Raw genomic sequence first — 68031 nt, 5'->3', positions numbered from 1 at the left:
CGCTGGTCTGTTGCCGTGGTAACGTGGTGTGTGTGTGTGTGTGTCCAGACGCGTTCCGCGAGGCGAGGAAGTACAGCCTGACGGACAAGGTGGACGTGACCAACAACCCGACGGCCATCGAACACATCCACATGAAACTGTTCAGAGCGCAGAGGAACGAGTACATTGCCGGCTTCGCCCTGCTGCTCTGCCTGTGAGAGACACACACACACACACACACACACACACACACACTGTCCATCAGCCTGGGCCCGCCTGCTGCTTTTGGTTCATGTGTCCTACCAGTAGAGGGCGGCAGCAGCCCGCCTGCTGCGTTGCAGCAGCTGCAGCATGTGATCCAGCAGCTGCTGCAACCCGAGTCTGGGAGGAAGTTCTCCTGCGCCGGGAGTCAGGAGGAAACGCGTGGCTGGAACAGGCGCAGCTGCTGGGAGTATTTTGGGGCTGTGATGTCATCGGCGGCCATATTTGGAGCGGAGGAAGCCCTTTCTCTGCAGCTCCGCTTCTGGTCGGAACGACCCGATAGGGTTCCCAGCTTGGAGGATGGAGAGGAAGCCGCCTTGCTGTTTGGATCAGTGTCCAACCTCACAGCGATCCATCCGCCGCTGAAAGTAGTCCCAGTGCTCCCAGTGCTGGTCCCAGACTGGAGGGAAAGGCCGCGGAGTCACTGTAGCCGACATTCAGTTTTAATGTTTCATTGGACGTTTCTGACGCTGAAAGATCTTCAGATGAACATCATCTTCACCAGACTGGGAGCAGCTGGACCTTTACAGTCAGACCAGAACCATGTGGGGAGTCGGGTCAGAACCGGCGTTCTGTTTGGACATCCAGCTGAGCTGCTGGAAATGATGGCAGCGGGTCGGCGGCGTCGCAGCATCTTTGCGTTGTGGAGCGGAAACCTGCCACAAATAGCTGCAGCTGCCTGAAGGCCCCTGAATGCATCAGCAGGCAGATATTTACAAGCTGCACGTGTTCCTGGGTCACATGACAACATGGCCGCCTCCTGCTGACTCCATGCAGCTGTTGCATTGTAGAGACCACAAATTTACATACTCCCAACATGAACACAGCACCGCCTCCTCCAGACGAGTCAAGTTATAGAAACATCGGCGTCCTCGCCTGCTGCTCCCTTCCTCTTACTCACTCTGACATCATCGCCTTCAGCACTGTGTGTGTGTGTGTGTGTGTGTGTGTGTGTGTGGGTGTGTGACCCTCAGAGCCTGGAAATGTCAGCGATGACTGGATGTGTTTCAACCCCCTGATCCCAGGAGAGTTCATGCTGCTGACTGACTGTTGGTGTGTTTGTGCTGCAGGCTGCTGCGGCGCCTCGCCACGCTGCTGTCGCAGCAGGCCACCCTCATGGCGTCCAACGAGGCGTTCAGGAAGCAGGCGGAGGGCGCCAGCGCCGCGGCGCAGAGCTTCATGGAGGAGAACGAGGCGCTGCAGGAGGTGACGACCGCCTCTTCCTCCTCTCTGGTTCTACGGGTCGTCTGAGGCGGATCGGCACCGGCGATGCAGCAGACGGTCGACGTGTTGCTGCCAACACGACGACCGTCTGCTGCCGGGTTTCCGTTGACGCTGATTTCTGAATGTTTTGAATTGTGGCATGGGTGGAAACGACTTCCTTCTCCTCACAGAAACGTTTGAGCTTCTTAGATGGATGGAGTTCAGATTGCAGCGTCGCTCAGGTCAGCTGGAGGGCAAAGGTCACAGCTGGAAGTCCTGAAATGCATTCAGCTACTCAGTCCAGTTAGTGCAATCCGGTCTATTTGGTAGCAGATGACATCATCGTAACGAGCCAATCAAAAGCGCAGGTTTGAATGGGCGGAGACGGGCCAGATTAAACAGATTATTGTTTAATCCAGGAGGTAACAGGAAGTCAGAGGAGCAGTTGAGATCAGCAGCTGATGCTAGTTTAGAGGAACTTTCTGGATAAATCAGAGCGAGTGAATGCGTAACGTTCGGGTCAGTCAGGACGTTAACGTTTGTGTTCCCATGTTTTCCTCAGAAACTGCGTGAGGCTGGAATCGAACTTCCAGAAGCCGGAAAGAAAGGAACGGGAATCCAGGAGGAGAACAAGGTTCTGAAGGAGGAGCTGAAAACCCTTAAGGAGCAGCTGCAGGACACCAAGAAAGGTCAGGAGGTCACATGAGAGCCGAAGAAGCTTTAAGGTTTAATCTGACCTCTGATGTTCTGATGCAGCTCTTCAGAAATCAGACAGCGACGTGACGGCGATGAAGAAACAGGCTGAGAACCTGACGGTGGAGTACGACCGGCTGCTGCAGGAGCACAGCAAGCTGCAGGCGAGTTCCTCCAGTCAGCGGCACACCGAGGGCCCGGCAGGACCGCCTTAAATCAGTCAGACCGCCTTAAATCAAAGAGAATCTGACCTCCCATGTAACGCCGTCTTTGCCCTGCTCTCTGCCTGCAGGCGAGCAGCGACAAGAAGTCCGACTGACGATTCGGTTCCAGCCCGTCGTCTTCATCGCCGCTTCAGACGTTTGCAGCTTCGACGTCATCATCCTGCTCTGATGTCGGTGGCCATGCTGCGCTGTTATTGGCTGATCCCTCTGTCTTTTTACGTCTCTACTTGAGAGCTTTCTGTTTCCTTTTATGTTTGTAACCAACGTGAAGCTGCTGACCTCTGACCTCTGAGGACAAACGTGACTCCAGATTATGTTTTCTGCATGAAAAGATTCATTCCAAAATAAAAGCATCAGCCATAATGTTTGAAGCATTGTGCTTTAAGATGAGAAAATGTCCTTCAGTCTAAAGTGGTTCCTAGGTTCTGTTGTGGCTGTTTGGACCCGTTTCTGTCTCCAAACAGAACCAGGCTTGGTTCTGGATCAGTTTGGGCCGAGAAACATGACAGTTTTTCTGACTTATTGATCAGATTTTTGTTTTAATGGTAGAATATAATAAACTTGTTTCTGTTCTTCTTCAGAGTCTGTCTGGTTCTGGTGTCTGAGATGCCACAGAATCTCTTTGGTTCTGATTCTTCTGAGTTCTGCTCTTTAGTTTTTCCATCACTTGGTGAAGCTGAGGCGTTTTGAACGGCGCTGCGCTCTGATTGGCCGGATGGTTGTGACAGAAACAAACTAATAAACACTTCAGTGATTTAAACCAAAGTTGTTGTTTCACTGAGAGGAGATGTGATGAAGGTTTGCTGCCGAGTTAAAATTTTACCTAAACGGATTAATCGTCATGGAAACGGCTCTGCAGATGAGAAACTGAGTTTCAGGTTAAACATGACGGCTCGTCCTCCTCAGACCTGAAGCGTTTTAAATGTCTGGGGCGTGCCGTGGTGGCGTAGCGGTTAGCGCGACCCATATTTGGAGGCCTTGAGTCCTCGACGCGGGTTCGACTCGCGGACCCGACGATATTTGCCGCATGTCTTCCCCCCTCTCCTTCCCCGTTTCCTGTCAGCCTACTTTTGTAAAAAGGGACACTAGAGCCACAAAAGACCCTGGAGGGGTAAAAAAAAAAAAACGTCTGTTCCTACTGCCTGATGGCCGCTGAAGGGTCAAAGGTCAGGATTGAGTCAGCTCCATGTGATCGAGTAATTTTATTTTATCCCTACATTAATATAAAAACATGAACACTAACAAAGAGATGAGAACATTCACATTTACATAAATATGTATTTTGACATGTTTTCACAGTAATCGTCAGTTTTGTGTTTTCTGTTTGCTCTTGGCACAGATTAAATGACTACATTTAAATATTTTCCACGTTACTGAACACACTGGTTGATTTATCCAGTCATGCTGTCATTAATGTTTAATTGTTGTCATTTTCTGATGGTTTGCTTGAACTCGCCTGACAGCAGTGAGCTCTGATGCTAACTTTATATAAAGAACTAAATATCTGGCAGTTTTCTTAGTCTACTTCATTCACCATTTGTTCAAGACTGGATGTTAGAAATCGGTCAATGTGCTCCAGACCTTTAATACCAAAGATTTTTTTATCGTCACGTTAGTCGTCTCTCAGGTTTTAAAAATTGGCTGACAAGCTTAAAATCTGGCTGTGTGAACTGGGCATGAAGTGGGAACCTTTAGTCCACATGCTTTACTGGAGGAGAGCGATAGAGACTGCATGGTGTCTAACAGATGTACGTAGCTCCAGACTTTCTGGGAGCTGAAATTGTATTTTTAGCGTCTCAAAAGACTTAAGGATGTCCCTGTCATGTAGAGATTCAAGAAACAAAGTTTTTCTTCAGATCCACAATTTCCAAAGAACATGGGAATTACCCAAGCAAAGTCTGAGATGAATCCTGTGGAGGTCAGGGTTCAAATTTAGCAGCTATGCCACTTTTCTCCACACCTCCTGCAGAATACAAAAGGTAAGAGCAGCAGGGATGCTGCAGTATTTCACTCAGCTGTAGAAAGGTTTTTCTTTGACTCTAGTATTTGGGAAGCTTTACTTTTACTTTTTTACGGCTCGCTCCTGCAGAGGAGCTGGTAGATCATGTTCACTGATTCGTTTCTCCTGTCGCAGTGAAGATCGAGTCTGGTAGGAAGAAACACTCCAACAGTGAGATGTGAAAGAGGATAAAAACTCAATTTCACATTTACAGAGACAGGCTGAAGTTATCGCTCCTCACTAAAACACTAAAACACATTCTGGGAGGAAATCATAAAATCATGAACAACGCTGGAGCTTTATTAGCAGCAGCTGAGAGGATCACTAACCCTCCTGTGTCTCTAACAGCCTGCAGAGAATTACCAACATCTTTACAGAGGAAATTCAAAAATCAGGATCAATCTGCACATCCACACTAAACCCATCACCCATGCTGTAGCCAAGCAACAAATGCAGGAAAAATGACTCGATTTAAACACTTAACTATAAAAACTTGGAGGAAATTATAAATCCATTAAGCTCCTCTTCCTGCTGTCTGGATATCCTACATCCACCTTTCCTTCATTTCAAATGATCTGATCTGAGGTAAAGGTAAAAGGTCATTTTATTTCTATAGCATATTTTCAGCAACAAGGCAATACAAAGGGAATTACAGGAATTAAAAGGAAATACAAACAAAATGACAAACCAAAGGAAAGAGCAGAATTAGAAAAAGAAACTAATGTTGATCTAAAGTAAATAAACTAGATAAACTAGATACTCCTGTTCAGGGTTGGTAGATAAGCATAAATATTGTCTGGACTTCCTAAATGTGCTCTAAATTTGTAAAAGTAATGAGTACTCCACAGTTTCTAAGTAATAAAAACTAAATGTTCCTGTTCTGGATGAATTTATTTTTCTGGATTCTAAGTTTGTTCTAATTCCTTTTCTTGGTTGCAATAATAGGAGTTTCTCTGCATAATAATCTAAAAATTAATCTAAGAAGTATAATATTGATCTAAATAGTGAGTACTCTACAGTTTCTAAATAATAAAAGGGGAATTAAATAAAAACAGGAAAGGACACATTGGGACAAATGGCAACATTCAGACAAAACAAAGTGCAAAACAAAGACATGAGTGAAGGAAGTGACATCACAGGGCCATGAAACCTCGTTGCTCAGCCTCCTGGCAGAAGTCCGATAAGATGTTGTTATCAAGGCTTGATGTCCTTGGGAGTGCTCAGCTCCACAGCTGCATGGATAACAGGAGGGGCTGAGGTGGGAAGGAGCGTATCAAGAGGTCAGAGGTCACATGTGGGTTTCCCCAAGGCTCCATCCTGACCCTCTGATTCAATATCTATAAGCTCCCACTGGCTCAGGGTATAACAGGAAATAAGATCAGTTACCATGACAACGCAGATGACACAGTTCTACGTTATAATGTCATCAGGTGACCTTTGACCCCATCCATCACTGAACAGAGATCAGAGAAATGTATGGATGAGACGAAACTTTATGAACAGAAACTGAAGTTACTAAAGAGGAACGATCTAGAGTCATAGATCTAGAGCTGTAAATCTGGAGTTATAGATCTAGAATCAGTTTCAGTTGTTCCAGCTGTAAAATAGAGATCAGGCTGACCTCTCACCTCTGCCCTGACCCTCCAGATCCACATAAAGCCGGTTCCCCAGTGGGCCTTCTAGCAGCTGCAGAACATTTCCAGAACCAGAGACTAAAGTCTCGGATCAGAGAAACTCATCCAGGCTTTAGTTTCTCTTTAGTGGCTTTGATTCCTGCAGCAGCGTCTTCACAGGTTTGATTGACAACCCAACGGTCCAGAACGCTGCTGCTGGACCAGAACCTGCTGCTGGAGTTCTGACTAGAACCAGGAGGATAGAGACACCACCTGGTTCTGCATTAACCAGTTCTACATCATTAGGTTCTACACCACCTGGTTCTGCATTTCTTCAGCAGTAGTTTAAACTTTGTAGAGACTTTCATACCTGCTGGTAGTTTATAAATCCCTGAACGGATTAGAGATCTGCCGGATCAACCTTCTGGCCTCATGAAAGAACTTTGAGTTTCTAGTAAAATAATCAGACAGCATCAGATAAATGTTCACTAATATTCTGCTATATTTACCCATAAATCCTGATAAGTGTCTCTTCAGGCTTGTATTGAAGACCAAGATGAGCAGAACTTATTATGTTAAACATTTAATATTATTTCTAAAGACAAAAATCATGGAGTGGATGGGGATTTTCTTTCTGCTGAAGTGTTGAAACCCTGAAGACTTGTTGACTCGGAGCCACCGAGTCTCCTGGCTCCTCAGTCTCATCACACACCATTACTTTGGGAGGTTTTTAGTTTAGGAAAGTTTCTGGGATTGATTTATTATTATTTATTATGTCTTCCATCTATATTTTCTTCTGAATGGCCTTCAGTCATTGAAAGAAACTTTTCTATTTCCTGTTTCCTATTTATTCAAAATGATCCAAACACTTTAAAGCTGCAGTATGTAACCATTAGAAATGATGTTTCTTACATATTCCTCAGCTTGTCACCATAGTGACAGAATGAGACACAATGAGCCAGGAGGCGGGTCTTAGCGCTGTCAATCATCCTCATGCTACACTGCAGCTGATTGACCACCACACATCCTGCCACGAAAGCTAGGCTAGTTAGCATAACCACCATTGACAGCAGATAAACAGTTTTCCTATAATGGTAAGTAGTTTCTCTGCTATTAGCAGCAAGTACATGAAGTTGGTTGACAGCGCTAAGCCCCGCCTCCTGGCTCTGATTGGTTCCTTTTGGTGCTCTCCTGCAGGTGCAGCAGCAGCTCAGAAAGAAGATTGATCCTTCATAGATTATTGGTCTGATGTCATCGAGTCTAAATTGAAATAATTCACCCATCAGATAAAGACGTTTTCCCAACCCAACAACCACAGATACGGTTTGTCTTCATGTTGGATTTATTGCTTCGGTTTTGACACTTGGTACAACACAGATGGCATCATGAGGGCTCAGAGTTAATGTTTTCTACCTTAATGTTTGGCTGGTGACTCGTTAACAGAGAGTCCAGGTTTCACTACATTCACAGCTAAAAGTTGAACTACCAGTCCGCAGACGAAGCACGGATCGTCACGGCGACACAACAGGAAGCTACGTTTGGGCTGGAAAACACAAACAGGAGTCAAACATTTTCAGCTCCAAATCTCCGATCTTTGCTTCTGATGAACATTGGTTTGGTGAAACATGAAGGCATAACAATGACATGTTAGATGAAGTTTCTTCTGTTCACAGAAAGCATGTTGGACCGCAGTGTTCTGGTTCTGTGTCCCATCAGAAAAATTGCAACATTTCTTTAAGTTAGGTTTTCAAGTCCAATGCAATGAGGACTTGTTTCTCTCCTTTCATTATAATTGAGAATGTTTTCATGCTTTAAAGCAAAAAAAACATTTTCTATTTGTCACAATGTGACTAATTCTGGCCACTTGGTGGCAGCAAAGCAGCCATAACACAAACAGGAACCATAATAATTTATCGTCCAGCTTCTTCTTCTCTTCTTTGTCAGAGTTTTAAAATGAATAATTTTCAAATTTTTTAATGCAAAAAAATGGACCTTTTCCTATGTTGTGTTTCGAGCCCAAACATGATTGTTTAGCATCAGGAGGAGAGCGCCCCCTGCTGTGTGAGGCCAGCTTGGATTATTCTGCCGTACGTTTGGGCTTTTTCCCGCTGCGTTAAAGAAATCAAACATCCTCTCTTTCTATCATGTTTTCAACCTTCACTAGTTTTTCTTCTGTCACATTTAAAAAACATTCTGGCAGAAAATCAAACTAGAAATTTGATCTGCTCAGAGATCAGCAGGGAAGGTTCTGGAAACCCGACGCTCTCCTCAATTTGGCAAACTGAAGTTTACTGACAGAATCTGAGATGAAACCCGGACCGGATCAACTGGAGCGGACCAACCGGAGCCATTTGGTTCCCTTCGATTTAAAGCCAATTTGGACCAAATTCCTTTTTGTCTCATTCGGGTCGTCAGAACTTAATCTTCGACACCAGATAATAAATCGGTTTTCTGCTCAGCTCTGGCTGCTTTTTTCCAATTCCCGTCCTGGATCGGAGTTTCAGCTCTGATTCGATCCGGTTCCTTGGTTTGGGACCGACTGGTTCTTCAGACTGGCTGTTTAAATTTTGACACCGATCCATAAAAACCAAATATGACATTTAGAGGGATGCAGTTTAATTTGTGGAGTGTAAATGTGAAGGCTCCGGCTCCGGCTCCGGCTCCGGGTTCAGATTCGGTCAGCAGGTTTTTGGCAGATTAAAAACAAAATCCAACATGGCTGCAGATTGAAGATGCTTTTCCTCCAGGTTATAGTCCAGACCCACACAGATGGGAGAAATTAAACATATTCAGCTTTTAACCTTCAACGTTTTACATGAAATGATCCATTAAAGCTGCAGATTAGTCCAGTTCACGGAAAGAAGGATCTTCTCATCTGGGTTTTAATGTCATGTACGTTGAGCCAAAATCTCATATTTAGAAAAAAAAATTAAAAATCTGAAACTAATAACTTGAGCATTGTTCATTTTTCTTCAGTGTTTGTTATTTTTTCTGTTAACTTCTCCAGGTTTAATCTGGATGATATATATCTGTATTCTCTGGAGGTTGAAGCAACATTGAATTGTCCGTTCTAAGTTCAGTTTTCTACGTTTCTATGCAGATGATTTGCTTTTATATGAGAGCAAAGAAAGTTCAAACTCAGATTTTGATCCTAAATTTCTAATCAGGTTTTTGTTTGCTCCATCTGTGGCTGGCCACAAAAATTCACCTTTTTATTATTTTCTGCACAATTTTGCTTGGAAGAACATTTTGACCTGAAAAAGACAGAATATGAAATTGATTTGATCAAATTGATCTCAGATTTCAATAATCATCAAATCCCGATGAAGTGAGAAAAATGACTGGGGCCAAACATTTCCTTGTAGTTGATCAGCTTTTATAATGTTTTGATAAATTAACATTTTAATTCATTAAAGTTTTGAGCCTAAATCAGAAATCTGCTGAGTTTGACGCTGAATGTTTTTTCTGCTGACGTTCAGGTTTCAGGTTAGCAGCAGGAAGAAGATTCATTTCCTGGTCAAAGTGAAAACGGAGTCGAACGTCCAGCAGGGGAAATGATGGGACAGAAGATCACCATGGAAACACTTTAGCACTTTGAACGTTAAAATAAAGGACAGGTTTCCCTTTCACAATTCACTGCATCGCAGCAAACCCGCCACAATAAAAGCACCGGCCTTTGCTGCTTGTTCACGTTAGCCGCCACAGCACCGTATGGGTTTCCTGTTTCCTGTTTGGGATTTACGACCCGCTGAAGAATCGGAACCAGCAGCGGGTTCTGATTCTTCCGACTCCCACGGGGCGCCAACATTGGCTAAAAATACTCAGGTGTTTTATTTTGAAAGTCTGAAAGAGAAGTGAGGTAGGACTGAAGCGGTGGATTGTGTTCGCCGACCGAACGTGAACAATCAGCCAGAAATCATCATCATCATCATCCCAGTGATACTGCATCAAATATAGCTCAAAGATTCAATATAGAGATTTCTTCACCAAAATAAAAGCCTCCAAAAAATAAACTTCTGTTTATTTTACAAAAACAAAAACTGACTTTTTCATTATTTCACAACAATGTGCAAACGGATCTGGTTTTCCCACATTTGGATGCTTGTTTCCCGGCAATGGCGGGATGCTAACTGGTTGCTAGGAGATAGAGTCTTAGACACGCCCACCGACAGCAAACAGGAGGTCACAGGTCAACCGTTTGAACTCTAACGGTGAGACAACAACATAAGGCAACGCTCGACAACGCTGTCAGTCCGCCGGCTCTCTTCAGGTTTCCGGACAACATTCGGATCAAAATGACTCTCCTTCCGACCCGGTTACCAGTTCTAATGGGTTTATGGACAGAACCAGCCAAGCATTTTATTCTTCTGCTAACAAGACGAGAAAGAGAGGAAGCGGGACGAAACCCAACAGAGATGGGCAGAACCAACTGGACCACAGCGTTGATGAGGCAAAGCAACCGGGTCGCTGGCAGCAGCCTGGTTCTGACATCAGAACCTTTTGGCACTCAGAAGAGAACAGACTAAATCTGATCTCAGAACCTGAAGGGGACGCGAAGGGAACCAGTCGGTGCTTCTGTCTAGAACTCTGTCTGTCCTGACAAACAGCAACGATCCAAACTCTGTCGGCTGAAGGTTCTGGCTGACAGCGAGTCCATCATGGCTGTTTGTCCGGTTCAGGTTTGTGCTGACCGACTGTCCGACCCAAGACTAAACCGACCCTGTGGCCCTCACGGGAAGACGAGTTGTTTGGAATCGTCACGATCCACCTTTCATCCTACATCGGGAGAACCGGAACCCAACAGAACCAGAAGTCCCAGGGGAACCTGGGAAAAGCTTTGGTTGCCGTGGGGACCAATCAGAGTCCAGCTCATTCATGATGCCCGGCGCAGAAAGCGGTGGGAGGTGAGGGTGGAGGTCGGCCATCTTGTCTTGGGAGGGTCGGGCGGGTCCGGTCTACATGACGCTCTCGAAGATGATGACCTTGTTGTCATCAGAACCGGGCGTCAGCGAGCTCAGGGGTCCGATGTCGGAGGCCATGTACTCCAGGTGGTGGGGGCCCCACACAGGACTGGTCAGGTGGGCCCAACGCTGCAACACAGGGAAGTCATGATCACAAACATGGCTGCACCTCTGGCTTCTCAGCCAATCAGCATTCACAGTGACAATGAACCCAACCCGTCCGTTCCAGAACGCCAGACCTTCCTACTGACTGGGAGTCGAGGTTGACGTCTGGATCTGCACTTCGACACGACTAGTGAGAAGATCGATGGAAACAACGGAGAAACGTTGACGACATTCACTAGGAACCCAAACCAGAACCTACATCAGCTTGAACCGGACAGAGGAATTCGTCGCCCGTCCCTTCAGTCCCCTGTTCCCCTCATTCCCTTGTCAGTCCCCCGTTCCTGTCATTCCCCCATTCCCGTCAGTCCCTTGTCAGTCCCCCGTCCCATCAGTCCCCTGTCCCGTCAGTCCTCCGTCCCGTCAGTCCCCCGTTCCCGTCATTCCCCCGTCCCGTCAGTCCCTGTCATTCCCCCGTCCCGTCAGTCCCCCGTCATTCCCCCGTCATTCCCCCGTCCCGTCAGTCCCCCATTCCCGTCATTCCCCCGTTCCCGTCATTCCCCCGTCCCGTCAGTCCCCCATTCCCACTCTGCTGTGATGTCGTATTGTTCAGGTGATCAATTAGATTGTTGACGGCTGGAAAAAGATCTCTCCAGATGGATCTGTGGTCGGGAAGTCGTTCAGGTCTAGAAAGATTTCTCATCATCTTCAGTTCCTGTTTCTGTTGTTGCCATGACGACTCAAAATTTAGTGGATTGGGTAAGCACACCCAGAACCAGCAGTTCACGCTTTAACTTTAGGGTTTCTATTTATAGACACTGAAGATGTTACTTCAAAACCTGTCACCCACCATTTTCAGTGACCACAGGGGGCGATAGAGAGCAGGTAGGTCTTAAGACCATCAAGAAGAAGAATATTTACTTAAGTTGAATAAATACTGATTCAGCTGGGATTGGAAACTTCACGGCTCCTTTGTTGCCATCACATTGATGGAGAAAATCTAATGTATTAGTTTGTATTTGACTCTTAAAACTGTTTGACCGTCACACTGCCTGCCTTGTGCCGTCGTTAAAATATGTAAACCAACTGCAGCCATTTAATAAATCAGTAAATGATTAAGAAATGATTCTAGGTGCTCTGGTAGTGTTTAACACGGTTCTTAATGTTTCTGCCACCTCTTCATTACAGTCATATCACACTTAAAATAATATTTAACCCTCAAAGAGCTCAAATCACACTGCTCACAAATGACTCTGGCCAGAGCATTTAGACTCATTTCTTAATCGTTTATCGATTTATTAAACGGCCGCAGTTGGTTTACATATTTTAACGACAGTAAAGGCAATAAAGGAGCCGTGAAGTTTACAATCCCAGCTGGATCAGTTTTTACGCAGTTTACTTAAATACTCTTCTTCTTGCTGACCTTCAAGACGTACTTGCACACTATCACCCCCTGCTGGCACTGAAAATGATGGGTTACAGGTTTTGCTGCAACAAATGAACATTTTTATTTCATGTACATTTAATAAACCACTATCTTCTGTAGCAGAACAGTTGTTGTGCTGTCTTGGTTCTTCTCTATCCTGACTGACCTCTCTGAAGGTTCCTTTGGCTCTGAACAGCTTGTAGAGGAGGCTGACGGGGATGCAGAGCATGGAGGACAGAGCCAGGCACCAGCCGATCACCTCGCCCCACCACGGGTACACGTACACCGTGTTGTATGTCAGCGGCTTGTAGTTCACCAGGTGGAACAGGAAAATGCCCTGATGTGGCAGAGGAGTCGTGTTACTGGGGCCGTAGTTGGTGACGGACAGGAAGCTGTGGGTCTCACCATGCAGACGCATGGCGTGATGAACGACCAGCACCACTTCATCCAGGGGAACGGCCGGTAGCCGATCATACGGGCCACGTCGTCCATGAACCGGTCCGCACCTGCAGAGACACCATCAGCTGGGACACAACCACACACCCGGTTCACACCCCTGATTCAGCCTGGGCTAGCTACAGGCGCCCTCTAGCGCCATCACAGAGTATTACAACTGCTCTCACTATAATGACGGGCTGACCTGCGTTTCTGCAGCCACCATGTCACTGAGTGGATGGGTCAGAACCTCCTCAGCACCAATGTTTTCGGGTCTTTAAGGAGCTCAGCTCCAGAACTCGGTGGTTCTGTCAGGATGGCGGTCCATCAACTCCAAAACGCTAAACGTTTGTAATCAGCCAGAACCGAGCCCTGAGCCAGAACCGAGCCCACAGTCACCAAGACTGTCAAAACATGGCACCACCTGAGCCCCGCCTGACCTCTGACCCCAAGCCACTGCTTCAGGTCACATGCAAATAGCACATTCAGTAGCAGTCTGATTTATCAAACGTTAATTTACAGAAAAAATAAGAATTATTAGATGATTTTTTTGACAGAAAGACAAAAAGCCCCAAAATCTCCAAATTTAAAGTGAAGGCTCTGAACTTTGACCTTTACTTGTAGCTAAAATCTGATCTCATGTCCTATTTAAGGATCACTCAGCTGCACCCTGCAATGTAACACCACAGCGTGTGTGTGTGTGTGTGTTACATACCGTAGACCCAGGCAACTACAATACATTCCCAGAAGGACTGCCACAGCAGCGTCATGCCGCTGGCTGAGTAATAGTCAAACAACTGGAAGACGTACATCCCTCCCTGCAGAAACATGTCCAAATGGTAACAATCTCCTTCCCCAGCGTTTGGACTTCTGCAGCTAAAACTGAGCAGGTGAAAGTTTCTCTGCTGACCTGCGTCACCATGGAGAGGTCAATGATGAAGCACAGTAAACAGCAGATCGCCACGGCGATCTCATGTTTGTAACGGTGGTAATATTTCCCAGGAAACAGGTCCAGAATCCCCGTGACGAATCCCTCCACCCCGACAAACTGTAGGAACACAAAACAATGTTAAAGCAGGAAGGTCTGAGCCTCCCTGAAGGCATCACAGGCATCGCCTTCATCTTCATCACGATGATCCAACTGCATCAGAACAGGAAGGCTGAGAAACGACAGGCTGATTCCTGGCCGCCACGGATTCCTTCTTTAGTTTCTGTAACAATTATGAAATATTTTTTTCTGCAGTTTCAGGACTGGAGACAGAAATCACTCATCAAAAACCTTGGAAAATCTTTAAATTGACATTTTTTATTATCAGGTTTTTACATATTTTGGGATATTTCTGTGTGTTTAGTACAAAATAAACTTTATCTTAAATAAAATGTAAAAAAAAAAAAAAAAAAAAGAGTTATTCTGAAAATACTTACTGAAAAGAACAGTCTGACTGATTAAAAACAGTTAGTCTCTTTTCACAAATAATAATTATCCCAAATTAAATTATTATTTGCAATAATTATGGTCAGCAGGTGACGAACCACATTATTGGTTTATTGTGGTTTATTGTTTTGTTTTCTGTAGTTATGAGGTCGAGGCGTCCAGTCCAGTCCAGTCCAGTCCAGTCCTGTCCAATCCAGTCCAGTCCAGTCCAGTCCAGTCCTGTCCAATCCAGTCCAGTCCAGTCCAGTCCAGTCCTGTCCAATCCAGTCCAGTCCAATCCTGTGCAGTCCAGTCCTGTCCTGTGCAGTCCAGACCAGTCCAGTCCAGTCCAGTCCAGTCCTGTCCAATCCAATCCAGTCCAGTTCAGTCCCTCAGTCAGTTCAGGTCAATGCAGTAAAAATGGACAAGATTAAACCATAACCCTGATCTGCCAGAGGTCGTTTTATCTTCATTTCCTGCCAGATTGATGGAATAAAACTGGATTACAACTAAATTTACGTCATGGTGAAATGACTAAACACAGCAGAATAAATTCAGAGACGAGTTTGTAGGTGTTCTTGGTCACCTGACTGTCGAGTCCAAGCAGCAGCAACATGAAGAAGAAGAGCGCCGCCCAGAGTGGAGCCACCGGCATCAGACTGACCGCCTTTGGATACGCGATGAAGGCTAAACCCGGACCTGAAACACCGACAGGACGGACTCATCCACACGCCGTAGAATAAAAGCACAATATTTAAAACTTTTAAAGCTATTAAACCTATCTAGGTTTCAAATATTCTGCTTTCAATATAATCAAGTTCATGTTTGAAGAGGCTGAGCATCAAAGTTTTTAAATTGGAGCTAATCTGAAGCTAACATCAGCTTCAGATGGTGCTGAAGTTAGCTGACGGCCTCACGTTGGATTACAGTAAACTGTCAAAAAACGTCAAACCATTTAACGTCTTACAGATACGCCATGTAAACCATTTTACTAGATACAGTTTCTGTTCAAGAAGAAAGTACAAGCTATGGGTGACCAGCCGAGGAACGCTAGTCGTTAGCCTACTGAATGGTATTACCAGCTTATCCAGAGCTAATGTTAGCCTATCCAGTGATAAAGGCTAATCCAGCCTCTCCAAAGCTAACGCTAGCTAGTATTTTTCATTTCACCGGTTGCTTAGTGAGCGATATCGGCCCATCATTAATCAGACCAGTAGCTAGTTCAGGAAGGATAGCCTCCTGCTACCAGGAAGTAGCCCCCGCTGGTTGCGCTTGCAGAGTAAATGTTGGCGCTAAACTCGGAGCTCTGGGCGGGTTTTACCTGATTCAGTCACCTGGGAGACGTCGACTCCCTGCTCAGCCGCCATGAAGCCCAGGATGGAAAAAACCACGAAGCCAGAAAAGAAGCTGGTGCCGCTGTTGATGACCGCCAGGACGAAGGCGTCCCTGCAGAGCAGCAGAAGAAGAAGATCAGAACCTCTGGAGCAACGCCGCGGTTCGGTTCCATCGACACCAGCTGAACCGAACCCCGGTACTCCATTAAGGTTCTGTCCAGTTCTGTGGTCTTGTCCGGCTCGGAGGTTCTGTTCGGTTCTAAAGTTCTGTCTGGTTCTAAGGTTCTGTCCAGTTCTAAGGTTCTGTTCGGTTCTAAGGTTCTGTCCAGTTCTGTCCGGTTCTAAGGTTCTGTTCGGTTCTAAGGTTCTGTCCAGTTCTAAGGTTCTGTTCGGTTCTGAGGTTCTGTCCGGTTCTGTCTGTTCTAAGGTTCTGTCCAGTTCTAAGGTTCTGTTCGGTTCTGAGGTTCTGTCCGGTTCTGTCTGTTCTAAGGTTCAGTTCGGTTCTAAGGTTCTGTCCGGTTCTGTCTGTTCTAAGGTTCTGTCCGGTGCTAAGGTTCTGTTCGGTTCTGAGGTTCTGTCCAGTTCTAAGGTTCTGTTCGGTTCTGAGGTTCTGTCCGGTTCTGTCTGTTCTAAGGTTCTGTCCGGTTCTAAGGTTTTGTACGGTTCTGTTCGGTTCTAAGGTTCTGTTCGGTTCTAAGGTTCTGTTCGGTTCTGTCCGGTTCTGTCTGTTCTTAGGTTCTGTTCGGTTCTAAGGTTCTGTCCGGTTCTGTCTTTTCTAAGGTTCTGTTCGGTTCTAAGGTTCTGTCCGGTTCTGAGGTCCTGTCCGGTTCTCAGGTCCTGTCCGGTTCTCAGGTCCAGTACTGCGGTTCTGGTACTTGTAGCAGTCGTTGTTGAAGCGGTTGTAGCTTCCCAGTGCGGTCAGCGCTCCCAGTCCGATGGCGTAGGAGAAGAAGATCTGCGTTCCGGCGTCTATCCACACCTGTGGGGTCAAAGGTCAAAGGTCTTTTATTTCAGAATCCGATTCACAACAATAATCGTTTCAAGGCACAAAAAAATCATTGGAGTCCAACTTTAGTATTGAAACGTTTCTGATTAAACCCAGCAGAACATCGAGTCATTCGTTCCCTGGACCAGCAGGGGGCGCTTGTGTTGTGTGGTTAACTTTACAGCAATCCGTCAACCGAGCCTGCATGTGGCGACAGAGGAGAGGAAGAACTCCCCTTTAACAGGCAGAAACGTCCAGCAGGACATTTCATAGCAAACAGTTCGGTGAGTTGGCAGCACAAGTCGTTCATTTCCATAAAAATCTGCTTTTCCTAAATCCAAAACTTTAACGACTGAAGAAGAAAATATGAGTTTAGGTTAACGGAAAGCAGATGTGTTGTTCCTGACAGGCAGTGCTCAGGGCAAAGCCGCCCGCAGGCTGGACCTACCTGAGCCTCCCCCAGTTTGGACCAGTCCGGTTTGATGTAGTACATGATGCCGTCGTACGCTCCCGGCAGCGTGACGCCTCGCACCAGCAGGATGATGAGAACCACGTAGGGAAAGGTGGCCGTGAAGTAAACGATCTGAAACGGAACCGGCAGAACCCGAGTTAGGGTTTGGTCCTGCAGGAACATGCAACTAGAACGGTCTGTTTGGATCGGTTCTGCTGCTCAACCGATCACAGAAAACGCCTGAGAACTTTCCAGAAATATTCCATCAGATGTTACAAACGTTATTATAAAAACTTTTCATAAAACCTTTTTGTTAAATTTGTTCATACAACAATAACATTTTACAGTGTTATTATTAGGAAGGATTCAACTTTAGGATTCAGAACAAACATCCAACCAAACATCCAACCAACCATCGTCCTTCAGAAACTAAAGCACCAATCTGGTCCTTCACTGATTCTCCACAGTAACAAACAGAAGCAGAACCAACTTTGCCGGAAGCTAGAAGACGGTTAGAACTGAATCATCACTTGTTGCTCAATCACTGAGTTGCTCCTTCAGAGCAGATTGTTTTCCTGACATATGAAGCAATGTTGACGAGTCTGAACTGGCGCCGAGGCTTTGCGTCATTTATTTGATTTGATTTTTTGCTCTACAAGTTCAGAATTGTCCAAGTTGGTTAAAATGTGCAAATGTAACAGTGTTTAGGTTTAAGTTGTAGAATCCCACTTGCTTTATATGGATCAGTGCAATGGGGAAATAGCGCCCCCTCTCTGTGTGGCTGGTTAAATGTTGCTGGCTCCTGCACTCAGTGCCAGTCTGTGAAAGCTGCACGAGAGGTGAGTTGCGTTTTTCAGCACACAGTAGAAACGTGTTAGCAACATAATTTTCATTAACTTGGACAAATAGTGTGAAATTTATTAATTACTAGATGTGTGCCTAGCACCAATTTTTGTACTTTTAGTTTAGTTAAAATTATCAAACACTTCATGTGCTAAGCTAAAGGCTAACTTAACGCTCTGTTGTAGTGTGCTGAATGAAGCGGAGCCGTTGCACTGATCTGAACTCCCCATATGTTCCCATTCAGGAAATAAACTTGATAAACCAGAAACTTCTCGTCTTCATTAAAAATCTACACAACGCAGAGTCAAGGGGTTACTGGGGCCGGCCTGGTGCAGTGGAGTGAAGCAGAACCCGGTTACACATATTAAGCTGAGGATGACGTCAAATATCTTTGGAGTTGTTGAAGTTTCCTCATGGCCAAACGTGCTGCTGAAAGGTTGGACCTCTGGATGCTGGTTCCAATGCGCACTAGGCCTCCTTCCCCCGCTTCACTGAGAGAAGCAATCTCCTGCCCCGTGCCACACCGACCCAGTCTGAAGGGCATTTTGGTGCCGTTGCTCGTCGGACCAGATTCGAGGTCTCGCTCATTCTAGGCGCAAAGCTCGATGGCGTCCAGTCGATGCTGGCTCCTCTTCAACATCAGTGTCCTTCACCAGTCTGCCAGCCGCTGTAACCAGGACGGTTCAGACCCACCCAGACCAGTAGCCTCGTCTTTCTTACTGGTTTTAGCAGGGAGTCCATAGAGCTGTGATACACTCCCTTGTTTCACTGATTTCATTTTACTTTTCATTTGGTTGAATTATTTATTTTATTTCATTTTTGGGTTAATATGTTTACATTTTGAGGAAAAGTTGTGAATGTTGAATATTTGAGACATGAGAGGAGTGGGAACTGGGATTGGAGGATTCTCTCTGTCTCTTCTTTCAGCCTCCTGCTGATGAACAATAGCAGCAGCTGTTTGTGTAGCCTAACCCTAACCCTAACCCCGACCCCGACCCGCTGAGCGTAAAGCGGCTCTGACAAAACATCATCAGATGAAGACAGACCAGAAAAAGTGATGAGTTCCTCTGAAAACCAGAACCTAACCTCTCAGAGCGGATCTCGATGTTTCTGGAGAGCCAAGCGGGGAAGGTGGAGCCCTGCCATCTGACCTCCTGCTTTCTAACACTTCCTGCTTCTGGACCAGAACTTTCTGGAGGTTCTTCAGGTGCCGGTTCTGAACCCGGCAGCGTTCATCTCCCTCAGCGTCTGGATGTTTCTGCATTTGGTATTTTCCCAGCGTCTGATGGCTGCAGGCGCAGCATCGCAGCATCGCAGCTCAACATGCGGCCTCTCGGTCACGTCCCGCTGCAGACGAGCTGCCCGCCCTCCTCTCGGCCGGCCAATCGTGTCCCGCCACCTCACAGGGCCTCAATGCCTCCCCCCAAGGTCGTCATAGCAACTCTGAATTGGTCATGTGACTGCAGCCCAGTGACACATCCAGGGTGAATCAGAGGTGTCAGCTGAGGACTTAAAGGGGCGGTGCGGCATTTTCCCCTCTGACTCCGACTCACATGTTTCTGTTTTACATGTTGGACAAAAATCCAGCAGGAGAGAAAAACTGAAAACTTCCTGAAAATGAATATTAAATTATATAAAACTAAAGATGATAATCGGAGCAGGTCTCTGCTGGCCGACGTCTTTCAACTGCAGCACATTCAATATTTAAATGTTTTATATTTATCACATCAGAAACACCTGCAGGCAGCCGCACCTGACCACACACTGGTCCCACTGTAACACACTGGCCCCACTGTAACACACTGGTCCCACACTGGTCCCACTGTAACACACTGGCCCCACACTGGTCCCACTGTAGCACACTGGCCCCACTGGTCCATAACACACTGGTCGCACTGGGTCCATAACACACTGGTCCCACACTGGTCCCACTGTAACACACTGGCCCCACTGGTCCATAACACACTGGTCCCACTGGTCCATAACACACTGGTTCCACTGTAACACACTGGTCCATAACACACTGGTCCCAGCGGTCTGAATGGTACCTTGCCGGTGGACTTGACTCCTTTCCAGACGCAGAAGTAAACCAGAACCCAGACGGCCATCAGACACAGCATCAGCTCCCAGTTGATCCGACCCGGTTGGTCCAGTCCGGACGAGATGTTCAGCACTTTGTTCCTGCGCGGGCACAGACCAGGTCAGAAAGACGACCCCGACCCGACCCGGCCCGGAACCGGTACTCACTCCCAGAACTCGATGATGGGCGAGCGGGCGTCGGCCAGGTCGGCGCAGGTCAGGTTGGCTCCGCCCACAGTGGCGTTGGCCAGGCTGGCGTTGGCGCAGTGCAGGTGGTGGAAGGTCTCCAAGCAGTTGGGCGTGTTCCATTCGTTGTCACAGGTGGACCAGGGGAGGGCGGAGCTAAAGGACCTGATCAGGTAGTAGAAGCCCCAGGCCAGAACCATGATGTAATAAGTGTTGCAGAAAAACACGATGACCATGGAGGCGTAGCCCAGACCTGCACAGAACGCAGACGTGATCAAAACCTGGAGTTTCACACGGAAAACTTTCCAAACATGCGGCTCATTAAGAACCACGTTGCTGCACTGACAGGCTCCACGTCTTCAAACATGAATCTGTATCAGGTGGTTGGCGTTCAGGTGAGACCTGGAATCTGGAAACTTTTCCAGAATATTCTCCTTATGATTGAACAAACAATGGAGCCTAAAATCCACAACTGGTTCTGCTGGGAATATTATAAACTTTTTATTGGAGACCAGCTTAATGTTTGACCTCATCAAAGGAAACCAAACTTCACATATTAACTTTGCACACTTGTAAAGACCTTGTTGTCATGGTTACAGTAATAAACAGGCAGCGGTTATTACGCAGCTCCTCTTAGGGTTATGAACATTTATGTCACTTCCTGGAAGCTTCAGTGGATTTTCATATTTCTTCAGTTGTTTAGTAAGAAATAAATTCTCCTCTCCCAGATTTACTTCTTTTATTTTATTTTATGTTTTTTCCTTCTGGACAAAAGAAGGAAAAATTACAAATTATTTCCATTGAAAACTTGTCAGTTTTCTTTTAAAAAATCTCAAAATCAAAATTTGAATCTACCAAAAACTATTGACATTTTTTTCCAATTATTTTTAGACTTTTGTTAGTGTTTAACTTTTTGTCTTTATTTATTTCAATTGTTATTTTCAAGGAAACAAAGACATGAGTTCACCTAACTTAGACTTACATTAAAATGTCAGGCTTTGGATCTTTTCAAGAAAAAAAAAGTAAAAATGTTTATATTAAATATATATATTTTAGTTTGAATTAAAAATGCATTATTTTATGTAGTGTATGAACACGTTTTCTATTTTAGGTCATTTTTATGTAATCTAACAAAAGTCATTCTACCCACCCAGCGGCCATCTTTAGGGGGTGCAGCAGTTACAGGGCGACAGGCGGAGGACACCAGGACCCGTCCCCCCGTCCACCACATGGACAGACTTGGACACCCACAGCCAGGAGTTTTCCTCTCCACTGTTGCTTTCTCGCTCCATTTTCACTGCGTTTTCGGTGCATTGTAAACTGCATTTCACAACTTTATCGCTGCATTTTCCACTGTTTTCACTGCATTTCACAGAGTTCTCGCTCCATTTTCACTGCGTTCTCGCTCCATTTTCACTGCGTTCTCGCTCCATTTTCACTGCGTTCTCGCTGCATTTTCACTGCGTTCTCTCTACATTTTCACTGCGTTCTCTCTACATTTTCACTGCGTTCTCGCTCCATTTTCACTGCGTTCTCGCTCCATTTTCACTGCGTTCTCGCTCCATTTTCACTGCGTTCTCTCTACATTTTCACTGCGTTCTCGCTCCATTTTCACTGCGTTCTCACTGCATTTTCACTGCGTTCTCGCTCCATTTTCACTGCGTTCTCGCTCCATTTTCACTGCGTTCTCGCTCCATTTTCACTGCGTTCTCGCTCCATTTTCACTGCGTTCTCGCTCCATTTTCACTGCGTTCTCTCTACATTTTCACTGCGTTCTCGCTCCATTTTCACTGCGTTCTCTCTACATTTTCACTGCGTTCTCGCTCCATTTTCACTGCGTTCTCGCTCCATTTTCACTGCGTTCTCGCTCCATTTTCACTGCGTTCTCGCTCCATTTTCACTGCGTTCTCGCTACATTTTCACTGCGTTCTCTCTACATTTTCACTGCGTTCTCGCTCCATTTTCACTGCGTTCTCTCTACATTTTCACTGCGTTCTCGCTCCATTTTCACTGCGTTCTCACTGCATTTTCACTGCGTTCTCGCTCCATTTTCACTGCGTTCTCGCTCCATTTTCACTGCGTTCTCGCTCCATTTTCACTGCGTTCTCGCTCCATTTTCACTGCGTTCTCACTGCATTTTCACTGCGTTCTCGCTCCATTTTCACTGCGTTCTCTCTACATTTTCACTGCGTTCTCGCTCCATTTTCACTGCGTTCTCGCTCCATTTTCACTGCGTTCTCGCTCCATTTTCACTGCGTTCTCGCTACATTTTCACTGCGTTTTCTCTACATTTTCACTGCGTTCTCGCTCCATTTTCACTGCGTTCTCGCTCCATTTTCACTGCGTTCTCGCTCCATTTTCACTGCGTTCTCGCTCCATTTTCACTGCGTTCTCGCTCCATTTTCACTGCGTTCTCACTGCATTTTCACTGCGTTCTCGCTCCATTTTCACTGCGTTTTCGGTGCATTGTAAACTGCATTTCACAACTTTATCGCTGCATTTTCCACTGTTTTCACTGCATTTCACAGAGTTCTCGCTCCATTTTCACTGCGTTCTCGCTCCATTTTCACTGCGTTCTCGCTCCATTTTCACTGCGTTCTCGCTCCATTTTCACTGCGTTTTCGGTGCATTGTAAACTGCATTTCACAACTTTATCGCTGCATTTTCCACTGTTTTCACTGCATTTCACAGAGTTCTCGCTCCATTTTCACTGCGTTCTCGCTCCATTTTCACTGCGTTCTCGCTCCATTTTCACTGCGTTCTCGCTCCATTTTCACTGCGTTCTCGCTCCATTTTCACTGCGTTCTCTCTACATTTTCACTGCGTTCTCGCTCCATTTTCACTGCGTTCTCGCTACATTTTCACTGCGTTTTCTCTACATTTTCACTGCGTTCTCGCTCCATTTTCACTGCGTTCTCGCTCCATTTTCACTGCGTTCTCGCTACATTTTCACTGCGTTCTCTCTACATTTTCACTGCGTTCTCGCTCCATTTTCACTGCGTTCTCGCTCCATTTTCACTGCGTTCTCTCTACATTTTCACTGCGTTCTCGCTCCATTTTCACTGCGTTCTCGCTGCATTTTCACTGCGTTCTCGCTCCATTTTCACTGCGTTCTCTCTACATTTTCACTGCGTTCTCGCTCCATTTTCACTGCGTTCTCGCTACATTTTCACTGCGTTCTCTCTACATTTTCACTGCGTTCTCGCTCCATTTTCACTGCGTTCTCGCTCCATTTTCACTGCGTTCTCTCTACATTTTCACTGCGTTCTCGCTCCATTTTCACTGCGTTCTCACTGCATTTTCACTGCGTTCTCGCTCCATTTTCACTGCGTTCTCGCTCCATTTTCACTGCGTTCTCGCTCCATTTTCACTGCGTTCTCGCTCCATTTTCACTGCGTTCTCGCTCCATTTTCACTGCGTTCTCGCTCCATTTTCACTGCGTTCTCGCTACATTTTCACTGCGTTCTCTCTACATTTTCACTGCGTTCTCGCTCCATTTTCACTGCGTTCTCGCTCCATTTTCACTGCGTTCTCTCTACATTTTCACTGCGTTCTCGCTCCATTTTCACTGCGTTCTCGCTCCATTTTCACTGCGTTCTCGCTCCATTTTCACTGCGTTCTCGCTACATTTTCACTGCGTTCTCTCTACATTTTCACTGCGTTCTCGCTCCATTTTCACTGCGTTCTCGCTCCATTTTCACTGCGTTCTCTCTACATTTTCACTGCGTTCTCGCTCCATTTTCACTGCGTTCTCGCTCCATTTTCACTGCGTTCTCGCTCCATTTTCACTGCGTTCTCACTGCATTTTCACTGCGTTCTCGCGCCATTTTCACTGCGTTCTCGCTCCATTTTCACTGCGTTCTCGCTCCATTTTCACTGCGTTCTCGCTCCATTTTCACTGCGTTCTCGCTCCATTTTCACTGCGTTCTCGCTACATTTTCACTGCGTTCTCTCTACATTTTCACTGCGTTCTCGCTCCATTTTCACTGCGTTCTCGCTCCATTTTCACTGCGTTCTCTCTACATTTTCACTGCGTTCTCGCTCCATTTTCACTGCGTTCTCGCTCCATTTTCACTGCGTTCTCGCTCCATTTTCACTGCGTTCTCGCGCCATTTTCACTGCGTTCTCGCTCCATTTTCACTGCGTTCTCACTGCATTTTCACTGCGTTCTCGCGCCATTTTCACTGCGTTCTCGCTCCATTTTCACTGCGTTCTCGCTCCATTTTCACTGCGTTCTCGCTCCATTTTCACTGCGTTCTCGCTCCATTTTCACTGCGTTCTCGCTCCATTTTCACTGCGTTCTCGCTCCGTTCAAGGAGCTGCTCGGTCAGCTCCCTCAGATGCAGTAAACTGTCATCATTCCTGTTAGAACGTGTGAAGCTGATAACAGGAAGCAGCGCCAGGAAAGGATTTATGGTTGTGAGGACTAAAGGTCTGAGCGACTCATGAACCTTCAAACTGCCGACCAAGCAGATTCTTCCAGGTTATCAAACCAACATGTCCTCAGATTTTCAGCTGGACTTAATCTGGGACAGATTGTGACAACGTTATTGATATTGTGTTATTGTGTTTTACATGTTTAATTATGTGAAGATTCTTGTAAAAACGATCTTTGTTCTCCAGGAGTTTTATCCCAGTTAAATGTTGAAAAAGGACAAAAACTTTCCTCTATCAGAAGTTTATGTTTTTATTCTGTTATGTTTTTGCTACTCATTTTTTAAACCCAGAAGAATTATTCTCTCAGGTTTGTCACATTTTAGAAGAAAATGTTCTATGTTCAGTTTATGCACAGTCAAGCTGAATAGTTTATATTTATTAATCTGTGGACTCTTCTAACATGGGCAGGTAAATATTAAATGGATGAAATCATGAATATATATATCAACAATCAGTATGAATCCGTATTTGGAATTTAATTTTCTCCCTCGAAGTTGATGAACTTTTTCAGAATAATTTCAGTAAAGCAGGCTGCGTATCAAAACCAGTTCAATTAACTTTATTCCCATAAGGACCAAATTCACTGTGTGTTAAATTGAACTATTTAAATGTTGATTCAAAAGTTGTTCTGTAGAATCAACTATTTTTAATTTCACTGAATTCAAAACTCAGTTTCTGACAGAAAGGAAATAAAGTCTGGATGTTCAGAGGCACGAAAATCATTCAGTTCAAAGATTTAATTAACCTGATTAATGTGTTTTATTATCATAGCTACTAAAACACATTATTAGCTATGATAGGAACCTAATATTATCATAGCTTATTATGATAATATTATAATAAACAATATTATAACGGTTGGGTTGTAATATAGCTTATTATAATATAATATAATATTAAAACCCGAGTTAATAATAAAACACAACCACAAATATTCTGCAATATTGTTTCCTGCCAACAGATTCAGTTCTGGACTGGTTCTGGACTGACTCAGAAACATAAGGCTGCGCGTCGTCAGCATGTAAATGCTGCATTCGGATCTGAACCAGAGAACCAGACGGTCCGTCGCATCAACCAGCCTGAAGTCCAAGACAAGTGAACAAGTTTAAACACGTTGAGCAGCAAATCAGCCAAGGTTCTGTTAAAGCGGACCCAAGGTTCTGTTAAAGCGGACCCACCTTTGAACAGCGGAGCGATGTTCCACACGTTGATGCTGCCGGCCTTCATGAACTGACCCAGAGCGATCTCCAGGAAGAAAATCGGGATTCCTCCCACGAAAACGATCAGCAGGTACGGGATCAGGAAGACGCCTGGGGAAAAACACACGATGCATTCAGGGACAGTCAGAAACACCAGCCACACTGAGGAGCTGAATACTCAAAATGAATGAGTAAATGCAGAGTGAACTGGTTTGGTTCATCTGGAAAACGTTGTGGTCCGTTTGAGGCCGAAGGGATCTGGTCCGGACCATCTGCTCTTGGACTCATTTTCCACCCGGTTCTGGTTCTGACGAAGTTGTGCAGAACCTTTGAAGGTAGAACAACCCAGGATCACAGCTTCCACAGCAGCAGGAGATCCAGCGAGGTGGATGAAAGGATGAGGGCGGGCAGAGCGGGGCGACCCGTTCCATTCAGGCTGTGTTCAGTTTGTTCAGTTGAAATCATTCACTGTCACCTCGGGGGTTCCCCAGGGTTCTGTCCCTCGGTACTCAAATTCGTCCCACAGTTAGCACTGACAGAACCCCGTCCACCACCCGCCCCGCCGAACCTCTCAGACCTCCTTCATTGCTACACCTGGCCGTACCTTATTAGAACCGGACCAGAACCAGAACCAGACAGTGGGACTGTTTCATCAGCTTCTCTCTGATAAAACAGACGGACGCAGCGGCTTTCAGCTCTCTTGGCGACCGGAAAACTTTGCGCATATGGACGGGTGAATTTTCTGAAAATTTGCTGGAACTTTGACGGCTTAATTTCAATTTATTACTCAATTATTTTTTTATTATTTTCTTTTATATAGTTGACCATTAATTATTCACTTGTAGATTTCCATGGCGGTGCACAAGGATGCAACAGCTTTCAACTTTCTTAAAAACTGGACAAGTTGAACGTAATCGTCGAGCGGTTTTATAGAGATGGAATGAGTCGTTCCGACCGGAGGTGATGTCGGGACCACCAGGTTCTCCATGGCTTATGGTGGGACTCAGACAGAATCATCGGTGTTTTGTACATTAACAACGTTAATAAAAACGAGGAGGGGAGTTCTGCAGACGGCGCTGAGTGGACATACTCATGGATTTCCCCTCCAGAACCTCCTCGTCACAAACACTGGATCTATAATCAACAGGCTGAACGAAGAGCAGCTCCTGATATTCTAGCCTTTAAGATTGTCGTCATCGTCCTGCCCACGTTTCCCCAGATCACAGAAATCTGAAATGTTTTGACTGTTTGTTGTCCTACTGATTTTGTTGTACAGTTTGCTATACAATAACAATAAATCTAATCTGATGGAAGTCATCACTTCTGGTTATTGCTGAGGGTGAAAGGTCAACTCGGTACAGGTAAAATAAACGGATCCATTAAGGGTTCTCGTGAAGCTTCACCTAACATGACCGCCACGTGTTGGAGTCCCATCCAAAACCAGAAGCAGAACCGCGGCTACAGTTAGCGCACTAATCTGCAGAGCTGCAGTTAGAGAGCTAAACTGTCTAATCTGGATCAGTCAGTGGGCTAAATACTGACAGGCTGAGCAGGGGCCCGGGGCCCATATAGGGGGAGAGTTAGGACAATCCTAAGGGCCCCTGAGCAACAGGGGGGCCCTCCACAATTTTCTTTTTTTGATCATAGAAATTTTAAAAAATTGGGGCCCTGTCAATTACAAAATGAATCATATTGTGTTTTCTAAAATTGTTTTAGCAGTAAAAATGAAATGTTAGCGCTCCCAGAAAAACATCCATATTCACCCTGAACCTCCTGGATCTGCAGGAAATGGTTGGTTCCTGCTTGACGGTGACGATGTTCAGCAGCAGTCAGTGGAAAACAAGAACGACTGTGGCTGTTATGATGCTGCTAAGAAAAATTATAAAGTTAGGTTTTGAAAAAATAGAGATAAGAGAGAGAAAAAGGTAAAAGTGTTAATTTATAACCCAGTTTTTCTCTGAGACCTGGGTAGACTGAGAGATTATCAACCATGTAGCATAGTTAGCTTAGCTACAGGCTGTTGGCCTCCAATTCACTAACATTTAATAAATTAAAGAAATAAATGACCAACATATTCATATATTGAACTTGTCTCTGTACCTTTTACCTCTTAACAACAGGTGAGTCAGTCAGCAGCAGCTCTGACCTCCTGACCCGTCCTCTCTCCTCTCCTAGTCAAATTAAAGCTGCACTAACTTTTATAAAAATATTTTTTTACATATTTGTTAAAACTGTCATTATGTTGTGACAGTTTGGCATGAGAGATAATCTGTGAAAAATCTATTTCCTCTGCTTTCTCCCAGTTCTCTCTAGAAACAACCAATCAGAGTCAGGAGAGTTTTAGCGCTGTCAATGACAATCTCATGTGGTGCTGCTCCTCCTTCCCCTTGCTCTGTGCTGTGCTGTAGCTAGCAATAACGATAAATGTTTCTCCACCTTTAGCACATTTAGCAGCGAGTGAATGAGGTTGATTGACAGCGCTAAGACCCTCCTCCTGGTTCTGATTGGTTGTTTTGGTCGGAACGTTGCTTTACTTTAGCTAGCAATAGCAGCTCAGGGAGCAGGTGGAGGAGATTGATTGTTTTCACAGATTATCTGTCTCAGAACAAACTGGCATCATGACATGATGACAGTTTTAATAAATATGGAGAAAACATTTTTATTAAAGTTATAAACTGCAGCTTGAATAAAATGCAACTACATAGCATTTTTTGAGAAGTCTGGATTGTTTTATGTATATTTTGCATGTTGCTTTTGACTGTTGCTGGTGGAGAGAGACATTTAAAAATCTAAAACTAAAACTGTATGTGGACTGTTGGATGTGAAATTCATGAACAGTAAATATTGTGCTAGTATCAGTATTGGACCAAAGAAAACAAGACTTTAAAATTGTGACGCTTTTGATGGGTCAGATAGACTCAGGAAATTGCAACAGCAGCTGCATGGGGGGCCCAATTTAAGTTTTTGTTAGGGGGCCCAAGATTCCTGGCTGCTCCCCTGAGGCTGAACTTCATCACCACCAACACCATCTTCATCATCAGAGGTTCTGGTTCCTCACCGAACCTGGACATCCACCTCCTCAGCAACATGGACACCTAAATGTTTCAGACATGTTTCCCCCATGAACAGCTGAAGACGCAGGCTGTTTCCTCCTGATGATCCGGTAGACCCAGTTCTACTGGAACCAGAACTCCATCACCTGCTCCACCTCCAGCTGCTGTGGTTCTGACCCAAACCAACCTGTTCCCCTCCTGGCCTGTTGGGGCGCTGCACCAAGAACCACTGAAGGAAACAACACAAAAACCTCTGAAGACCCTGAGAGCAACTTCCTTCTTCACCAGATGGAAACAAGATGGAGGATTTTAGTGTTGGAGGATTTCTCTTTAGTCTTTGGCTAAAGACCAGGAGCCATTTCTGCTGCTAGCGCTAGGCTAGCATGTTAGCTTTGGTTGGATTTACCCAGAATGCCCTGTGTTGTGCTATAGTTCACTTCCCACTTTTGGAGTGGTCTCCGGTCCTAAATAAATGATTTTAATTCTTTTAGGTTTAGGGTTATTCAGAAACCTACAGAAGCAGAAGAGACTTCTTCTACTTCTCACAGAACTACCAATTCCTCCTGCGATGCCCCCTGCTGGCCTGGGGGCTCCAAGCTGTGCTCCACAGTGAGCTTCCTCTGTGAATCAACAGTCCTGACTAGATGCCCAGTGCGAGTCATTCCCATTGGGCCAACAGAACAGAATAATCCCATTTCTAACCACAACTGGCCTCTTACATATTTATAATGAATGTCTGATCGCTGTGAGCGTTCAGTCCTTGTTAGTGGCTCAGTCTCGCCTAAGGAAGCTGGTTCTGGCAGCATTGCCAGTCACTTTTAAAAATTAATTTTCTGAATCTACTAAGACCTTCATACTAGAGTGCAGATTTATTACCATATAGAGTGGAAATAATTGTTTCTGCAAAATGTTTTCCAACCCGAGTCAGTGTTTTATTTTGGTTATAATCAGAGCAGACTGGTTCTGGTTCTGATGAGTGTAAATGTTGGCCGCTGTATAATTGACACTAGTAGACATGTGAGGATGGTGGCGGTAATGGGCAGTGAGACGGTAGTGAGGTGTGCGGTGGAACGTCTTCCTGACATCTCCCTTCAACAGTTGATGAAAAAATGATGGAAAACTAATAATGCATCAAATATTGTCTCTTATGCCCTGCGACAGACTGGCGACCTGTCCAGGGTGACCCCGCCTCTCGCCCGGACCGTAGCTGGAGATAGGCACCAGCAACCCTCCCGACCCCATTAGGGACAAGGGTGCACAGAAAATGGATGGATGGATGGATATTGTCTCTTAGCAGTCTTGATGTCTGCAGTTACATTTAACTCTTCATGGTCCACTGAAACAAATTCCCCTCAAACCTTCAGTCAGTCAATATACGGCTTTGGTGCCTGTTGATGCATATTCAACACAAACCAAGCATGATATGTCCTATTTAAACTTATGTAGGTTATTTACATACTAAATACCTACATATATAGGATAGGGTCAAATGACTAGTGAAAGTAGGAACATGGGGTCAGATCAGGCTGCCGTTAGCTCCTCGCTCCGTTCTGCTGCCAACTGACTCAGGGTCAGTCAGGACGTCTCCTTACATCAGAGGCTATAAATAAAAGTCCACACATCCATGATCACATGTACAGCTGCACCGTACACTGATCGCAGTGGTTCATTCACAGATCTCTAAACTGTAACCTTCCCCTTTCAGAGACATGGAAGTTTCTGCTCTGCAGGTTTTATTCTGAAAGTTTCTCTGCAGATTGTCTGGACCGTCTGGTTCATCCCAAAGGTTCTTGTTCTGGACCGGCTTGTTAGAACCGAGCAACAGGTTTCTGTTGCTTCATCTCCATGGAGTCAGGAGTTGTTCTTACTCTTTCTCTCTGGTCGGCTTGGAGCTATTGCTCTGGCAACTTCAAACCCGCTCGGTGAGCCTACCGGACCTCCATGTAGAGCCCAACCAGAACCAAACAATCTGTTGTTTCTAGATCATAATCAGAACTGGATCAAGCCCCAGTCTGCGGTCTAATTGGGTTTGATGACTCCAGGTTTCCAGAAACCATTTCAGAGTTTTCCAGGTGTTTGATCATCTGGAACGCCAACATTCCAGATTTCCGTTAGAAAAGGACCAAAGGCTGCAGGGAACCAAACCTCCGGAGGTTTGTAGGGTTTCTGTCTGGCTAGTCTGGCGTACAGACAACGAGACTCGGGCAGATAGATAACATGTCAGGCGCGTGTCCGATTTCCTACATCTCACTTGACAGATTCCTTCATTTCCCATAATTCCACGCGGCTCAGTCCTCCTTTGCCGAGGACTGAGCGATTTCCTCCCAAATATTTTCATATATTCCGATTGATGTATCAAATACATTTCTATAATTTCTCATTTCTTCTGTCAGATGTTATTCAAAATTTGACTCCATTTCATCCAGAAGATGGCGCCGAGTCGACCTGTTGGCCTCGGCGTCGCATCCTAAGCAGTTCCACGTGGACATCGTTTCTAGTCCAGAGGTTTACAGAGCGACACCGAGTTCAAGGTGGTAAAAACAACCTTTGTGCAGAAGTATCGGGCGCTTGTCGCTGTTACCAGGTCGCCATGGTAACGGACCTTTGGTCGGGAGAACGAGCGGCTCGTTTTCTGAGCAAGTCAGCATGTGGAGCAGAGATTAACAGGAGTGGCCTGTAATCTTTTAATCCTGTTGACAGGCTTCACCTCTCCTCCGCCCTCATCCCTCCTTCACCGTCTCCACTGGAGACGTCCACAGGTCCTGTCCACTGGAGACAGTTCAGAGGTCATCTTTGGCTGCAGCAGTCTCCATGTGGCGCTTCACACATCCAGGACATGTGGACATGTGGACAACCTCTACTGTTCGTTTGGTCTCCAGGTCTTCAGCTGACTGGTCCTCACAAAGATAGCAGCTTTGCTACAAACACACTGATCCTCACACACGTCACTGTGTGTGTGTCCTTCACAGGGTGACTGTAGCACACACACACACACACACACACACACACACACACACACACACACACACACACACACACTGCAGCATAATAAATCAAAGTGGCTCAGATTTATTAGAGGACAAATACAAAAAGGACAAACTGAGGAGACAGAGAGAAAGAAAAAGGACAAAATATCTGATGGATGATATGGGACAAAAAACTGAACTGATGGAGGAAGAGGAGGAAGAGGAAAAGGAGAAGAGGAGGACCATGGTGGGTCGATGAGGGAACCATCGGTTCTGACCTGGACGTCTCAGTTTGGACCAGAGACAAACCATGCGGCTAATAAACACCTTCAGCTTCGGCCAATCAGGCGACAGTCATGTGACCTTTACAGGAAGTCTGACGACACTGTGAGAACCGGACCTTTTCGCTGTCCGGTTCTGACAGGCCGGTGCTGAGAACAGGACCTTTTCACAGGAGGAGATGTGATGAAGACTCCTCCTCCTCCTCTTCCTCACCAGGGTCTAAATAAATCTCCAAGGCGCCGATCAGCAGGAAGTCTGCAGCTCCTGACCTGAACCGGTTCTGACCCGGTTCTGTCCACATTATGTAAAAAGATGGATGCTGCAGCCTCAGGTCTGAAAAACAAGGCCGGCGCCTTGGAGCCGCATTCTGCCTGAGGAGCAGCAGGGGGCGCTGGCGCTCCAGACAGTTCTTATCTCCATAGAGATAATCTATAGATAGAAACATAGATCTATCTATAGTGCAGATCTATGTTTAGGGACATAGATCTATGCAGTCTGACATCAGTGGCTCTCAAGACTTCCAGGTTTCGCCTTAATCATCATCATCATCATCAACAGATTTGTTTCATCACCATATTTCAGGTTCTCAATATGAATTTTTTCTATTTCTCCTGGTTTGATTGATTGATTGATTGATTGATTGTCTAGTGATTCTATCAGATCACTAGACTGATAACTGCTGCCCCCTGGTGGCCACTGATGTGCCCGATCCAGCCAGTCAGGTGACCTTCTTGTTTCATAATTTAGCCAAACTTTATGTTTTTAATTATAGTTGCAGAGTTTACATTTCAATCAATCAATCAATCAATCAATCAATCAATCAATCAATCAATCAATCAACAAGGCAGTTAATGTGCTTTACATCATAAAAGCACAAAAATTAAAAGTCATAGAAAAACAAAGTCGACAACTAAGAAAAGTTTTTGTCTTTAAAAGTGAATTTAATGAATTTTAGACCAAATGGGGACGTAAATAATTTTCTAGGTTTTAAAAAATTTAAATATTTAAAGTTTCTCAGGTGATTTCCTTCTGGAGAATTATTGATTAATCTGATGATGATTTAATTTAATTATTAATGTCTGAAGGAGACAGGAAGGACCGAGGCCAAGTCACATGACCTGCTGGGAAGCAACTTCATCAGAGGGTCATAGTGACAATCAGGGCTATTATTACACACACACACACACACACACACACACACGCCATACTTGTGTGTAAATACAGCCTGGACCTGCTGCTGTCAGTCAGATCGATACCGCCCAGCGCCGCCTAACATGATCAGACCGTCGAAGCCCCGCCCATTTATAAAGCCCCGCCCATTTATAAAGCCCCGCCCATCACCCGGAGTCTCGGTTGGGAACAGAACCTGATTCTGTTTTCATGCTGCAGGTTCTGTTGGACCAGCAGCTGGACGGCCGACCCGGTCCAATCGGAAACGTTCTGGTCTGTATTTGAACCATGGTATGTGTGACATACAGAGGGGGCGGGGCCTGCAGCTTTAGCCCCACCCCCTGCGGTCTGAGACTCACCTCCTCCGTTCTTGTAGCACAGGTAGGGGAACCGCCACACGTTTCCGAGTCCGACAGCGAATCCAACGCAGGACATGATGAAGTCCATCTGCCGGGTCCAAGTCTCACGCTCCTGGTACTCCGGACCCGTCCGGATGGCGCCGCCTCCTCTTTTATCCTGACCGGTACCGCCAACCACGCCGCCGCAGGTCGGCGCCGCCAGCGGGGCGAGGGACCCGGTGGCGGCAGCGAAGCCGCTGGACAGGAGGAGCGGGTTCCTCTTGGTCTCCTCCACCAGAACCACAGAGCAGGACGAGGCGGGCCGGGCCGGTTTCTCCATCTCAGACAGAACCCGGTCAGAACTTAACGAACTAGTCAGGAACCAGTACAGGTTCTAAGGTCCAGTCACTGTCAGCCCTGAAGCACTTAGATTCTGTCACAGAATATCAGTCAGAACCCGGTCAGAACCACTTAGACCCAATCAGAACCAGCAGTAAAACCCAATCAGAACCCAGTCAGACCCAATCAGAACCAGCAGTAAAACCCAATCAGAACCCAGTCAGACCCAATTAGAACCAGCAGTAAAACCCAATCAGAACCCAGTCAGACCCAATCAGAACCAGCAGTAAAACCCAATCAGAACCAGTCCGGCTGTCTTTCTTTAACTCTGTAGCTCTTTAGCTTTAGAACCGAGTTTCCCTCTGACACCGGGTCAGAACCAGAGCCGGTCCGGTTCGGTCTGCTCCGGACCCTCTCCTCTCTTTTAATTTAGGACTTCAGTTTATTTAGTTAAATTTCAAACTGGTCATAAAATCGAAATGTTTTACAAATAATTTTGAATTTTTTTTCTGTCAAATAAAAATAAAAATGTTGAACTGAAGAGAAAAACGAACCGAACCACAGCCGAACCGCGACCTTCAAAAACAATCCACGAAGCACTTGAATGTGAGTCTGAAGAATCGCATGGGACCTGCGAGTCACGGAGGAGACGGCGGCCTGCTGCGGGACGGGGAGGACGGCCGAACCGAACTTACGGTTCCGTTAGGTCAAACCGAGCCGGGTCAGGAGCGGCGCACACCGGGGCGCGAACCCCGCAGCTCCATCCGGGCAGAGGCGGCACTGAAGCGGGCACTGAGCGCGGTCCTGGTCCAAGGTTCGGCGGCTCGATCGGTCTGCCCGACTGAGCGGCGGCGGCGGCTTTAAAGCGGAGGAGGCTGACTGCCGTGACGTCACGTCGAGAACACGCCCACTTCTGACGTCACTGGGATCCCTGGACACCGGTCAGCTTGAATGGATTCCTGACAAACCGAGAGGTTCTACTGGACCAGAACCAGAACTCCAGCTAAACCAGATCAAGACCGTTTGGGTCAGAACCGGTTCTGAGATTCTCCATGTAGAAGATCTGAGAGCAGAACATCAAGTTCACCAGAACCAGAACCAGATTTAATATTCTGGGTCTCAGATAACAGAATCATATTTTAATGTTTATAAAAGAAATTATGTTTTACTTTGAATTATGATTAAAAATAAACATGAAAACAGATGAAAAGATTCACTATTATCAGCTCATTAATTACTGTCATATTTTACATTTATTATTTTGTTTTATTAATAATCTTTAAATAATCTCTTCCTTTATTTCTCTGAGGATTTTTTGATTTAGTTCTGGTCCAGAACGCAGCAGCCATGATCATGGAACCAAACTGGGAACCATTGTGGAGGAGGGAACCAACCTGGGAACCATTCCGGAGGAGGGAACCAAACTGGGAACCATTCTGGAGGAGGGAACCAAACTGGGAACCATTCTGGAGGAGGGAACCAAACTGGGAACCATTGTGGAGGAGGGAACCAACCTGGGAACCATTCTGGAGGAGGGAACCAAACTGGGAACCATTCCGGAGGAGGGAACCAAACTGGGAACCATTCTGGAGGAGGGAACCAAACTGGGAACCATTGTTGAGGAGGGAACCAAACTGGGAACCATTTTGGAGAAGGGAACCAACCTGGGAACCATTCCGGAGGAGGGAACCAACCTGGGAACCCTTGTGGAGAATGGAACCAAACTGGGAACCATTCTGGAGGAGGGAATCAAACTGGGAACCATTCTGGAAAAGGGAACCAAACTGGGAACCATTCCGGAGAATGGAACCAAACTGGGAACCATTCTGGAGGAGGGAACCAAACTGGGAACCCTTGTGGAGAATGGAACCAAACTGGGAACCATTGTGGAGGAGGGAACCAACCTGGGAACCATCCCGGAGGAGGGAACCAACCTGGGAACCATTCCGGAGGAGGGAACCAAACTGGGAACCATTCTGGAGGAGGGAACCAAACTGGGAACCATTCTGGAGGAGGGAACCAAACTGGGAACCATTGTGGAGGAGGGAACCAACCTGGGAACCATTCTGGAGGAGGGAACCAAACTGGGAACCATTCCGGAGGAGGGAACCAAACTGGGAACCATTCTGGAGGAGGGAACCAAACTGGGAACCATTGTTGAGGAGGGAACCAAACTGGGAACCATTTTGGAGAAGGGAACCAACCTGGGAACCATTCCGGAGGAGGGAACCAACCTGGGAACCCTTGTGGAGAATGGAACCAAACTGGGAACCATTCTGGAGGAGGGAATCAAACTGGGAACCATTCTGGAAAAGGGAACCAAACTGGGAACCATTCCGGAGAATGGAACCAAACTGGGAACCATTCTGGAGGAGGGAACCAAACTGGGAACCATTCCGGAGAATGGAACCAAACTGGGAACCATTGTGGAGGAGGGAACCAACCTGGGAACCATCCCGGAGGAGGGAGCCAATCTGGGAACCATCCCGGAGGAGGGAACCAAACTGGGAACCATTGTGGAGGAGGGAACAAAATTGGGAACCATTTTGGAGGAAGGAACCAAACTGGGAACCATTCCGGAGGAAGGAACCAAACTGGGAACCATTCCGGAGGAAGGAACCAAACTGGGAACCATTCCGGAGGAGGGAACCAAACTGGGAACCATTGTGGAGGAGGGAACAAAATTGGGAACCATTTTGGAGGAGGGAACAAAATTGGGAACCATTTTGGAGGAGGGAACAAAATTGGGAACCATTTTGGAGGAGGGAACAAAACTGGGAACCATTTTGGAGGAAGGAACCAAACTGGGAACCATCCCGTAGGAGGGAACCAAACCCCAGCAGGTTCTGATCCAGTTTGATCTGTTTAGGAAACATGAAAGTTCCTCCTGATTAGAAAGCGTCAGCTTGTTGTTTTCCCAAAACATGGAGTCCAAGTTTTGTTTAGAGGAAAAACAGAAAGTGGTTTGGGTTTAATTTCTGGAAAATCAGAGGAACAGTTTGGCCAAGAAGAGATGAAAACACAAAGACAGAAGAGAGGAGCAAAATAATCTGCCAGAGGAAACACTGAGACACGAAGAGACATGAAGAGAGGGCTTGCTGCTGCTGGATGGACTGGTCCCCAGTAAAAACTGTGGGAAAATTCAGGAACCTGAAGCAGAAGGAGGACAGATGAGGACCCGTCAGCATGAGGACCCGTCAGCATGAGGACCCGTCAATGGTGGGTTGTTGGGAGGAATGGAAACGTTACGAAGGACAAAGTTTACAGGAACAGATTTTCTGTGGAGGTTCTCTTGGACGGGCCAGAAGCTGCTTCAGTTTGTAGGAACTGAATGTCCTCAGCCTGGAGACGCCTCCATGTTCTGACTCGGGGACTCACTGGTCCGGTTCCGGTCCGGTTCTCTGTGTTCTGAACAGAATGCCACAGAACAGCTGATGGATGCAGAATAACTACCGGTGGCTCAATGGACCCGGCTAATACTATCATGATCTGTGTCTCTGTCTCCCCTTGATTGTTCCCAGGTGCGTCTCGTTCCCTGATTACCTCCCGTGTATTTAATGTCACCTGTGTCTCAGTGTCTCTGTCGGGTCCTAGTCGTTTCTAGAGTCAATCTGTCTAGATGTCGTCTGTTGGCTAATTCTTCATTAAACATAACCCTTTCACTTCTACCTGGGAAAACCTGCTGCGTTTTCTGGCACTTCATGACAAATACCCGGATACATGGATCTGGCTAACTGCTGAACTTTGACCTCTTAGATTAGGGTCATCAACACCTGCAGCTGCTTCTGACTGACAGAACAAGAAGGCTCCACCCCGCCCTCTGGTGGCAGCTTGTAGATAAGTTGCAGATTTCATCCCTTCACAACATAAACATTTTATTTTAAATAGTGGAGAGTTTGTTTTTGGTTTAAATTCATAAGAAGATTTCAAAATACATGAGAAATAATAAAACAAACTTCAACAAGATAACATGGAGAACATTTTATTTAAAAAAAAGAGACAAATTAAACAGAAAATAAAAAAGCAAAACATAAAAATTCAGTTTTATTTTAAGGTAAAATGAACTTAAAGGAGATTTATTCTGACATGAAAGGAAGTTCAACCTTTAGTGCTTAAATAAAGATAAAGAAAAAAAGACATTTGGAGTTTCAGATATTTTGGAGTTTAATAAATAATACATTTTTAATTTATTTTCTTTATTATTTCAATATTTTGAAAACTATTATTACTTTTATTATTACAACCCAAAAAAATACTGATAAAACATTACAATAAGAAGGTGGTTTTATCAAATAAATACATTTGATACTTTACACTTTCTAAAATAAAAATATGTAAATAAATCAAATTAAGTTATTAAACAAATGCATACATTTTAAAAATATATATATTTCTACCTGGAAAAAAAGTCAGGCATTTATTTTGAAATGTTGAAAACCAGGAAATCAGGAAACCTGAGATGGTTTCCTGATCCGGTTCAGAGAGACAGAACCATGTTGGTTCTCCATGTGAGAACGTTACGAAACTGAACGATACAAAGCCAAGAAGAAACAAAGAAATGAAGGATCAGAAAGTTGATCTGGAGTTTCTGCTCTTATTGTGAAGGTCCACATAAGAGTCACTTCACAAAGTTCTGCTGATTTTCTTCCTCAAATAAAATTCTGAATCCAGAACCATCAGCTTTTCATCACAATGAGATGATGAGACTTCATGTGTTTTACCTAAAAACAAACTGAAAGAACCGCTTCTGGATCCAGGTGTGACTTCCATGGTGCCGCAGAGCAGAACCGAACCGTTTTCAGGTCCAGAAAAAATTGGAGCGACGATGCCTGGCATCTTAATTTGAAAGGTCATGACCTCAGCAGACAGGAAGTGGTAGCTGTCCATTTCAGGATCCTTTCTCTTTTCCTGAACACCTGCAGGACGGATAGAGGAAAAGGAAGATTAGAAAAGAGATGAGGAGAAGAGCCAGAAGACGAACCGGTTCCTTCATGGCCGAAGATACGACCGACTTCTTCCTTCTGGGACAGGAAGTTCTAACAGGAAGCTCTTCAAACAGAAAGTTCTCTCTGAGAAACTCTGAATTTCATGATCATCTCCAGATGATTCCTTCTTATGGAGATGAAATAAATCTCTGTTATTCTGTCCGTGTTGACTGCGGTCCAGAACGTTCTGGTCCAAACCGCCGCTTCCGGATCTTAGAACCCCTGAAACCTGCAGAGCACCAGGAACTTCCTGTGTTCGGTCCTGGACCGCACCTCCAGAACCAGGCCAGAACTTTCAGGACCGTTGATGAAAACTAATCAGCTCCATGTTGATCAATCAGATCCACAAACGGGTCAAAAACCAGTCCTCCCAGTAAGACCAGCACACTGACCTGGAGAGGTCGCGACCCCCCCGGAGGTCGTGACCTGGGTTCGGATTCCGCCTGCTGCAGCAGAAATCCGTTTTTGTCACAAACTGGAATATTTGAGGAATTTCTCAGGGAAGTTGAAAGAAACACAATAAAAACTTTATTTTTGTAATTTTGTGAGAACAGTTGGAGTGAAACTGGAAAGTCGAGTTTCACCTGAAGGGAACCAGGAAGTAAAAACTTTCTGATGGTTTTCCATTCATGGATTCACAAGCAGCTTTTCTACATCCTCTTAATTAGATTTGGTGTATTTTTAAAATAATTAGAATATAAAAATATAGAGAAATATATTAACGTCGAAACATTAATAAGAAATGTGTTCATTCTAACAAGATGTTTATCTCTGATGATTTATTGGAGCGTTAGTCTGATCCTGACCTTTGACCCGGCTGGGAAGCACCAGGCTAAACGTTTCGCTTTGCTGCAGCTTTAACAAACTGCCTCACCTGTAGCTCATTAGCATTAGCTCTGCTAACGAGTTAACGCTTTAGCCAGGTATTGGAGGCCTTTCAGCTTTAGCTAGACCTCCATGTTCTTCAGGCTGATTTTTGTCCCTGATTCCAAACTGAAGGGAAATTAAAAGACAAACTCCAGAGTTTAGTGTTTGATTTATAAAACTTTACCAAAACAAGTATTTACAAACTCACAAGCTGTGATACAAACCAACAACCGAGTGCAACCGCACAAACTGTCCCAACAGTTTGAGAAAAACAGGAAGTGGACATGAAACCCGGAGCTGGAACCGTTTCCGGTTCGTCAACACAAGAAAACATCCAGCAGGGGGCGCTCCAGGCTGTCAGCTCAGATCAGATCAGATTCAGAAAATCTACACATTTCCACCAAACACAGAAACTCTGCGTCATTCAGGTGAATTCATAACGTCATGGGATTTCATTTTTACACAGAAATAAAAAACAACCCTGTAAACAACTGATACATCTCAGTTTCTTCAAATATAAAAACAATGGTTCAATTTTTTCTCCCTTCAGATGCTCATGATTTTTTTCCAACAACAAAAAGCTTTCAGAAAAAATATAAAATGTTTTCACTTTCAGCACAGATAAAATAAAACGTATCAATATTTACCTATAATTTACATTTTTATATATTCTTCATTTATCTCTTGCATTTCTATTGCTCAGGAATAACATTTATTACATCAATTTGATAATAAATTATGATTCCAAAAACAAGACAAAAAGAAAACATATTTTAGTTTCACTTTTGGCTTTTCAGCATTTTTATTTGTGGACCAAAAGATATAAAAAGATTTATTTAATGGAAAATGTTTCATTACTTTGAATGACGCGACAGATATTAACGTTGAAAGGATTTTAAAAAGGAGCCAAACTCCACCCGGGTCTGATGAGGCTGCCCCCTGGTGGCCATGACCAGACACAGCAAGTAGAAATAAAGAAATAAAAGAAAAAATAAAACTTCATTCATTTTGTTCTTCTTGGTCAAAACAGATTTATAAATGACTTTTCTATTTCTCCAATCGTGTTTGGAGAAAATGACTAGTTTGACGATTGGTGATTTTTTTAACTGAATGTTCTTTAAATGAACATTACGGAAAAAACTTTTTGAGATTCATATGAATTAATTCTGTTTTCTTCTATGGCCATCATCATCATCATCATCATCACTGTCAGACCTTTGGGTCTCGGAGAGAAAACTGGTTCTGAATCACCTCCAGGTAAGAATCAGCACAGCTGAAAAACTGAAGCTTCTGTTTGAAGATGAACAAAAATTTCAGATTCAGGAAAAACCATAAAATACTCGTTACCCCACCAGAATCCCAAACAACGTCATCAACATGAGGAAGAGTCCGGACCGCTCCTCTTCCTCCTCACTCAAAAACGAAAACACGTTCCTCCAGAGAAATCGTCGCAGTTCTGTCGGGTTTTTGTCTCCAAATGGACCCGAGTGATCCGGGTGAGTCCAGGTCCGATTCCAACCAACCAGGAAAACAGCGTTTAAATCCGACAAAAAAGTTTGAAAGGAATTTAACAAGAGTTATAAGCTTTGGGACCAAATGAAACGAGACTTTTGAACCTTTAAGCTCAGACTGATTGGATGGAGACATTTTAGGTGGTCCAATCAGAACGCAGCCTTTTCTAGAAATAAAAGAACCTTTAAATCAGATTTAATCTAGTTCTGTCTTATGAAAACTCAGACTTCTGGGTTATTTTATGGTTTTGAAAACTAAAAATCTGATCTGATTTAGGTCATGTGATCTCCAATTCTGTGGGTTTAATTTCTGTTTTACTCAATTTCATCTGATCTTAGTTTAATGGACAGGAGAAACCTGCGTGAAATGTGAGGGTGTACTTTCTTTTTACTGAGACTGAACAATATTTCTGCTTTCTTTGTAGAAGGAAAACCCGGCGGTGACGGCAAGTGGATGTGGGCGGGACCGAGACGATCTCCTGGCTCCGCCCACATGACGACTATCCATCAGCAGAAACATTAGAGCTCATTTCTAGACTTTTAGAGAGAATATTGGACAGCACCATCTTCTGGTGGTTTGGGTTATGACATGAAGGTTCTGGTGAATCCTTCTGGACCTGCTCAGGTTTTCAGGAACATATCAGGTCTTAATGGAGACAAAAATGAAACGATGACCCTTGACCCCGCCTACAGACAGGCCACGCCCCCTCCAACGACAAACATCACAGATTAGTTGAAGAATTAAAAAATGCTCCAATCAATGAGCACATTCCCAGCAAGAAGCCGGACCGGACCGGACTGAGCTACGCCAGGCCGGGATCAGAACCGCCACCCTATGGCTTCAGACGAGAGGAAAAGGCACCGTACAGTCCGCAGGTGGCCCCGCCCCCACACAGACCGACCAATCAGCAACTACCAAGCAGGACCCAATCAGTGTAAGGCGCTTCTTTCAGATCGCAGAGAGTTTTAAGGCAGAGAGAACAGCAGGGGGCGCTCCAGCTCCTTCCTGCTCAGCCTCCAGGAATTAGTCTGTGGCGCTGGCGGCCGGGGAAGGAGCTCTGAGGAAGAGAGGAGGAGCAGAGGTTAGGAGGACAGGAAGAGGAGGAGACGCAGCAGCAGGAGGAGCTCACTCATTGGTTAGTTGGAGCAGAGAGGAAAGTAGCACCAGGTGGCGCCAGAGACACAGAATCACTTCACCAGGACTGACTTTGGCAGAAACGCCTCCATCTTGCCGTCTCCGGCCCCCCTCGGCGGCTCAGCGGACTCAGAGGAAGAGGAGGGGTCGGGGCACGGGAGGCCGCTGGGCGCCTTGGGGAGGCTGTACATGTAGACGGCGCCGATGACAAGCCCCGCCCCCGCGGTGAAGAGCAGGTCCACGTGGAAGCCAAACAGGTAGACGGACATCACCGTGGAAACGATGATGGAGAAGGAAGTGGCGAAGCCCTTCAGGATGTTGTCAGCGTACTTCACCACCACGGCCACCAGCAGCCCGCCGAACGCCTGGTTGAAGATGACGCACCACACCATGCCGGTGTAGCCGAACAGGAAGCCGCGCTCGGCCACGGCGCCGCCGTCGTTCCACCACATTCCCAGAAGTCCGAGCGCCGTGCCGAAGACGCCCAGCTGCACGTTCCTCATCCACACCGACGCAGAGCTGCCCTTCAGGATCCGCTCAAAGTAAACGCCGGCAAAGCCAGACGACAGGCAGCTGATCACCACGGCAACCAGACCCACCATATAGTTCTGGTTGGAGGCGTCAGCCACCGCCGCCTCCTTCTTTCCCTCCTGCTGCACCTGCAACGAGACCGCAGGTAGAGTCATCAATAGATCCATCGATAGATCTATAGATCAATAGATTTTTTCTTTCATGGGGCCCAAAGGGCTAAACCCATGATAGGGGCGGGGCTAAAATTTTAAATGATCTTTTAACTGCTGAGGATAAATTAATAGTTCTTTTAGTTTCTGACCCGTTTGGAGTCGCTGGTTGTTATTCAGCTTTCAGCATCTATGCACCACAAATTTGGAACAAACTTCCAGAAAACTGTAAAACAGCTGAAACACTGACTTCTTTTAAATCTCGACTAAAAACCCACCTGGTTAGGATTGTATTTGAAACGTAATCAATTACTAATTTATTGATGGAACTTGACTTAATGCTGTGTTTTGATTATTGATTCTATGTTTCATTGTGTTTCTGTGTTAGTAATGATGTAAAGCTCTTTGAAATGCCTTGCTGCTGAAATGTGCTATACAAATAACATTTGATTGATTGATTGATTGATTGAAGGTTCAGCACTAAACTAGTTCTGGTTCTTTCAAGCAGGAGTTTTTCTTTAAATCTAGGACAGCATCCCTCCTCTGAAGTATCTACCTCATATAAATTTACCTGTAACTACAAATGACAGCCAGTCTGCTGTACAGACGTTATAGGATTGTCTGCAGGAGGTTCAGGCTAGACTAAGAGCAAATTTTCTGTAGCAAGTTAAGAAAAATACTGAGTTCTATTTCGCATACCGCCAGTGGGCTTATCCCTCCCACGCAGCACTGAAATGAAGCTTCATCCAGAAGGTGGGCCCACCTTGGTCTGGATAAATAACGGCCAGACCAAACAAACAAATCCCTTTTGTCTTCAGCGTAGCAATATCAACACTGTAAGAGCAAAGATGTTCCATCCATAGGGTTAGGGCCAGAGGACAAAGAAAACTGTTCCCCACCAGGAAGAGGAGGCACTCTGCCTGGACACAGCCGATGTGTTGAAGACTCTGAAAAGAGTCAACCCACGGAGGCCCCAGGCCCCGACAACATACCTGGGCGGGTGTTCAGGGAATGCGCAGGTCAGCTGGCTGGTGTCCTAACAGACATTTTTAACACCTCACTGGACCAAGCCACAGTGCCAGCCTGTCTCAAAACTGCCTCCATCATTCCGGTGCCAAAGAAACCTCAAGTCACCTCTTTCAATGATTACCGGCCTGTGGCACTGACTCCCATCATGATGAAGTGCTTTGAAAGGCTGGTAAAAGAACACATCGTCTCCAGACTCCCCTCCACATTCGACCCGTTCCAGTTTGCCTACCGCCGAAAACGCTCCACTGAGGACGCTATCTCCTCCACCCTACACCTGAGCCTGGCTCACCTGGAGGAGAAGAACACTCATGTGCGGATGTTGTTCCTGGACTTCAGCTCAGCGTTCAACACAATCATCCCACAGCATCTGGCAGGAAAACTGGGACACCTGGGCTTCAGCACCCCCCTGCGCAACTGGCTGCTAGACTTCCTCACCGACAGACCTCAGTCAGTCCGGATCGGACAACACACCTCCGATGTCATCACCCTCAGCACAGGCTCCCCTCAGGGCTGCGTCCTGAGCCCTCTGCTGTTCACTCTGATGACACACGACTGCGTCCCCAGGTTCGCCACCAACCACATCGTGAAGTTCGCGGACGACACAACGGTGGTGGGCCTCATCAGAGACGACAACGACCTGGACTACAGAGAGGAGGTGGAGCAGCTGGTGGACTGGTGCAGAGACAACAGCCTGATCCTGAACGTTGACAAGACGAAGGAGATGATCGTCGACTTCAGGAAGAACCGGCCCAGCCACGCTCCACTGCTCATCAACAGCTCGGCTGTGGAGGTGGTCAGCAGCACCAAATTCCTGGGGGTGCACATCACTAACGACCTCACCTGGACTGTGAACACCACGTCTCTGGTCAAGAGGGCACAGAAACGCTTGTATTTCCTGCGGAGGATGAGAAGAGCACACCTGCCCCCGCCCATCCTCAAGACGTTCTACAGAAGCACCATAGAGAGCATTCTGACCAGCTGCCTCTCTGTGTGGTGTGGAGGCTGCAGCGCCTCCGACTGGAAGAACGTGAGGAGAGTGGTGCGGACAGCAGAGAGGATCATCGGGGCCCCCCTTCCCTCCATTCAGGACATTTCATCCCAGCGCTGCGTGTCCCGAGGCCGAAACATCATCAGTGACCCCTCACACCCCCACCATGGACTGTTCTCCCTGCTGCCTCTGGAAACAGGTTCTGCAGCATCCGGTGCAGGTCCACCAGGTTCTGAAACAGCTTTTTCCCACTTGCCATCAGACTGTTGAACTCTTAACTGGACTGCACTTAAAATCTGGTCTCCACTTTATACCTTGCACATGTACAGAGCTAAATAACTTCTATTTTACTGTCATTCCTGCACTTTATATTTTATATTTAGATTTATATTTTATACTGTATTTTATTTTTATTCTGGAGTAACCTCACAACATTGAAAGCTCAAAACATTGTCCTGAGCCGTATGCAACGAAATTTCGTTCTGTATTCACCCTGTGCATGAAAATGACAATAAAGTCAGTCTAAGTTTAAGTCTCCTCTGCCCCGTGCGCGCGCTCTCTCGTTATGTGGCGTGCACGTCTGCACTGCGTCATTCCCTGCGTCTGTTCGTGCATTACAGAGATCACTCAGTGGGCCCAGCGTCGTTCTCTCTGGTTGTGTGAGGCCGTCTCTCAGGCTTAACTTCCTCCGGACTGGATCCTCCAGAGAATCTGAGAGCTCACTCTACCAGAGGGATTTCCTGTCGGTGGAGGACATTTAATGGCAGCTTCCTGGTCATCTCTGTGCTCATTTATTCAGTTTTACCTGTGTGACGTTTCCACCTTCTCCATGACCCGTTCTGTTCTCCGAGTTATGACAGAATAATTACTCCTGTTACGTGTTAATATTGTCTCACCCTTGCATGTAAAGCAGGGAGACACGATGATGCTTTTCAGTCATGATTTGTTATTCTGTTATTTTTCCTGGGGAGTTCTGTGCTTATTAAGCATTGCAAAACAACATGGTTGTGCTGAGTAATAAGTTACCTGCTCTGTTCATCGTTACGCTGTTACAGTTTGTAACTTTGGTTGTTCCTGTTCGCAGCAGCAGGTCTGTTTATCTCGACCTTTCTGACCAGAGGCTCCTCTGGTCTTCTTTGTTATGCAGCAGATGCTTGATGGTGGTGGTCTGGATGGACCCAGTGATGCGTAGACTACACCCTGCTTCGCCGTTAACCCACTAGCGATAGCCTTAAAGGGCGAAGCCTATTCTCATAGAATCTGGGGTTACAATACGTGACCGACGATCTTAGAGTTTAGTCAGAGCCGTCCTCTCCTGGACGTGACGCTGTGGTCGGTCCCCTGTCCTCCTGCTGTCGTCCATTTGTGAAAAATCTGGGTGTGATTGTTGATCCTGTGTTAGAGTTGATTAGCATGTTAGCGCTGCTATCAAGGCCAGTTTCTTCCAGCTGAGGATCTTTGCTAAGATCAAATCTGATCTTCCTCTGCCTGATTTTGATCCAATCATTCATCACAGTTAGATTATTTAACTCTTTGTACTCAGGGTTGGAGCAGAGCAAACAAAATGCTGCAGCTGGTCTGCTGACCAAAACCAGGAGGAGTGAATCTGTGGCCCCGGTTTTACAAACCCTTCTCTGGCTCCCTGCTGCTTTAGGATCAAATTTAAGGTCTTATTGATAGTTTTTAAGTGTTTTGGGTCCTCGGTACTGAAGTGAGCTCCAGCAGCCTGCAGCCCACCAGAACCCTGAGCTTTTACCGTCGGTCCCTAAAGCCAGGATGGAAGCAGACAGAGAATCTGTGGATCGTCTCCCTCTGGCTGCTAAACTCTCAGTCAGCTTAAAGAAAATCATCAATGGTCCAGCTGCAGCTGATCCAGAACGCTGCTGCTGGAGTTCTGACCAGAACCAGGAGGATAGAGACATAAAACCCAGTTCTCCAGAACCTCCACTGGCCCCCTGTAGCTCAGAGGATAAACTTTAAGTCCTGTTAGTTTATAAATTACTGAACGGATCAGAACCACAATACTTTAAAGATCTGCTGCTGTTGGATCACCCTTCCAGACCCCTCAGGTTCTGGTTCTGCTCTGCATCAGAACCAGAACCAAACGAGGAGAAGCAGCATTCAGCTTCTATGCACCACAAATCTGGAACAAACTAGCAGAAAACTGTAAACCAGCTGAAACACTGAGATCCTTTAAATCCAGACTGAAAGCTGCTGGTTGGAGCCAATTTTGAATCAATCATGAAACATCGATCAATAATCTGATGTGTGTTGTTCTGTGTTTCTGCGACTTTGTATTTTTATGATGTAAAGCTCTTTGAAATGCCTTGTTATTGAAATGCACTGTACAAATAAAATCTGACTGATTGATTTTGATTTAAGTTGGAATTAAAACTCACCTGTTCTCTGGTCTTCAACAACCAGCGAAAGAGAAAAGATAAAGGATGGAAGAAAATTGCTGCACCTAAAAAATTAAGTATTGTTTGGTTTTTATTCATATTATTAGCTTTTGGTATCTTTGCCAATTTTATTTTTGTCTTTTATTTTTATTTTCTATTTTAGCATTTATCTACCTGGGATGTTTGCTGTGAAGCGTTTGGTCAGCAGAGGCCGTTGGAAATGTGCTACAGAAATAAACTTTGACCTCACATGACTTGAGGCGGGCGGGGCTAAATCAGAACCAGCCTGAAAGAAAACCTGCAGAAGACCAAAGACTGGACGACACGAAGCACCGGAACCGTTCTCCGGATCAGTGGAGCCAGAACCGGTACGTACCTGGACGACGGCGACACCGGCAAACAGCAGCAGCAGGGAAACCCACTGGACTCTGGACAGAGACTTCCTGAGCATCAGGACGCTGAAGAGCGCCGTGGTGAGGATCTTTAGCTGGTAGGTCACCTGGAGGGGGAGGAGCCTGTTAGAGTCAGACCTTCCTGAAAACTCTGATCTGAAGGTTCAACAAGATCTTTGAAGAAAACTATTTGTAAAAACATATTAAAATGTACTAAAAGAAAAAAAAATTATTCATGTGGATGAGACTGACGGGAAGGAAGATGGCGGGACATGGAAGACTCTTCCTGATTGGGTAAATCTAATTCCAGACTTCCTGTGTATGAAGTGACCCTGGAAAGAACCGTTGTAGAGTTTATCAGTCCAGAGCAATTCAGAAACGGTTCAGTTCAAAAATCTTTTAGCTGAGAAACAAAACCAGCAGCATAAAGAGAGGCAATGAAAAGTTGTGATTCAGATTTAAAGTACTGTTGTTCCAGTTGCTCTGAGCAAACAGGTTTATAGGAATCGGTGTCCCGATCGATTGGCCACCGATCACTATTGGCCGATTTCTGTGAAAATGCAGGTGATCGGTGTTCGTCGATCACTTGCAGCTGACGCCAGGCAGCAAACGGCCGCAGCGAATCCTGAACAAACGTGTCTGCCGGGTGGAACCGCTGCAGCGTCTGAGAGAACGATGGGAAGTTTACGACGGAAAAACGAATCAAAACCAAATTAATGAGACACCTAAATTATGAGTGGCAGAACGGTGAACCGGTGTCGAGATCACTGCTCCGTCAGGACTTCCTGTCTTCACTAGTCGACAAATTCAAGGACCAAAGAGTAAAAAAACATCAGAAACTTTCTGTTCCGACATCAGAGGAGCCGATGGTTCTGCTGGCCGTCAGAACATTTCCAGAACCAGAGACTAAAGTCTCGGATCAGAGAAACTCATCCAGGCTTTAGTTTCTCTTTAGTGGCTTTGATTCCTGCAGCAGCGTCTTCACAGGTCTGATTGACAACCCAACGGTCCAAAACGCTGCTGCTGGAGTTCTGACTAGAACCAGGAGGATAGAGACACCACCTGGTTCTACACCACCCAGTTCTACATCATCTGGTTCTACACCACCCGGTTCTATTCACCGCAGATCTGGAACAAATTTTCAGAAAACTGCAAACCAGCTGAAACCCTGAGTTCCTTTAAATCCAGACTAAAATCTAGTTGGAGCTGATCTGATCAATAACTGGAACATCAATCAATCATCTGATGATTATTGATAATATTGACAAAAACTCGATCAAATGTAACGTCTGTTTCCGTTTGGTGGCTGTGAGACGATTTTATGATGGAAATCAGTTTGAACTGCCTTGTTTCTAAAATGTGCTACAGATAATATGACTGATTGATTGATCAATAGACCGACTGATTGACCCAGGGGGCCCCACTGAGCACAACTGGACCCGTCTGTGCTGACCCGGGTCAGGGTTCTGGTTCTGACCTGGAAGGTGGCGGCCGGCAGGTTGGAGATGGCGATGTACTGCAGGTTGTTCTGCAACGTGTAGATGAGCGACGGCACGGCGAGCTTCAGCGTGTCCTGGTACTGCAGGACCACCGAGTCCAGCAGGAACCACAGCGTCTCCTTCAGGGCGCCTGCAGAGACGCGGCGTCACACACAGATGCTGCTTAGCCCCGCCCACCACTACTTACATCTCTTCTGCAGTAGGACGATGAGCAGGCACGTCGCCACCTTCAGGACCTCCGCCATGACGACGGCCGACGTGGTGAAGAAGCGGTCGCCCGGCAACGTGCGGACGTAGCGGATGCTGAGGATGAGCGAGGCGTTCTGGACCACCAGGACCGCCAGGCTGATGTACTTCAACTTCCTGTTGGCTGCAGGGGAGAGACGGACACAAACAGGAGCTTTCATCCTTCCGCTCAACTCTCAGAACCAGAACTTTGATGCTGGCTTCGGTTCTGGTCGACCCGCTACTTTCATCTGCTTTATCATCTGGACCTGACCAGCTACTACTGCCTCTTCCTCTTCCTCCTGATCTGCAGCCACCTGCAGAGCAACAGAACCACCCTAACACCCCCCCACCAGACACACCTGAATCGGAGCTCCACGTCACCAAAACTGCTGATTCCACCTTAAGCTCCACATGTTTAAGGCGGGGTCACCAACATTTAAGGTGGAATGGGCCCACCAGGCCTCCATAGAACCTGTCAAAACCCTCTCCTGCAGTTCTGGACCAGCTAGAATAAGAATCCAGTACAAACCAGATAGACGTGATTTTCCATAATGAATCAAGTGTTCCTGCAACACTTCATGTTTAAAGTTTTAGATTTTACCATAGAGATTATTTCCTTCAATAAACACTAGAATATTTAGCAGTTCTGTTTGTGTTAATTAGTCGCCATAGCAACTGATTATTCGGCTCGGTTTAAACCAGTAAACTACTTTATTAAATCGGTCCAAACTGGTTAGTTTAGCTGCAGGTAGCTGATTCTTGCTACTAGACAAACCAGTTTAACCACTGGGAATATTTCGAAATCATCAGTTTTTAATCCGGATTATTTTTTTTACCTTCACTCTGACTCCGAGTCGGAACCTCCCCGGCCTTACTGCTGCTGCCACCCGCCATGCTGCGCTCTCTGCCTCGTCGGGACCGAACCCTCACCCCGCTGCCTGTACAGCTAACTCCGCTAGCCTCCCGGCTAGGCTCCGCTGTCGGTTGCGGACCGGTCGGCGCTCCGAGTCTCCGGCTGGTTCTGGTTCTGGAAGCGGGAGGCAGAGGCGGGCGAGTCGGCTCGAAATGACCGGAGCTGAGGAGCGGGACCGCGGAGGACTAGCAGACGGAGTATGGGGTAGCATCTGGCGGAGAACCAGGGCTACGTTGAGGCGCTGATCTGTCCCGGAAGTCACTCGGACTACAGCTGCGGAGATTGGCCTGCGTGACAGGATGTTTCACTCTGTAGGAGGCGGGGAGAGAGAGAGAACATAATTCTGAATCTATATCTTATTTGTTACTATTTAATTAAATTCGCCAATTTACAAGCGTTGTCTTGAGACACTTTGCAAAAAAAAAAAAAATTCTTTCAGTTTGGTCAGAAATTTTCTAATTGGTCCTAGTTGTCAAACAGTTAATTATTCAGAGCAGCTTAGGAAGTTCTAAGGAAACCCATCGAAGGATTGAGTCATTGAATGCAGCATCACTCCTCCTGACCAGCAGGGGGCGACAGTGGAGAGGAAAAATTGATCCTTAACAGGAAGAAACCTCCAGCAGAACCAGGATCAGGATCAGGACCAGGACCAGAACCAGAACCAGAACCAGAACCAGAATCAGGACCAGAACCACAACCAAGATCAGGATAAGTACCAGCGGCCATCTGCCAAGGCAGACTGGAGGTTAGAAAGAGAGAGCAGATAATCCATCCATCCATCCCTGGTGGCTGGTTGGTGCCCATCTCCAGGGGTCAAAGGGCGACAGGTGGGGTTACCTGCTCATTGCAGGAAACTACTCCTAATTCTGCTGATTGAAAAACTGTAAAATTCAAACATTTGTGTAAAAATAAAAATAATTCATTCTCAATTTTTCTCAAGTAGCCATTTCAGTAATTATGAGATCATTTTAATTTTTAGACATTTGCTGACCAAAACCTAGTTATGTGAATCTGAACAGAGAGCATGAATTTCTGTCCTGAATGTGTAATTTTGCAGGTTTTTAAATGTTTTTATTTTGTTTAAAGCTCATCCAGAAATGACTGTTTCCACGTAAAGCTGAGCCAGAAATAATACATCAGAGTGAGACCTCCTTGCAATACACCTCTCTGAGCCAGGCACTTCCTGGTTCTCCTTCAGCAGCTTTGGTCCAAAGGACTGCTAAAAAGATTTCTATTTATAAAAAATATATTTCAGAATGTGAGGGACCAGACTCAAACGAGGACAAAAAAAATGTTCAAAGTAGCAAAAATTCAATGTAATTATTCCAAAATAGCAAACAAAACATAAAAATTTAATGCAAAAATAAGTCAAAGAATAAATAAAAATTTTGGGCCCAATTTAACTGAGGTCAACTGAATTCTAACTGAACACAAACAAAACTGACCTGCCAACAAAAGGCTTAAATAGGGGTCCATCCATCCATCCATCCATCAATCCATCCATCCATCCATCCATCTTCTTCCGCTTATCCGAGGTCGGGTCGCGGGGGTAGCAGCTTCAGAAGGGAGGCCCAGACTTCCCTCTCCCCAGCCACTTCTTCCAGCTCTTCTGGGGGAATCCCGAGGCGTTCCCAGGCCAGCCGAGAGACATAGTCCCTCCAGCGTGTCCTGGGTCTTCCCCGGGGCCTCCTCCCGGTGGGACGTGCCCGGAACACCTCACCAGGGAGGCGTCCAGGAGGCATCCTGACCAGATGCCCAAGCCACCTCAACTGGCTCCTCTCGATGTGAAGGAGCAGCGGCTCTACTCTGAGTCCCTCCCGGATGACTGAGCTTCTCACCCTATCTCTAAGGGAGAGCCCAGCCACCCTACGGAGAAAACCCATTTCGGCCGCTTGTATCCGCGATCTCGTTCTTTCGGTCATGACCCAAAGCTCATGACCATAGATGAGGGTGGGAACGTAGATCGACCGGTAAATAGGGGTGGAGTAACCTAAATCTACCACATGAGGGAGGCACGACATAATAAAAGAACAAATAAATACAAAATTAACTAAAGCATTCTATGAAATAAATAAAGCAAAACTAACTCTTACTTAGCAGAAACAATAAGTGAATATTTAAGTGACAAAATTAACTAATTAAAAACAACTTGAAACAAGTCTTCCCCCTTTAGTCTTTCAAACAAATGGTTTGCTCCAGGTTTCCTCCTCCAGCTGGTTTGTCTCAGCAGCACCTCAAACAAAAAACAAGTGTAAATAAACCATTCAGACAGACATTAAATCAGTGTGCACCCGTTAGAAAATATATGTCTAAATGAAATAACTAACTTAAACGTATAAACTGTAATAAAATATAAAGAAAAATACTAACACGGTGTGGTGGTGGGAGGAGCATCCACCACACAGAACATTTCAAATAAACATTTATTTTCTGATAAAAATATATTTAATTGTAACATCCCATAAAGAGCAATATAATAAAAGGGTACAAGAAGGAAAATAAGCACAAACACGTTAAGTAAATAAGGAAATACTAAAATCAGAAACTGTTCAGTTGGAAAATATTTTGAAGTTTTGAACTTTGGAACAAACACAGAACTAGAGACGATCATGTTTTATTTCATCTTATCTTGATTATTGAAACAAGCTTTTTATGAGTTTGAGTCAAAAGAAAGTTCAGATTCTACACAAAGAAACACAAAATTCAGGCTATTTAAATTTAAATGTTTTTACTCAGATCTTATGGGAGAATTTTTCTGAAAGCAGGACTTCATGTCTTTCTTCTCGAAACTTGTAACGATTGTACTCAAAACGTCGCTTCAGGCTGAGACTCAGGCCCGGTCCAGTGCTCAGCGCCGCACACCTCTGTGAAGAGTGGGCTCAGTCAAAGTCTCATCAGGGTTCAGGGTTCAGGGACAGAACGGCTCTGGGTCGTAACATCACATGCAAAATGGCGGACTGGTCACTGTTTGGGTCTCCTGCTGCTAAACAGAGCAACAACAAAACAGATCATTTTAAATGTTCACTAAAGGTATTTCTGCTGGAGATATTTCTTTTGTTATGACTTGTTGAATTCAATATAATCTCACATGTTCAGCGAAACAAAAATTATTTCAATACTTTTGAAAACTGATTTTATTCTATTTTTTGCAACAGATGAACTTTGCCATATTTTCAAGATGGCAAAAAAGACACATTAAAATGTTGTAATATTCAATTTAATAGTCTGAGATTAGAGACATGATTTTTACCCATAAAATCATCAGTTTTATGCAGATAAAAGTTAATTTGGTATAAAGTGAAGCTAATAACAGATCAAGTTCAGGACAAACATACGGCATATATAAAACATAAAATAAATGTCTGATGCTACATGTGAAAAATAAAAAGACTAATGGAACTAAAATGTCCTTTTTAAAGAAACTATGAATGTTGTGACTTTATGAACCAAAAATGTTACAATAAATTCATCAGTTTTCTTCTCCTCTGGTCTGAGAAGAAAACTTTTGTTTAAAAATCATGATGATAATAAGAACCAAACAGCTTTCTATTCCACTGCCACATAAAATATATTAATTTCATAATTATGTATAAAGTTTCCCTGTAATGACTTTCTGCAAAAGAAATTCAAAATAAATATAAATTCCTGTGTTTTGTGACTGAGATTTTTAGACAAACATTTTTAAAATTGTGACTTCATGAATGTTTTTTAAAAGATTTTCAAAAGTGGATATTGTACAATAAATCTATTCCATCTTTACTTTTAATTTAATAAAAATTGTGGTTTTCTAACAGGAATTACGAGATAAATTATGATATAATTAATACGTTTAATTCACAAATACTGCTTTCTATAAATCACCTCCATTTTTAAAGTGAAATCATTTTATTTAAGAGTGCTTAAATAAAATTACAAAAGTCCAATCTTTATAGCAACATGTTAATATCTTAATTTAAGATTTGAAATTTGTTTTGCATTTGTGACATTTTGTTTTACTTTCCTCAATCAGTTTGAGATTATTCTTATTCTTATGATATTTATATTATAAGAAATAATAATATAACCCTAACCCTATTATATATAAATTGTATAAATTTATATACATTTCATTTATATATTATTTCTTCCTCTCAAAGTTCATCTCGCTGCAGCAAACAGGAAGGGCAGGACGGACCGCTGTCCGTCTCAGACCTTATTTGGAAATGGGACCATTGCACTCCGGAAGTGAAGGGGGCGCTATTTCCTATATTATCCGCGGTCTCCCTTTTTAAATTTTCGTTAGAAATCCGTGATATATCTTCACCTTTAGGAAGGATTTTCACTCTCAGCATGTATTTGAACTCAGCATGTAACGGCGCTTTATTTACTTCAGCTCAGCTCACAGTTTTTAACAGATTCTGTAGCTTTCTGTGAACTTCTAAATCTGCTCCTTAGTCGCATCTTTTCGGGCCTGATACTGCCTCTAGTGGCGTGGGGTGGTAGTAACACAACTAATAAAATAACGTCACTAAGCTAGAATACCACAAAATCTTTATTATTTACTATTAACTTTGCCATTACTGGCAACGTAAAAGATAAATTATCTTATAAAAAACCATATTTTTCCATTTTCTTCAGGATGTAGAGCTGATTAGGTGACATAAATATTATACATTATAAATAATATCTATATTTCTCCATCAATTATAGGAGGAACAAAATAAACAAGACATGAAAAACAACATGATCAACTATAATAAAAATACCATTTACAATATATACATAAGAAATTTAATTTAGTAAAAGTCAATAACAAACAAATGAATTAGGTACAGAAGAATAACAACCCAGGTTGTTACAACCAGGATTGTTAAACAGATACAAGCAATAATTCACATTTTTATTTTTACGGTGCCATGTATATTATTCTAAGACTTTTTGTTGGTAGAGTCTTATATATAGGAAAAAATCTGGTTAAACTATTTAGTCTTCCAAGGTGGACTTTGACTCTAAAACGATAAAATAAAACTCTTTCATAGAATCACAATATCAACAATTTGTGAATAGAGCAAAACACTTTGGAGGTAAATGTTAGTTTGGCTAAGAATAATTAGCCATTTATTGCACTGTCAATAAATGACTTCTAATCGATAGATAGATAGCATTTATTGTCATTGAACAGAATTCAACGAAATTTCCATTGCAGCTCCCGGCAAAAGGTCAAATATATACAGTATAAATAAGCAAACACACAATAATAATAATAACAATATATACAACTAAATTAACTGAAGGCACTCAACCACACCAAAGAAGTAGCAGCAGGTCCAATTATGGCAAAGTACAGATAATGTGACAGTGCAAAGTGCAGAACAATATGGCTGTGTGGGGGTGGGGGACATGTATGTGTGACTGCGAGGTTATGATATGTGTGGGAGGGGGGGGCGGCAGGGAGTAATGGCTCTGACGGCTGTGGGGAAGAAACTGTTTCTCAGTCTGTTTGTTGTAGTCCGTATATTCCTGTACCGCTTGCCTGATGGCAGCGGCACAAACAGTCTGTGGCCCGGGTGGCTGGAATCCATCGCTATGGATCCAGCTCTCTTCTTGACCCGGTCTGTGTAAATGGAGTCCAGGTCTGGGAGGGGGCATCCCACAATGCCTTGTGCTGTTCTCACCACCCGTGTCAGTTGTTTCCTCTCCAGTGCTGTGCAGCTACCATACCACACAGTCATGTTGAGGCAGAGGATGCTCTCGATCGTCGCCCTGTAAAAGTTCACGAGCAGCCGTGAGGAAAGTCCAGCCCGTCTCAGTTTCTTGAGGAAGAAGAGCCTTTGTTGTGCTTTCTTCACCAGGTGGGAGGTGTTTGTGTTCCAGGAGAGGTCAGAAGTGATGTGGAGGCCCAGGAACTTGATGTTGTCCACACGTTCCACCACTTCTCCATCTATGAGAAGGGGAGTGTGATCCGTCCTCCTGGACCTTCTGTAATCCACAATGACCTCCTTGGTCTTCCCTGTGTTCAGCACCAAGTTGTTGGCTGAACACCACTGAGTGAGCTGCAGAATCTCCTCTCTGTAGTGGGTCTCGTTGTTGTCTGAAATGAGACCCACTACTGTTGTGTCGTCCGCGTACTTCACGACTGTGTTGGTGATGTTCTTAGTTACCAGAGGAAAACAACAAGGTTCATGAGCTCAAACTATTACCTATTATTTTACCTGCCATTGAAGGTTTTCTTAAAAGATTGTCTTAGTCTGCAGCTCATGTGACCAAAGGAGATGAAAAGTTAAAACACTCAACAGTTAAAACTTGAGATGAGTTAAAACTCAAGTTAAAATGTTAAGTTTTAACATTTTAACTCAACAACCTCTACCTAACTGGTTGTACACAACCTCTGGTTGGGTAACCCAAAGATCGCTGGGTCTTCTAAAAAGATAAAGTCTCTGAAACTGGAACCACTTTCAGGTTTTGTTTATCTCATTTAAGTAGCTCTACTTCCTAATGGAAATGAAAATGTATGGTGTTTTGTGAGGGACTTTATCTTTTACGGTTCCAGTAATGCCAGAATTAATAATAGGAAATAGCGCCCCCTTCACTTCTGGAGTTCAATGGTCCCATTTCCAAATAAGGTCTGAGACTGACAGCGGTCCGTCCCGCCCTTCTGTTTGCTGCAGCGAGATGAACTTGGAAGTCTGTAAAAATGCGGAGGTTGTGTAAGGTCGGAAATAGGACCCAAAATGGGCGATGGGCAGATGTGGGACACACTGCGACCTTTAACCTTCAACATGAACGAGGGAGGGAGAGGACTGGGACCGGGACTCAGTCTGAGCGTGAGGAATAGTTTTGAGTTACAAGTTTTGAGAAGAAAGACATGAATTCCTGATCTCAGGCCCTGTTTACACAAAAATATGAAAATGGAATTTTTGTTCCATTTCTGTTATTACATTTACATGAAGACGTTTTAATTACAGTCTTTGTTTATACAGTAACGGTACATCAGAAAGGTGTAATCCTTCGCCACGCCACTAGTTGGTGCTAGCTTCTTTGAAACTACTGTAAGTGCGCATGTGTTTAAAAAAAAGTTCTACTTGAAGGCACGTGGATTCGGGTTTCCCCATCAGGTACCGTTCCCCCAGATACTGGGGAAAATCACACACTATGTGCGTCTGATTAGGGCGCAGATGGAAAAAAGTGGGATAACTTCGCTGAAACACGTTGAGCTTTCACGGAGTCCGTAGTTCTCTAGGTGTGTATTTTACCACCAGGGCGGTGAAGAGACGCTGAGGGAACGTATCTGATGGGGGAACATTAATTGTAGTAACACCAGCATTGTCAGTAGTTTCTTCTTCTTCTGTGGATTGTAGGAAGCAGCCATGTGTTGCGTCATACTATGCATTAGCTAGAGATTCCCTGAGAGAAAAAATCCATTTATTCTGTTTACAAGACAACGGTACCGGTACGTTTCAGAACCACTGCACTCTGGTACCGTTTTCAATCTGTGCCGTTTCAGAGGAAACATTCGGTGGTTTCATGTACATGTACAGAACAAACCAACAAAACTTCCAATTTCACCAGAAACTGTTGCCGTGTAATCAAGGCCTCAGACTGAAAATGTGTGCTCTTGGATTATGGCAGGAAAGTTCCTCCATATGCTGATGGTTCCGGCGTGGATGAAAGTATTATGTTGGTACTGCGTTTTTATTTCTACTGCGAAGCACTTTGTGGTTTTCTGACTGTAAATAGGTGCTTTAAATAGTTTACTGTTTTTAAATAAGTCATCTGTTCATGTTCCCTGTGAACCAATCAGGTTGAAGGATGTTTATTGAATTGTAAGTAAAATTAACAAAGCTAGAAAAGGCCAATTGAATGTAGTTACTCTGTTTATTGTAAATACTGTTTTGCTTTGGCATCGTTCTGTATAAGGTATCCATGGTAACAGAACAACGGCGCTACTGAGGAAGTTAGCTGCAGTGAAGGAAAAGGATAAACGCATAAAAAGCCACTTAAGTTTAGCTTCAGTCAGTAAGGAAACAAGGTAACGTAGGTTATGTAGGTTAACTCTGTGATTGCTAAATTAATGAAAGGAATCGTATCAATGTAACGAGCTGTGCTTGTTCATGAGATACAAAACTCAAATCATAAACTCATCCTCATTTCTGACAAAAAACTAAATCAGACAAGAGATGATAAATCTATTAAAGTAAATTAATAACTGGAAGAAAAAAAATCAAATATTTGACATCACTTCCTGCCCTCTGATGAGGTTGATTCCACTAGACCAGTGGTTCTCAAATGGGGGTACGTGTACCCCTGGGGGTACGTGGAGGTACTGCAGGGGGTACGTGAAGCTTTTCAAAATATCTTTAAAAAATCAGTAGGCTCCTCATAATAAGTCTTGGGAAAAATTATTTTGTAAAAAGTTCGATAAAATATAAATGTGTGTTCATGCACTGAATTTTATATTCAGTATTTAGTTTCAATATCCTTTAAAATAAAACGGACCCCCCCACCAAGTTAGTTTGACCCACGGACCCAGGGCACTCGTCAACGACCTGTCGTTATCATGATTACACTGTAACTATGGAGACGTGGCTAAAGCGTAGCAGCAATGCTGCTGAAAGTACAGATAAAGTGAAAAAGACGGCACTGTACCTCTTTTTTGTTCCAAAAATGTTTTGCCAGTGTCAGGGGGTACTTGACTAAAATTATATTTTTAAGGGGGTACATCACTGAAAAAAGTTTGAGAACCACTGCACTAGAGTATCAAAATACATCCAACTGGAAGAATCTGCATCTTTCTAACCCTTTAGTGACCAGCAGGGGGCGACAGCCAAGCATCACTGAGCTGTAAGTGAAATGTTTCAGTGCTGATCGCAGAACAAAAACCATTTATAGAAAACAAGTCAAAAGTGAAGGAACAGTCAAATCATCTGAAATGTGAACAAAACAAAGGAGATGATTGTTGGTTACAGGAGGAACAGGGTCAAAGGTCAAACCCTGTTTCCATCATGGGAGAAGAAGTGGAGGAAGATAAAAACCCGGATGTTCGTCTGGACCACAGAGATGGAGGAAGAGAAAATCCTTCAGGGTTTGGACCTGCTGTCAGAACCACTGGAACCATCAGAACCATTAGAACCACCAGAATCAGAACCACCGGAACCATCAGAACCATTAGAACCACCAGAACCAGAACCAGGAGCTAAGAGGCTCAACAGCCTGAATAAGAAGTCTGGTTCTGTTCTGGTTCTGACTGTGGATCCTCTGGTGATGATGAAGCAAAGAAGGATTCTGTCCAACCCTGAGCGTCTTCAGTCAGAGTCTTCTTCAGAGTCGCTGTAACACAGACTGCTACAGGAGATCCTTCCTGCCATCTTCAACAACTGAAGAACGTAAAGAAATGATTTACAGCAACATTTCATTAATAAATTAATTAATAAAGATTAATAAACTAATTCTGAATTTGAAACAAACCAGAGTCTGAAAATGTTTTTATTCAAACATGGATCTTGGTTCTGATCCAGAACTTGTTATTTAATGTAAATAAACAGAACCAAGTGGCAGCGGAGCCACTTTGAAGGAATACACAGGTATTTACCGAGCGCCGCCGCCTCCGGAGCGCCACCAATGTCCAGACGTCAGCGAAACTTAAAATCAGGTTTAATGAGAAAAAAAAGCAAAAATCTGTCAGTTCAGCTTTCCTCCTCTGATGAAAAAGGAACTGATGAAATAATAAATAATCCATAAATAAAGACTCTTCATCAGTGATGAGGAGCGTCTCAGCGAAGATAAAGTGATTTATTTCCTGTTCCGTTCCGACCCAGTTCACAGAGATGCGCTGGGCAGCGAGCCGCGCTCCTCTTCCTCGTCCTCTTCCTCCCCCGCCTCCATCCAGGGGTGGGTCAGGATCTGCTCCAGCGAGGGGCGGTCCTCCGGCCGGAGGGACAGACACCAGCCAATCAGAGCCTGGCATTCTGCAGGAAGGGGCGGAGACGGTCAGCGCCACGCACGCCTCAACCAATCAGGGTGCGGCGGGTTGGCGCTTACCTTTAGAGACGCGGCGAGTGAAGAAGGGCGTGGCCTCGACGATCTCCTGGTCGCGCTCAAACGGGATGTCGCCGCACACCATGTCGAAGAGCAGGACGCCGAGCGACCAGACGGTGAGCGGCTCGGCGTGGTACGACCGCGACTGGACCCACTCGGGTGGGCTGTAGACCCGCGTACCTACAGGGAGGGGACAGGTGAGGCTCCGCCCACCAACTGAACTGTTAGGCCCCGCCCACCGCACGGCTCCGTACCTTCGAACTCGTCGTACGGAGAGTCCTTCAGCAGCGCGCCGGAGCCGAAGTCGATGACCTTGACCTCCAGCGTCCGCGTGTCCACCAGGACATTCTCGTCCTTCACATCTCTGTGCACGACGCCGTGCGCGTGAACGAACCGCAGCGCCTCCACCATCTGCCTGAAGAACCTGCGGGAGGCGGAGCTGGGACGTCAGCGTGGCCGAGGCGGCGGCACGTCGCCAAGGTAACGAGCGCGGACCCACCTGAGAGCGAGGCGTTCGGGCAACGCACCGCGCTCCGTGATGAAGTCGAACAGATCCCGGCACTGCGGCGGCCGCTCCATCACCAGCAGGAAGCCCCGCCCCTCCGCCTCGAACCAGTCCAGCATCCGGATCACGCCGCCGTGACCTCCGACCTCACAGAGCCGCTGCAGCAGGGCGATCTCCATGGGAACCGGGCCGAGCTCGCCGGGCTGCGGGACAGAAAGACGTGAGAGTTAAAAAAAAACACAAAACAAAGGAACCATTTCACTCACTACAGAACCAGAACTAGGCCGAACGGATCAGAACCAGAACCGGTGTCAGGCTGTGGGGGGGCTCCCAGGCTAAGGAACCAGTGCATCACTGGGGAAAACCCACTGATGGAACAATGACATCACAGGTTTCCGTGGGAACCCCCCTCCTGCGGTTCTGCTGCCTGTCCACCAGAGGGCAGCAGCCGCCTGGGTTCAGGTGGAAACTGAACTGGTTCTGGTTCTGGAAGTGAACCTCACCAGTCTGGCCCACTGCTGGACCCGGTCCCCAGAGATCTGCTTGATGGCGACCGGAAGTCCGTCTGAGAGTCTGTGACCCGAAAACACGGAACCGAAGCCGCCGCTGCCAATCAGAGGGCCGCAGCGGTACCGCAGGCTGAAGGCTTCCTTCCCTGGATCAGAACACAGAACCACATCAGAACCCCCAACACACACACACACACATATATATACCTGGACTATATTATTGTAACTCAGGAAAAAGGTTCTGGTTCAGTCCAGTTAGAGAAACTAAGTTATTCTGCAATAAACATCGTTTAAAGCGACAGGTGAAACAATAAACTCCATCTTAATGTTTTACATAAATACAGTGAATCTTATAAAAAGATCCGGGATTTATAATATTTGTTCTGTTCAGTCCAACTTCTGCTGCCAGAGACCAGAAAAACGGTTCAGATCCAAAAACAGAACGGAAACCATCTTTTGGACCTCACAACTGTAGTGAATGGATCACAATCTGGCCCATGTTTGATGCCGAACCGGAACCGATCAAAGGTGATTCATTAAAGACGGTGAAATAGCCCTTTACTAAAGCGACCAATCAGAAGCCAACTTCACCACGGCGCAATCAAAAAAAAAAATAAATAAAAAGCAAAGAAAAGAAAAAGAAACGTCATAAAAAACCGAATTACTGGACCAGAACCAGATTTTCCGGAACCGGTTTTGAATCTTAAAATAGGAATGCAAGTAAACTTTATTTATATAGCACATTTATAGGTCAGAAACCGCAAAGCACTTCATAAAATATCAAACTCAGAAGAAAAACCTGCGCTTACCGCGTCGTTTGTCCTCCAAGTTCGGATCCGCGGACCTTTTCTCCAACATCTCCCCGAGTTCGGCTCACTGGGAGCGGATCATAGCCACGGCGTCTCCTCGGATTTTATCGGTCCAAAAGGCTCGGTTCGGGTTTTTCCCGCTTCGATGTGTCAGTTTCAGGGCCCGGAAGGTTCTGCTGGTCCAGAGCCAAATGATCCCGTCCTGAGCTGGCCGCAGGTCTAGCTTCACACTTTATAGCTTTTCTGCGGCCACGCCCACCCCGTGCTCCTCATCCAATCAGCGTCTCACAGTGTGCTCAGTGTTTTGAACTGAGCAGCCAATCGGATTGAAGCTCATGAATATTCAAACAGCGCGTGGGGAAGAATTTGTAGAATTGAGATCAACGAGGCGGGGGAGCGCGTGCTGATAAACTGCCGGGAAGCTCGAGGCCGATTTCCTCTCAAACATCAGTGCGCGCGCGCACACAGCTACAAAAACTGAACACGCGCACAGCTTTAAAAAACACGCGGCGGTTACTCCGACGCGCACGAAGCTTCCTGTCGGTTTGTGAAGCTGCTGATGCGTTCAGGGAACAAGAGGGAGTCGTAAGTAATCCAAATTTAACCAACACCTAACCTGGAAAATCTAATTAGGCTCCATAATTTAATATTTTTCTTCCTGTTGTGCAAATTAGAGCTTCTCGCTTTAAATTGTGTAAAAAATTGACAGAAATGTACAAAACATTTCCATAAAAGAAACAAAATTTTACTATTAGTGATTTTCAACTACAATGAAGGTTCCATTTTTTTCTTCTTATCTTTTCATGTTTTTAAATGAACACATATCCATCCATTAGCTCTTTATTAAGGGTTATGTAATGTAAACATATTTAAATGACTAATTTCAAGCATTACATTTATGCTGATCTGAAATGTTCTGAAAGTTTCTCAACTTCCACAATTGGCCTCATTTTGTCAGAGGGACCCTGAAGGCAGCATGACGTCACTTCCTTCAGAATCAACCTTTCATGCTGCTTATCTTTACAACAACAATTAAATCTAAAGTGCAAAAACTATTTTTGTAGGGTCCGAGTGGAGACAGTTTTAGTTTCTGGGTTTATTTAGAAATATTTCTAACATTTATAAATAAGTTAAATATTCTTATGAATGAGACCGGACCGGACTTCTGGTTCTGCTGAACCCAGACAGGCAGCATCACCATTCCTCACTGGAGCTCCTTCATCAGGGGAACCTGCAGCTTTGGGCCGGTCCTTCAGAACCGGAGAAAACTCGGAACCAGAACCCAAACAAGAGGAAGCTGGACTCAGAAGCAGAACCAGAACCGGTTCCGGCTTTACAGACGGCTGGAATCATGAAGCTCTCAGCTGCTTTTCAGAAACTTCCTCTTTTTATTCCAAGAAACAAAAAGTTTTCATCCAACTGAGAAAATAAAATAAAACAAACTTATATTAATAATCACTGAGGATCAGAAAGACATTTTCTATTTTTCTCTTTAATTCGTTTCTGCTATGATGAACTCGGCTGTTAAACATGCAGCTAAATAAGTCTGATGATGAAGGTGACGATGAGGAGGCCGGGAATGATCAGCACCTAACAGAACATGATAAGACTTTTGATGGCCGAACAGAACCGGACCGGGTTGTCCTTCATTGGAACCACGGAGCGAAACTCAAACTGCTGGAAGCCGTCCACATTTAAATAAGATCTGATGCCGGATCAGCGTGAAGACCCGCCGACCCCGCCGACCCGGAAGTGGAAGTGATGCTGGAAGTGGGAAGCAGGAAGCGGATGATTTAAAAAAGGAAATGAGTGCATCATTGTTGGATGGTTTATTTTCTCCATGTTCGAGTTCTGTCTGTGGGTTGGGGGGCGGGGCGGGGTCGCGGCGGGGTCAGTGCGTGGCGGCAGTGCATCAGCTGCTGTCCGGCGACGGCTCACGCTCCCGATGCATGGCGGCGGAGGCGCTCTGGTGTTTCATGCTGTCCAGGTATTCCTGCTGGGAGACGGCAAGCACCGAGGCCAAGATCTCATCGTCCTCCCAGTCCGTCAGACCTGAAACACACACCAGTTAGACCAGTCAGACCAGTTCACAGGTGAAAAATGGCCTTCTGTGCAATTTCATTTCGAGTTTCTGGTTTTGAGTTTTTTCTTTCTTCTGGTTCCCAGTCGGGGGAAACAACACGCTGCAATATTGGCTAAAGTCTACCCAACATGCTGGATATCCCCGATTTTAGATCTGAAAGGTGCCGCCATTCTCCCGAATGGACCAGATCAGTCTTAAGGACCACGGCGAGATGATCGCTATGGATTATTCCAAGAGTCATCCGATAATTAGGGCGATTGTTGAAAGGGAAAATTGGAACAAAAATATGTGTAAAAATCCTGCTGGCTTTACGATCAGTCTGGGAAATTGATCTTGGTGTGGCCTTCATAGATCAAGAACATTAAAAAATGTTCATGGAACTTAAAACAAGATTAATACAATTCAAAGTACTGCATAGAACATACTGGTCACCACAGGTTACACAGAGCCATCCTCTCAGAGTCAGATATTGCTGATGCTAATGCCAGACTAAGATCCGTATGCCATCACTGCCCTGAAGCTCAGGATTTCTGGAAAGTGATTTATACACTCCTCCTTGGGCTGCCACCTTATCGTGGTGGAGGGGTTTGAGTGTCCCAATGATCCGAGGAGCTATGCTGTCTGGGGCTTCATGCCCCTGGTAGGGTCACCCAAGGCAGACAGGTCCTAGGTGAGGGACCAGACAAAGCGCAGCCCGAAGACCCCAATGATGAAGGAAAACCTTGGACTTGGTGTTCCCTCGCCCGGACGCCGGTCACCGGGGCCCCACTCTGGAGCCAGACCTGGAGGGGGGGCACAATGGCGAGCGCCAGGTTGCCGGGCTTTTACCCATGGAGCCCGGCCGGGCTCAGCCCGAAGAGGAAACATGGGTCCCCCCTCCCATGGGCCCACCACCCGTGAGAGGGGCCAAAGGGGTCGGGTGCACTGTGTGATGGGTGGCGGCCAAGGGAGGGGACCCTGGCGGTCCGATCCCCGGTTGCAGAAGCTGGCTCTTGGGACGTGGAATGTCACCTCTCTGGTGGGGAAGGAGCCGGAGCTAGTCCGTGAGGTCGAGAGGTTCCGGCTAGAAATAGTCGGTCTCACCTCGACGCATGGCTCTGGTTCTGGAACCAGTCTCCTTGAGAGGGGCTGGACATACTTCCACTCTGGAGTTGCCCAAGGTGAGAGGCATCGGGCAGGAGTGGCCATACTTGTTGCTCCCCATCTCGGCGCCTGTACGTTGGGGTTCACCCCGGTGAACGAGAGGGTAGCCTTCCTCCACCTACGGGTGGAGGGACGGGTTCTGACTGTCGTTTGTGCTTACGGGCCGAACGACAGTTCAGATTACCCACCCTTTTTGGAGTCCTTAGAGGGGGTACTGGAGAGTGCTCCTCCTGGGGACTCCCTTGTTCTGCTGGGGGACTTCAACGCTCACGTGGGCAATGACATTGAGACCTGGAGGGGCGTGGTTGGGAGGAACGGCCCGCCCGACCTGAACTCGAGCGGTGTTCTGTTGTTGGACTTCTGTGCTCGTCATGGATTGTCCATAACGAACACCATGTTCAAGCATAAGGGTGTCCATATGTACACTTGGCACCAGGACACCCTAGGCCGCAGTTCGATGATCGACTTTGTCATAGTTTCATCGGCTCTGCGGCCGTATGTCTTGGACACTCGGGTGAAGAGAGGTGCGGAGCTGTCCACTGACCACTACCTGGTGGTGAGTTGGCTCCGGTGGTGGGGGCGAAAGCCGGTCAGACCTGGCGGCCCAAACGTGTTGTGAGGGTCTGCTGGGAACGTCTGGCGGATCCCCTGTGAGACGGAGCTTTAACTCCCATCTCCGGCAAAACTTTGAGCACGTCCCGGGGAAGGTGGGGGACATGGAGTCTGAGTGGACCATGTTCCGTGCCTCCATTGTCGAGGCGGCCGATCGGAGCTGTGGCCGCAAGGTTGTCGGTGCCTGTCGCGGCGGCCACCCTCGAACCCGTTGGTGGACACCTTCGGTGAGGGATGCCGTCAGGCTGAAGAAGGAGTCCTATCGGGCCTTTTTGGCCTGTGGGACTCCGGAAGCAGCTGATGGGTACCGGCGGGCGAAGCGGCATGCGGCTCGGGCGGTTGCTGAGGCAAAAACTCGGGCGTGGGAGGAGTTTGGAGAGGCCATGGAGAAAGACTTCCGCACGGCTTCGAGGCGATTCTGGTCCACCATCCGGCGTCTCAGGGGGGGAAGCGGTGCAGCACCAACACTGTTTATAGTGGGGATGGTGTGCTGCTGACCTCTACTCGGGACGTTGTGGGCCGGTGGGCAGAGTACTTCGAAGACCTCCTCAATCCCACCATCATGCCTTCCATTGAGGAAGCGGAGCCTGGGGACTCTGGGTTGGGCTCTCCAATCTCTGGGGACGAGGTCGCCGAGGTGGTTAAAAAGCTCCTCGGTGGCAGGGCCCCGGGGGTGGATGAGATCCGCCCGGAGTTCCTTAAGGCTCTGGATGTTGTAGGGTTGTGTTGGTTGACGCGACTCTGCAATATCGCATGGACATCGGGGGCAGTTCCCCTGGATTGGCAGACTGGGGTGGTGGTCCCCCTGTTCAAAAAGGGGGACCGGAGGGTGTGAAGCTGCTACCCCCGCGACCCGACTCCGGATAAGCGGAAGAAGATGAATGGATGGTGATTTATACATTTATATTTAGATGTATAAATCACTTTAATTATTTACGTTTAAAAATATGTCAAATTGATTATACAGAAACAGTTTTCTCCAACATTATTCACTTTGGGGATCCGTCTCCAATTAAGCATTTGCCCTCCAACATGGTGGAACGCTCCTGACTGCATTAACGTCGGCCGTTATTTCTCAGCAGAAAGACTCCATCCACCCATCACTACTACTAATACAGTCTTTATTTATCATCATCATCATTTATTTATCTATCATTTATCAAACAGCACAACTCTTCAGTAAGAAGATCTAAGAAAACAACAATACCTAAGTTAAGAGACTAATATTTTCATTTCAGGTTGAATTATATATTAAGTTATGCTATAGAGGGGAGATTTCAGGTTAGGTGATCTGTGACTGTTTGTTAAATGGGGTAAGTGGTCCTGAGCCTGAAAACGTTTGAGAAACACTGTACTAGTAGTACTGCTGGTACTACTAGTACACACAATGAAGATGTACCCTCTAAAATGGGACCCATACATACCCAGACTGCAGGGCCCAGTTAAGAGCTTTTCATCTGGCAGCAATCGGTTTGTCTTTACAGCTAAAAACGGGCCAACCTGAGCCATTTGTTTTTTAAATATGTGAAATGGGCTCCCACCAGGCGTTCTGGGTCCAGAATCAGGCGGTACTGATCAAGTATAGCTTTTTGGATCCTCTGGCTGCTTATTGTCCTCTGACGTGCGGTGGGTCCCATCTGGATCCACAGGGTCCCAACCGGATCAACCCTTGTTCTTCTGGGACAGTGATGTCACTCTGTCCTGTGATTGGACGGAGGACTTTCTGTAGTTGACAAAATGGAGTCTGTTTGTGGTGAG

General features: G+C 45.6%; 4 protein-coding genes and 1 long non-coding RNA gene across 15 annotated transcripts in view; 2 read left to right on the top strand and 3 right to left on the bottom strand.

Annotated features, from left to right (window-relative positions):
- The window catches only part of bcap31 (B cell receptor associated protein 31), a 4620-nt gene extending 1678 nt beyond the window's left edge, over positions 1 to 2942 (top strand). Inside the window, exons 4-8 of the mRNA XM_028011300.1 lie at positions 49 to 193; positions 1311 to 1446; positions 2006 to 2132; positions 2200 to 2300; positions 2429 to 2942. Coding sequence (XP_027867101.1) covers positions 49 to 193; positions 1311 to 1446; positions 2006 to 2132; positions 2200 to 2300; positions 2429 to 2455 — 536 coding nt within the window. The 3' untranslated portion in view covers positions 2456 to 2942. The remainder of the gene's footprint in view (positions 1 to 48; positions 194 to 1310; positions 1447 to 2005; positions 2133 to 2199; positions 2301 to 2428) is intronic.
- Positions 2943 to 7296: 4354 nt separating this feature from the next.
- Positions 7297 to 34900, bottom strand: slc6a8 (solute carrier family 6 member 8). 2 transcript variants are annotated; one of them, XM_028011036.1, is made up of 13 exons: positions 34668 to 34900; positions 25804 to 25935; positions 20171 to 20441; positions 19972 to 20104; positions 17078 to 17212; positions 16520 to 16623; positions 15632 to 15756; positions 14897 to 15009; positions 13807 to 13944; positions 13612 to 13714; positions 12867 to 12967; positions 12628 to 12798; positions 7297 to 11062 (listed from the first exon to the last, which is right to left on the bottom strand). In XM_028011036.1, the coding sequence occupies exons 2-13, from the start codon at positions 25850 to 25852 to the stop codon at positions 10928 to 10930; spliced, it is 1578 nt and encodes a 525-aa protein (XP_027866837.1). In that variant the 5' UTR covers positions 25853 to 25935; positions 34668 to 34900; the 3' UTR covers positions 7297 to 10927. The 2 variants fall into 2 exon arrangements, with proteins under 2 accessions (XP_027866837.1, XP_027866836.1); XM_028011035.1 differs by having other exon boundaries at positions 33655 to 34897.
- On the top strand, positions 15811 to 16597 carry LOC114140809 (uncharacterized). Of its 9 annotated transcripts, none has more exons than XR_003594696.1 (6): positions 15811 to 15890; positions 15945 to 16044; positions 16090 to 16152; positions 16198 to 16342; positions 16380 to 16460; positions 16497 to 16597. It is a non-coding gene; the product is annotated as an uncharacterized LOC114140809 (long non-coding RNA). The 9 variants fall into 9 exon arrangements; XR_003594698.1 differs by having other exon boundaries at positions 16090 to 16179; positions 16216 to 16296; XR_003594695.1 differs by having other exon boundaries at positions 16090 to 16179; positions 16216 to 16342.
- Positions 34901 to 38327: 3427 nt separating the features above from the next.
- Positions 38328 to 50883, bottom strand: slc35a2 (solute carrier family 35 member 2). Of its 2 annotated transcripts, none has more exons than XM_028011038.1 (6): positions 50522 to 50883; positions 49645 to 49827; positions 49436 to 49587; positions 47943 to 48065; positions 42543 to 43129; positions 38328 to 38888 (listed from the first exon to the last, which is right to left on the bottom strand). In XM_028011038.1, the coding sequence occupies exons 1-6, from the start codon at positions 50577 to 50579 to the stop codon at positions 38861 to 38863; spliced, it is 1131 nt and encodes a 376-aa protein (XP_027866839.1). In that variant the 5' UTR covers positions 50580 to 50883; the 3' UTR covers positions 38328 to 38860. The 2 variants fall into 2 exon arrangements, with proteins under 2 accessions (XP_027866839.1, XP_027866838.1); XM_028011037.1 differs by lacking the exon at positions 38328 to 38888 and adding an exon at positions 39982 to 42393.
- Positions 50884 to 60042: 9159 nt separating this feature from the next.
- pim2 (Pim-2 proto-oncogene, serine/threonine kinase) lies at positions 60043 to 62967 on the bottom strand. The gene is made up of 6 exons (XM_028010993.1): positions 62436 to 62967; positions 61621 to 61772; positions 61112 to 61320; positions 60867 to 61036; positions 60616 to 60792; positions 60043 to 60542 (listed from the first exon to the last, which is right to left on the bottom strand). The coding sequence occupies exons 1-6, from the start codon at positions 62482 to 62484 to the stop codon at positions 60394 to 60396; spliced, it is 906 nt and encodes a 301-aa protein (XP_027866794.1). The 5' UTR covers positions 62485 to 62967; the 3' UTR covers positions 60043 to 60393.
- Between the last annotated feature and the right edge of the window lie 5064 nt (positions 62968 to 68031).

Source organism: Xiphophorus couchianus, chromosome 24 (assembly GCF_001444195.1).
Source record: "Xiphophorus couchianus chromosome 24, X_couchianus-1.0, whole genome shotgun sequence".
NCBI classification, from domain to species: Eukaryota; Metazoa; Chordata; class Actinopteri; order Cyprinodontiformes; family Poeciliidae; genus Xiphophorus; species Xiphophorus couchianus.
Note: the sequence above shows the minus strand (reverse complement) of the source record. Positions and strands in the feature narration are given on the sequence as shown.

Bases quoted from the DNA above. Each gene is read 5' to 3' on its own strand.
- slc6a8 (XM_028011035.1), bottom strand. From the start codon at position 33,973: ATGGAGAAACCGGCCCGGCCCGCCTCGTCCTGCTCTGTGGTTCTGGTG. The intron at 16,624-17,077 runs GTAGGTCCAGCC...TTGACCCCACAG, and splicing joins CCAAACTGGGGGAGGCTCAG to GTGTGGATAGACGCCGGAAC. The intron at 15,010-15,631 runs GTAAAACCCGCC...TCGGTGTTTCAG, and splicing joins CTCCCAGGTGACTGAATCAG to GTCCGGGTTTAGCCTTCATC.
- slc35a2 (XM_028011037.1), bottom strand. From the start codon at position 50,579: ATGGCGGGTGGCAGCAGCAGTAAGGCCGGGGAGGTTCCGACTCGGAGT. The intron at 49,588-49,644 runs GTAAGTAGTGGT...GCGTCTCTGCAG, and splicing joins CGTCCTACTGCAGAAGAGAT to GCGCCCTGAAGGAGACGCTG. The intron at 48,066-49,435 runs GTCAGAACCAGA...CTCCCCCTCCAG, and splicing joins TGCCGGCCGCCACCTTCCAG to GTGACCTACCAGCTAAAGAT.
- pim2 (XM_028010993.1), bottom strand. From the start codon at position 62,484: ATGTTGGAGAAAAGGTCCGCGGATCCGAACTTGGAGGACAAACGACGC. The intron at 61,037-61,111 runs GTGGGTCCGCGC...CGCCTCCCGCAG, and splicing joins CCCGAACGCCTCGCTCTCAG to GTTCTTCAGGCAGATGGTGG. The intron at 60,793-60,866 runs GTACGGAGCCGT...CCCTCCCTGTAG, and splicing joins TCCGTACGACGAGTTCGAAG to GTACGCGGGTCTACAGCCCA.